The sequence below is a fragment of the Lepidochelys olivacea genome (genome assembly GCF_965140295.1).
Source record: "Lepidochelys olivacea isolate rLepOli2 genome assembly, chromosome: 27".
Lineage (NCBI taxonomy): Eukaryota > Metazoa > Chordata > Testudines > Cheloniidae > Lepidochelys > Lepidochelys olivacea.
Genome location: NC_140437.1, coordinates 1900667 through 1972037, shown reverse-complemented (window position 1 = coordinate 1972037; position 71371 = coordinate 1900667).

The window sequence follows — 71371 nt, the reverse complement described above, 5'->3', positions numbered from 1 at the left end:
TTAGTATCTGTATGTGTAGGGGCTTTGTGCTGGGAGAGAAGCTGAGCCGTGATTAGGGGGCGGGGCTTCACTGACTAGGGGTTCTATAAAGGTAGCAGCCAGTCAGGCAGCGGCACAGGAGCTAGCAAACAGAGCTGTAAACAGGGGAGTTTGAGTGGGAGTTCTGTTGGAGGAGAAGGTATTTGTGTGTGTTTGGTTTTGTATTGTTAGTATCTGTATGTGTAGGGGCTTTGTGCTGGGAGAGAAGCTGAGCCGTGATTAGGGGTCGGGGCTTCACTGACTAGGGGTCCAAAAAAGGTATCAGCCAGTCAGGCAGTGGCACAGACAGCTGCAGCGGCACAGGAGCTAGCAAACAGAGCTGTAAACAGGGGAGTTTGAGTGGGAGTTCTGTTGGAGGAAAAGGTATTTGTTTGTGTGTTTGGTTTTGTATTGGTGGTATCTGTATGTGTGGAGGCTTGGAGGGGTTTTGTGCTGGGAGAGAAGCTGAGCCCTGATTAGTGGGCGGGGCTTCCCTGACTAGGGGTCCTATAAAGCTTGCAGCCAGTCAGGCAGCGGCACAGGAGCTATCAAACAGAGCTGTAAACAGGGGAGTTTAAGTGGGAGTTCTGTTGGAGGAGAAGGTATTTGTGTGTGTGTTTTGTTTTGTATTGGTAGTATCTGTATGTGTATGGGCTTTGTGCTGGGAGAGAAGCTGAGCCCTGATTAGGGGGCGGGGCTTCCCTGACTAGGGGTCCTATAAAGGTATCAGCCAGTCAGGCAGCGGCACAGACAGCTGCAGCGGCACAGGAGCTAGCAAACAGAGATGTAAACAGGGGAGTTTGAGTGGGAGTTCTGTTGGAGGAGAAGGTATTTGTGTGTGTTTGGTTTTGTATTGGTGGTATCTGTATGTGTAGGGGCTTTGTCCTGGGAGAGAAGCTGAGCCCTGATTAGGGGGCGGGGCTTCCCTGGCTAGGGGTCCTATAAAGGTTGCAGCCAGTCAGGCAGCGGCACAGGAGCTATCATACAGAGCTGTAAACAGGGGATTTTGAGTGGGAGTTCTGTTGGAGTAGAAGGTATTTGTGTGTGTTTGGTTTTGTATTGGTAGTATCTGTGTGTGTAGGGGCTTTGTGCTGGGACAGAAGCTGAGCCCTGATTAGGGGGCGGCCTTCACTGACTAGGGGTCCTATAAAGGTAGCAGCCAGTCAGGCAGCGGCACAGACAGCTGCAGCGGCACAGGAGCTAACAAACAGAGCTGTAAACAGGTGAGTTTGAGCGGGAGTTCTGTTGGAGAAGAAGGTATTTGTGTGTGTTTGGTTTTTTATTGGTAGTATCTGTATGTGTAGGGGCTTTGTGCTGGGAGAGAAGCTGAGGCCTGATTAGGGGGCGGGGCTTGACTGACTAGGGGTCCTATAAAGGTAGCAGCCAGTCAGGCAGCGGCACAGGAGCTAGCACACAGAGATGTAAACAGGGGAGTTTGAGTGGGAGTTCTGTTGGAGGAGAAGGTATTTGTGTGTGTTTGGATTTGTATTGGTAGTATTTGTATGTGTAGAGTCTTTGTGCTGGGAGAGAAGCTGAGCCCTGATTAGTGGGCGGGGCTTCCCTGACTAGGGGTCCTATAAAGGTAGCAGCCAGTCAGGCAGCGGCACAGGAGCTAGCAAACAGAGCTGTAAACAGGGGAGTTTGAGAGGGAGTTCCGTTGGAGGAGAAGGTATTTGTGTGTGTGTTTGGTTTTGTATAGGTGGTATCTGTATGTGTAGGGGCTTTGTGTTGGGAGAGAAGCTGAGCCCTGATTAGGGGGCGGGGCTTCCCTGACTAGAGGTCCTATAAAGGTTGCAGCCAGTCAGGCAGCGGCACAGGAGCTATCCAACAGAGCTGTAAACAGGGGAGTTTGAGTGGGAGTTCTGTTGGAGTAGAAGGTATTTGTGTGTGTTTGGTTTTGTATTGGTAGTATCTGTGTGTGTAGGGGCTTTGCGCTGAGACAGAAGCTGAGCCCTGATTAGGAGGCGGGGCTTCACTGACTAGGGGTCCTATAAAGGTAGCAGCCAGTCAGGTAGTGGCACAGACAGCTGCAGCAGCACAGGAGCTAGCAAACAGAGCTGTAAACAGGGGAGTTTGAGTGGGAGTTCTGTTGGAGGAAAAGGTATTTGTGTGTGTGTTTGGTTTTGTATTGGTGGTATCTGTATGTGTAGAGGCTTGGAGGGGCTTTGTGCTGGGAAAGAAGCTGAGCCCTGATTAGTGGGCGGGGCTTCCCTGACTAGGGGTCCTATAAGGTTGCAGCCAGTCAGGCAGCGGCACAGGAGCTATCAAACAGAGCTGTAAACAGGGGAGTTTGAGTGGGAGTTCTGTTGCAGTAGAAGGTATTTGTGTGTGTTTGGTTTTGTATTGGTAGTATCTGTGTGTGTAGGGGCTTTGTGCTAGGACAGAAGCTGAACCCTGATTAGGGGGCGGGGCTTCACTGACTAGGGGTCCTATAAAGGTAGCAGCCAGTCAGGTAGTGGCACAGACAGCTGCAGCGGCACAGGAGCTAGCAAACAGAGCTGTAAACAGGGGAGTTTGAGTGGGAGTTCTGTTGGAGGAGAAGGTATTTGTGTGTGTTTGGATTTGTATTGGTAGTATCTGTATGTGTTGGGGCTTTGTGCTGGGAGAGAAGCTGAGCCGTGATTACGGGTCGGGGCTTCACTGACTAGGGGTCCAAAAAAGGTATCAGCCAGTCAGGCAGCGGCACAGACAGCTGCAGCGGCACAGGAGCTAGCAAACAGAGCTGTAAACAGGGGAGTTTGAGTGGGAGTTCTGTTGGAGGAGAAGGTATTTGTGTGTTTGGTTTTGTATTGGTGGTATCTGTATGTGTAGGGGCTTTGTCCTGGGAGAGAAGCTGAGCCCTGATTAGGGGGTGGGGCTTCCCTGACTAGGTGTCCTATAAAGGTTGCAGCCAGTCAGGCAGCAGCACAGGAGCTATCAAACAGAGCTGTAAACAGGGGAGTTTGAGTGGGAGTTCTGTTGGAGTAGAAGGTATTTGTGTGTGTTTGGTTTTGTATTGGTAGTATCTGTGTGTGTAGGGGCTTTGTGCTGGGAGAGAAGCTGAGCCCTGATTAGGGGGCGGGGCTTCCCTGACTAGGGGCCCTATAAAGGTAGCAGCCAGTCAGGCAGCGGCACAGGAGCTAGCAAACAGAGCTGTAAACAGGGGAGTTTGAGTGGGAGTTCTGTTGGAGGAGAAGGTATTTGTGTGTGCTTGGTTTTGTATTGGTAGTATCTGTATGTGTCGGGGCTTTGTGCTGGGACAGAAGATGAGCCCTGATTAGGGGCGGGGCCTCACTGACTAGGGGTCCTATAAAGGTAGCAGCCAGTCAAGTAGCGGCACAGACAGCTGCAGCGGCACAGGAGTTAGCAAACAGAGCTGTAAACAGGGGAGTTTGAGTGGGAGTTCTGTTGGAGGAAAAGGTATTTGTTTGTGTGTTTGGTTTTGTATTGGTGGTATCTGTATGTGTGGAGGCTTGGAGGGGTTTTGTGCTGGGAGAGAAGCTGAGCCCTGATTAGTGGGCGGGGCTTCCCTGACTAGGGGTCCTATAAAGCTTGCAGCCAGTCAGGCAGCGGCACAGGAGCTATCAAACAGAGCTGTAAACAGGGGAGTTTGAGTGGGAGTTCTGTTGGAGGAGAAGGTATTTGTGTGTGTTTGGTTTTGTATTGTTAGTATCTGTATGTGTAGGGGCTTTGTGCTGGGAGAGAAGCTGAGCCCTGATTAGGGGGCGGGGCTTCCCTGACTAGGGGTTCTATAAAGGTAGCAGCCAGTCAGGCAGCGGCACAGGATCTAGCAAACAGAGCTGTAAACAGGGGAGTTTGAGTGGGAGTTCTGTTGGAGGAGAAGGTATTTGTGTGTGTGTTTTGTTTTGTATTGGTAGTATCTGTATGTGTACGGGCTTTGTGCTGGGAGAGAAGCTGAGCACTGATTAGGGGGCGGGGCTTCCCTGACTAGGGGTCCTATAAAGGTATCAGCCAGTCAGGCAGCGGCACAGACAGCTGCAGCGGCACAGGAGCTAGCAAACAGAGCTGTAAACAGGGGATTTTGAGTGGGAGTTCTGTTGGAGAAGAAGGTATTTGTGTGTGTTTGGTTTTGTATTGGTAGTATCTGTATGTGTAGGGGCTTTGTGCTGGGAGAGAAGCTGAGGCCTGATTTGGGGGCGGGGCTTGACTGACTAGGGGTCCTATAAAGGTAGCAGCCAGTCAGGCAGCGGCACAGACAGCTGCAGCAGCACAGGAGCTAGCAAACAGAGCTGTAAACAGGGCAGTTGGAGTGAGAGTTCTGTTGGAGGAGAAGGTATTTGTGTGTGTTTGGATTTGTACTGGTAGTATTTGTATGTGTAGAGGCTTTGTGCTGGGAGAGAAGCTGAGCCCTGATTAGGGGGCGGGGCTCCCCTGACTAGGGGTCCTATAAAGGTAGCAGCCAGTCAGGCAGCGACACAGGAGCTAGCACACAGAGATGTAAACAGGGGAGTTTGAGTGGGAGTTCTGTTGGAGGAGAAGGTATTTGTGTGTGTTTGGATTTGTATTGGTAGTATTTGTCTGTGTAGAGTCTTTGTGCTGGGAGAGAAGCTGAGCCCTGATTAGTGGGCGGGGCTTCCCTGACTAGGGGTCCTATAAAGGTAGCAGCCAGTCAGGCAGCGGCACAGGAGCTAGCAAACAGAGCTGTAAACAGGGGAGTTTGAGAGGGAGTTCTGTTGGAGGAGAAGGTATTTGTGTGTGTGTTTGGTTTTGTATAGGTGGTATCTGTATGTGTAGGGGCTTTGTCCTGGGAGAGAAGCTGAGCCCTGATTAGGGGGCGGGGTTTCCCTGGCTAGGGGTCCTATAAAGGTTGCAGCCAGTCAGGCAGCGGCACAGGAGCTATCAAACAGAGCTGTAAACAGGGGATTTTGAGTGGGAGTTCTGTTGGAGTAGAAGGTATTTGTGTGTGTTTGGTTTTGTATTGGTAGTATCTGTGTGTGTAGGGACTTTGTGCTGGGACAGAAGCTGAGCCCTGATTAGGGGGCGGCCTTCACTGACTAGGGGTCCTATAAAGGTAGCAGCCAGTCAGGCAGCGGCACAGACAGCTGCAGCGGCACAGGAGCTAACAAACAGAGCTGTAAACAGGGGAGTTTGAGTGGGAGTTCTGTTGGAGAAGAAGGTATTTATGTGTGTTTGGTTTTGTATTGGTAGTATTTGTATGTGTAGAGGCTTTGTGCTGGGAGAGAAGCTGAGCCCTGATTAGGGGGCGGGGCTTCCCTGACTAGGGGTCCTATAAAGGTAGCAGCCAGTCAGGCAGCGGCACAGGAGCTAGCACACAGAGATGTAAACAGGGGAGTTTGAGTGGGAGTTCTGTTGGAGGAGAAGGTATTTGTGTGTGTTTGGTTTTGTATTGGTAGAATGTGTATGTGTAGGGGCTTTGTGCTGGGAGAGAAACTGAGCCCTGATTAGGGGGCGGGGCTTGACTGACTAGGGGTCCTATAAAGGTAGCAGCCAGTCAGGCAGCGGCACAGACAGCTGCAGCGGCACAGGAGCTAGCAAACAGAGCTGTAAAGAGGAAAGTTGGAGTGGGAGTTCTGTTGGAGGAGAAGGTATTTGTGTGTGTTTGGATTTGTATTGGTAGTATCTGTATGTGTAGAGGCTTTGTGCTGGGAGAGAAGCTGAGCCCTGATTAGGGGGCGGGGCTTGACTGACTAGGGGTCCTATAAAGGTAGCAGCCAGTCAGGCAGCGGCACAGACAGCTGCAGCGGCACAGGAGCTAGCAAACAGAGCTGTAAAGAGGAAAGTTGGAGTGGGAGTTCTGTTGGAGGAGAAGGTATTTGTGTGTGTTTGGATTTGTATTGGTAGTATCTGTATGTGTAGAGGCTTTGTGCTGGGAGAGAAGCTGAGCCCTGATTAGGGGGCGGGTCTTCCCTGACTTGGGGTCCTATAAAGGTAGCAGCCAGTCAGGCAGCGGCACAGGAGCTAGCAAACAGAGCTGTAAACAGGGGAGTTTGAGTGGGAGTTCTGTTGGAGGAGAAGGTATTTGTGTGTGTTTGGTTTTGTATTGGTGGTATCTGTATGTGTAGGGGCTTTGTGCTGGGAGAGAAGCTGAGCCCTGATTAGAGGGCGGGGCTTCCCTGACTAGGGGTCCTATGAAGGTAGCAGCCAGTCAGGTAGCGGCACAGACAGCTGCAGCAGCACAGGAGCTAGCAAACAGAGCTGTAAACAGGGGAGTTTGAGTGGGAGTTCTGTTGGAGGAGAAGGTATTTGTGTGTTTGGTTTTGTATTGGTAGTATCTGTATGTGTAGGGGCTTTGTGCTGGGAGAGAAGCTGAGCCCTGATTAGGGGGCGGGGCTTGACTGACTAGGGGTCCTATAAAGGTCGCAGCCAGTCAGGCAGCGGCACAGACAGCTGCAGCGGCACAGGAGCTAGCAAACAGAGCTGTAAACAGGGGAGTTTGAGTGGGAGTTCTGTTGGAGGAGAAGGTATTTGTGTGTGTTTGGTTTTGCATTGGTAGTATCTGTATGTGTAGAGGCTTGGAGGGTCTTTGTGCTGGGAGAGAAGCTGAGCCCTGATTAGTGGGCGGGGTTTCCCTGACTAGGGGTCCTATAAGGTTGCAGCCAGTCAGGCAGCGGCACAGACAGCTGCAGCGGCACAGGAGCTAGCAAACAGAGCTGTAAACAGGGGAGTTTGAGTGGGAGTTCTGTTGGAGGAGAAGGTATTTGTGTGTGTTTGGTTTTGTATTGTTAGTATCTGTATGTGTAGGGGTTTTGTGCTGGGAGAGAAGCTGAGCCCTGATTAGGGGGCGGGGCTTCCCTGACTAGGGGTCCTATAAGGTTGCAGCCAGTCAGGTAGTGGCACAGACAGCTGCAGCAGCACAGGAGCTAGCAAACAGAGCTGTAAACAGGGGAGTTTGAGTGGGAGTTCTGTTGGAGGAAAAGGTATTTGTGTGTGTGTTTGGTTTTGTATTGGTGGTATATGTATGTGTAGAGGCTTGGAGGGGCTTTGTGCTGGGAAAGAAGCTGAGCCCTGATTAGTGGGCGGGGCTTCCCTGACTAGGGGTCCTATAAGGTTGCAGCCAGTCAGGCAGCGGCACAGGAGCTATCAAACAGAGCTGTAAACAGGGGAGTTTGAGTGGGAGTTCTTTTGGAGTAGAAGGTATTTGTGTGTGTTTGGTTTTGTATTGGTAGTATCTGTGTGTGTAGGGGCTTTGTGCTAGGACAGAAGCTGAACCCTGATTAGGGGGCGGGGCTTCACTGACTAGGGGTCCTATAAAGGTAGCAGCCAGTCAGGCAGCGGCACAGGAGCTAGCAAACAGAGCTGTAAACAGGGGAGTTTGAGTGGGAGGAGAAGGTATTTGTGTGTGTTTGATTTTGTATTGTTAGTATCTGTATGTGTAGGGGCTTTGTGCTGGGAGAGAAGCTGAGCCCTGATTAGTGGGCGGGGCTTCCCTGACTAGGGGTCCTATAAAGCTTGCAGCCAGTCAGACAGCGGCACAGGAGCTATCAAACAGAGCTGTAAACAGGGGAGTTTGAGTGGGAGTTCTGTTGGAGGAGAAGATATTTGTGTGTGTTTGGTTTTGTATTGTTAGTATCTGTATGTGTAGGGGCTTTGTGCTGGGAGAGAAGCTGAGCCGTGATTAGGGGGCGGGGCTTCACTGACTAGGGGTTCTATAAAGGTAGCAGCCAGTCAGGCAGCGGCACAGGAGCTAGCAAACAGAGCTGTAAACAGGGGAGTTTGAGTGGGAGTTCTGTTGGAGGAGAAGGTATTTGTGTGTGTTTGGTTTTGTATTGTTAGTATCTGTATGTGTAGGGGCTTTGTGCTGGGAGAGAAGCTGAGCCGTGATTAGGGGTCGGGGCTTCACTGACTAGGGGTTCTATAAAGGTAGCAGCCAGTCAGGCAGCGGCACAGGAGCTAGCAAACAGAGCTGTAAACAGGGGAGTTTGAGTGGGAGTTCTGTTGGAGGAGAAGGTATTTGTGTGTGTTTGGTTTTGTATTGTTAGTATCTGTATGTGTAGGGGCTTTGTGCTGGGAGAGAAGCTGAGCCGTGATTAGGGGTCGGGGCTTCACTGACTAGGGGTCCAAAAAAGGTATCAGCCAGTCAGGCAGTGGCACAGACAGCTGCAGCGGCACAGGAGCTAGCAAACAGAGCTGTAAACAGGGGAGTTTGAGTGGGAGTTCTGTTGGAGGAAAAGGTATTTGTTTGTGTGTTTGGTTTTGTATTGGTGGTATCTGTATGTGTGGAGGCTTGGAGGGGTTTTGTGCTGGGAGAGAAGCTGAGCCCTGATTAGTGGGCGGGGCTTCCCTGACTAGGGGTCCTATAAAGCTTGCAGCCAGTCAGGCAGCGGCACAGGAGCTATCAAACAGAGCTGTAAACAGGGGAGTTTAAGTGGGAGTTCTGTTGGAGGAGAAGGTATTTGTGTGTGTTTGGTTTTGTATTGTTAGTATCTGTATGTGTAGGGGCTTTGTGCTGGGAGAGAAGCTGAGCCCTGATTAGGGGGCGGGGCTTCCCTGACTAGGGGTTCTATAAAGGTAGCAGCCAGTTAGGCAGCGGAACAGGATCTAGCAAACAGAGCTGTAAACAGGGGAGTTTGAGTGGGAGTTCTGTTGGAGGAGAAGGTATTTGTGTGTGTGTTTTGTTTTGTATTGGTAGTATCTGTATGTGTATGGGCTTTGTGCTGGGAGAGAAGCTGAGCCCTGATTAGGGGGCGGGGCTTCCCTGACTAGGGGTCCTATAAAGGTATCAGCCAGTCAGGCAGCGGCACAGACAGCTGCAGCGGCACAGGAGCTAGCAAACAGAGATGTAAACAGGGGAGTTTGAGTGGGAGTTCTGTTGGAGGAGAAGGTATTTGTGTGTGTTTGGTTTTGTATTGGTGGTATCTGTATGTGTAGGGGCTTTGTCCTGGGAGAGAAGCTGAGCCCTGATTAGGGGGCGGGGCTTCCCTGGCTAGGGGTCCTATAAAGGTTGCAGCCAGTCAGGCAGCGGCACAGGAGCTATCAAACAGAGCTGTAAACAGGGGATTTTGAGTGGGAGTTCTGTTGGAGTAGAAGGTATTTGTGTGTGTTTGGTTTTGTATTGGTAGTATCTGTGTGTGTAGGGGCTTTGTGCTGGGACAGAAGCTGAGCCCTGATTAGGGGGCGGCCTTCACTGACTAGGGGTACTATAAAGGTAGCAGCCAGTCAGGCAGCGGCACAGACAGCTGCAGCGGCACAGGAGCTAACAAACAGAGCTGTAAACAGGTGAGTTTGAGCGGGAGTTCTGTTGGAGAAGAAGGTATTTGTGTGTGTTTGGTTTTTTATTGGTAGTATCTGTATGTGTAGGGGCTTTGTGCTGGGAGAGAAGCTGAGGCCTGATTAGGGGGCGGGGCTTGACTGACTAGGGGTCCTATAAAGGTAGCAGCCAGTCAGGCAGCGGCACAGGAGCTAGCACACAGAGATGTAAACAGGGGAGTTTGAGTGGGAGTTCTGTTGGAGGAGAAGGTATTTGTGTGTGTTTGGATTTGTATTGGTAGTATTTGTATGTGTAGAGTCTTTGTGCTGGGAGAGAAGCTGAGCCCTGATTAGTGGGCGGGGCTTCCCTGACTAGGGGTCCTATAAAGGTAGCAGCCAGTCAGGCAGCGGCACAGGAGCTAGCAAACAGAGCTGTAAACAGGGGAGTTTGAGAGGGAGTTCCGTTGGAGGAGAAGGTATTTGTGTGTGTGTTTGGTTTTGTATAGGTGGTATCTGTATGTGTAGGGGCTTTGTGTTGGGAGAGAAGCTGAGCCCTGATTAGGGGGCGGGGCTTCCCTGACTAGAGGTCCTATAAAGGTTGCAGCCAGTCAGGCAGCGGCACAGGAGCTATCCAACAGAGCTGTAAACAGGGGAGTTTGAGTGGGAGTTCTGTTGGAGTAGAAGGTATTTGTGTGTGTTTGGTTTTGTATTGGTAGTATCTGTGTGTGTAGGGGCTTTGTGCTGAGACAGAAGCTGAGCCCTGATTAGGAGGCGGGGCTTCACTGACTAGGGGTCCTATAAAGGTAGCAGCCAGTCAGGTAGTGGCACAGACAGCTGCAGCAGCACAGGAGCTAGCAAACAGAGCTGTAAACAGGGGAGTTTGAGTGGGAGTTCTGTTGGAGGAAAAGGTATTTGTGTGTGTGTTTGGTTTTGTATTGGTGGTATCTGTATGTGTAGAGGCTTGGAGGGGCTTTGTGCTGGGAAAGAAGCTGAGCCCTGATTAGTGGGCGGGGCTTCCCTGACTAGGGGTCCTATAAGGTTGCAGCCAGTCAGGCAGCGGCACAGGAGCTATCAAACAGAGCTGTAAACAGGGGAGTTTGAGTGGGAGTTCTGTTGCAGTAGAAGGTATTTGTGTGTGTTTGGTTTTGTATTGGTAGTATCTGTGTGTGTAGGGGCTTTGTGCTAGGACAGAAGCTGAACCCTGATTAGGGGGCGGGGCTTCACTGACTAGGGGTCCTATAAAGGTAGCAGCCAGTCAGGTAGTGGCACAGACAGCTGCAGCGGCACAGGAGCTAGCAAACAGAGCTGTAAACAGGGGAGTTTGAGTGGGAGTTCTGTTGGAGGAGAAGGTATTTGTGTGTGTTTGGATTTGTATTGTTAGTATCTGTATGTGTTGGGGCTTTGTGCTGGGAGAGAAGCTGAGCCGTGATTAGGGGTCGGGGCTTCACTGACTAGGGGTCCAAAAAAGGTATCAGCCAGTCAGGCAGCGGCACAGACAGCTGCAGCGGCACAGGAGCTAGCAAACAGAGCTGTAAACAGGGGAGTTTGAGTGGGAGTTCTGTTGGAGGAGAAGGTATTTGTGTGTTTGGTTTTGTATTGGTGGTATCTGTATGTGTAGGGGCTTTGTCCTGGGAGAGAAGCTGAGCCCTGATTAGGGGGCGGGGCTTCCCTAACTAGGTGTCCTATAAAGGTTGCAGCCAGTCAGGCAGCAGCACAGGAGCTATCAAACAGAGCTGTAAACAGGGGAGTTTGAGTGGGAGTTCTGTTGGAGTAGAAGGTATTTGTGTGTGTTTGGTTTTGTATTGGTAGTATCTGTGTGTGTAGGGGCTTTGTGCTGGGAGAGAAGCTGAGCCCTGATTAGGGGGCGGGGCTTCCCTGACTAGGGGCCCTATAAAGGTAGCAGCCAGTCAGGCAGCGGCACAGGAGCTAGCAAACAGAGCTGTAAACAGGGGAGTTTGAGTGGGAGTTCTGTTGGAGGAGAAGGTATTTGTGTGTGCTTGGTTTTGTATTGGTAGTATCTGTATGTGTCGGGGCTTTGTGCTGGGATAGAAGATGAGCCCTGATTAGGGGCGGGGCCTCACTGACTAGGGGTCCTATAAAGGTAGCAGCCAGTCAAGTAGCGGCACAGACAGCTGCAGCGGCACAGGAGTTAGCAAACAGAGCTGTAAACAGGGGAGTTTGAGTGGGAGTTCGGTTGGAGGAAAAGGTATTTGTTAGTGTGTTTGGTTTTGTATTGGTGGTATCTGTATGTGTGGAGGCTTGGAGGGGTTTTGTGCTGGGAGAGAAGCTGAGCCCTGATTAGTGGGCGGGGCTTCCCTGACTAGGGGTCCTATAAAGCTTGCAGCCAGTCAGGCAGCGGCACAGGAGCTATCAAACAGAGCTGTAAACAGGGGAGTTTGAGTGGGAGTTCTGTTGGAGGAGAAGGTATTTGTGTGTGTTTGGTTTTGTATTGTTAGTATCTGTATGTGTAGGGGCTTTGTGCTGGGAGAGAAGCTGAGCCCTGATTAGGGGGCGGGGCTTCCCTGACTAGGGGTTCTATAAAGGTAGCAGCCAGTCAGGCAGCGGCACAGGATCTAGCAAACAGAGCTGTAAACAGGGGAGTTTGAGTGGGAGTTCTGTTGGAGGAGAAGGTATTTGTGTGTGTGTTTTGTTTTGTATTGGTAGTATCTGTATGTGTATGGGCTTTGTGCTGGGAGAGAAGCTGAGCACGGATTAGGGGGCGGGGCTTCCCTGACTAGGGGTCCTATAAAGGTATCAGCCAGTCAGGCAGCGGCACAGACAGCTGCAGCGGCACAGGAGCTAGCAAACAGAGCTGTAAACAGGGGATTTTGAGTGGGAGTTCTGTTGGAGTAGAAGGTATTTGTGTGTGTTTGGTTTTGTATTGGTAGTATCTGTGTATGTAGGGGCTTTGTGCTGGGACAGAAGCTGAGCCCTGATTAGGGGGCGGCCTTCACTGACTAGGGGTCCTATAAAGGTAGCAGCCAGTCAGGCAGCGGCACAGACAGCTGCAGCGGCACAGGAGCTAACAAACAGAGCTGTAAACAGGTGAGTTTGAGTGGGAGTTCTGTTGGAGAAGAAGGTATTTGTGTGTGTTTGGTTTTGTATTGGTAGTATCTGTATGTGTAGGGGCTTTGTGCTGGGAGAGAAGCTGAGGCCTGATTAGGGGGCGGGGCTTGACTGACTAGGGGTCCTATAAAGGTAGCAGCCAGTCAGGCAGCGGCACAGACAGCTGCAGCGGCACAGGAGCTAGCAAACAGAGCTGTAAACAGGGCAGTTGGAGTGAGAGTTCTGTTGGAGGAGAAGGTATTTGTGTGTGTTTGGATTTGTACTGGTAGTATTTGTATGTGTAGAGGCTTTGTGCTGGGAGAGAAGCTGAGCCCTGATTAGGGGGCGGGGCTTCCCTGACTAGGGGTCCTATAAAGGTAGCAGCCAGTCAGGCAGCGACACAGGAGCTAGCACACAGAGATGTAAACAGGGGAGTTTGAGTGGGAGTTCTGTTGGAGGAGAAGGTATTTGTGTGTGTTTGGTTTTGTATTGGTAGTATCTGTGTGGGTAGGGGCTTTGTGCTGAGACAGAAGCTGAGCCCTGATTAGGAGGCGGGGCTTCACTGACTAGGGGTCCTATAAAGGTAGCAGCCAGTCAGGTAGTGGCACAGACAGCTGCAGCAGCACAGGAGCTAGCAAACAGAGCTGTAAACAGGGGAGTTTGAGTGGGAGTTCTGTTGGAGGAAAAGGTATTTGTGTGTGTGTTTGGTTTTGTATTGGTGGTATCTGTATGTGTAGAGGCTTGGAGGGGCTTTGTGCTGGGAAAGAAGCTGAGCCCTGATTAGTGGGCGGGGCTTCCCTGACTAGGGGTCCTATAAGGTTGCAGCCAGTCAGGCAGCGGCACAGGAGCTATCAAACAGAGCTGTAAACAGGGGAGTTTGAGTGGGAGTTCTGTTGGAGTAGAAGGTATTTGTGTGTGTTTGGTTTTGTATTGGTAGTATCTGTGTGTGTAGGGGCTTTGTGCTAGGACAGAAGCTGAACCCTGATTAGCGGCGGGGCTTCACTGACTAGGGGTCCTATAAAGGTAGCAGCCAGTCAGGCAGCGGCACAGACAGCTGCAGCGGCACAGGAGCTAGCAAACAGAGCTGTAAACAGGGGAGTTTGAGTGGGAGTTCTGTTGGAGGAGAAGGTATTTGTGTGTTTGGTTTTGTATTGGTGGTATCTGTATGTGTAGGGGCTTTGTCCTGGGAGAGAAGCTGAGCCCTGATTAGGGGGCGGGGCTTCCCTGACTAGGTGTCCTATAAAGGTTGCAGCCAGTCAGGCAGCGGCACAGGAGCTATCAAACAGAGCTGTAAACAGGGGAGTTTGAGTGGGAGTTCTGTTGGAGTAGAAGGTATTTGTGTGTGTTTCGTTTTGTATTGGTAGTATCTGTGTGTGTAGGGGCTTTGTGCTGGGAGAGAAGCTGAGCCCTGATTAGGGGGCGGGGCTTCCCTGACTAGGGGCCCTATAAAGGTAGCAGCCAGTCAGGCAGCGGCACAGGAGCTAGCAAACAGAGCTGTAAACAGGGGAGTTTGAGTGGGAGTTCTGTTGGAGGAGAAGGTATTTGTGTGTGTTTGGTTTTGTATTGGTAGTATCTGTATGTGTCGGGGCTTTGTGCTGGGACAGAAGATGAGCCCTGATTAGGGGCGGGGCCTCACTGACTAGGGGTCCTATAAAGGTAGCAGTCAGTCAGGCAGCGGCACAGAGAGCTGCAGCGGCACAGGAGCTAGCAAACAGAGCTGTAAACGGGGAGTTTGAGTGGGAGGAGAAGGTATTTGTGTGTGTTTGGTTTTGTATTGTTAGTATCTGTATGTGTAGGGGCTTTGTGCTGGGAGAGAAGCTGAGCCCTGATTAGGGGGCGGAGCTTCCCTGACTAGGGGTCCTATAAAGGTTGCAGCCAGTCAGGCAGCGGCACAGGAGCTATCAAACAGAGCTGTAAACAGGGGAGTTTGAGTGGGAGTACTGTCGGAGTAGAAGGTATTTGTGTGTGTTTGGTTTTGTATTGGTAGTATCTGTGTGTGTAGGGGCTTTGTGCTGGGACAGAAGCTGAGCCCTGATTAGGGGGCGGGGCTTGACTGACTAGGAGTCCTATAAAGGTAGCAGCCAGTCAGGCAGCGGCACAGACAGCTGCAGCGGCACAGGAGGTAGCAAACAGAGCTGTAAACAGGCGGGTTTGAGTGGGAGTTCTGTTGGAGGAGAAGGTATTTGTGTGTGTGCTTGGTTTTGTATTGGTAGTATCTGTATGTGTAGAGGCTTGGAGGGGCTTTGTGCTGGGAAAGAAGCTGAGCCCTGATTAGGGGGCGGGGCTTCCCTGACGAGGGGTCCTATAAAGGTAGCAGCCAGTCAGGCAGCGGCACAGGAGCTACAAACAGAGCTGTAAACAGGGGAGTTTGAGTGAGAGTTCTGTTGGAGGAGAAGGTATTTGTGTGTGTGTTTGGTTTTGTATTGGTAGTATCTGTGTGTGTAGGGGCTTGGAGGGGCTTTGTGCTGGGAGAGAAGCTGAGCCCTGATTAGTGGGCGGCGCTTCCCTGACTAGGGATCCTATAAAGGTAGCAGCCAGTCAGGCAGCCGCACAGACAGCTGCAGCGGCACAGGAGCTAGCAAACAGAGCTGTAAACAGGGGAGTTTGAGTGGGAGTTCTGTTGGAGTAGAAGGTATTTGTGTGTGTTTGGTTTTGTATTGGTAGTATCTGTGTGTGTAGGGGCTTTGTGCTAGGACAGAAGCTGAACCGTGATTAGGGGGCGGGGCTTGACTGACGAGGGGTCCTATAAAGGTAGCAGCCAGTCAAGCAGCGGCACAGGAGCTAGCAAACAGAGCTGTAAACAGGGGAGTTTGAGTGGGAGTTCTGTTGCAGGAAAAGGTATTTGTGTGTGTGTTTGGCTTTGTATTGGTGGTATCTGTATGTGTAGAGGCTTGGAGGGGCTTTGTGCTGGGAAAGAAGCTGAGCCCTGATTAGTGGGCGGGGCTTCCCTGACTAGGGGTCCTATAAAGGTAGCAGCCAGTCAGGCAGCGGCACAGACAGCTGCAGCGGCACAGGAGCTAGCAAACAGAGCTGTAAACAGGGGAGTTTGAGTGGGAGTACTGTTGGAGTAGAAGGTATTTCTGTGTCTTTGGTTTTGTATTGGTAGTATCTGTGTGTGTAGGGGCTTTGTGCTGGGACAGAAGCTGAGCCCTGATTAGGGGGCGGGGCTTGACTGACTAGGGGTCCTATAAAGGTCGCAGCCAGTCAGGCAGCGGCACAGACTGCTGCAGCGGCACAGGAGCTAGCAAACAGAGCTGTAAACAGGCGGGTTTGAGTGGGAGTTCTGTTGGAGGAGAAGGTATTTGTGTGTGTGTTTTGTTTTGTATTGGTAGTATCTGTATGTGTAGAGGCTTGGAGGGGCTTTGTGCTGGGAAAGAAGCTGAGCCGTGATTAGGGGGCGGGGCTTCACTTACTAGGGGTCCTAGAAAGGTATCAGCCAGTCAGGCAGCGGCACAGACAGCTGCAGCGGCACAGGAGCTAGCAAACAGAGCTGTAAACAGGGGAGTTTGAGTGGGAGTTCTGTTGGAGGAGAAGGTATTTGTGTGTGTTTGGTTTTGTATTGGTGGTATCTGTATGGTAGAGGCTTGGAGGGTCTTTGTGCTGGGAGAGAAGGTGAGCCCTGATTAGGGGGCGGGGCTTCACTGACTAGGGGTCCTATAAAGGTAGCAGCCAGTCAGGCAGCGGCACAGACAGCTGCAGCGGCACAGGAGCTCGCAAACAGAGCTGGAAACAGGGGAGTTTGAGTGGGAGTTCTGTTGGAGGAGAAGGTATTTGTGTGTGTTTGGTTTTGTATTGGTGGTATCTGTATGTGTAGGGGCTTTGTCCTGGGAGAGAAGCTGAGCCCTGATTAGGGGGCGGGGCTTCCCTGGCTAGGGGTCCTATAAAGGTAGCAGCCAGTCAGGCAGCGGCACAGGAGCTAGCAAACAGAGCTGTAAACAGGGGAGTTTGAGTGGGAGTTCTGTTGGAGGAGAAGGTATTTGTGTGTGTTTGGTTTTGTATTGGTAGTACCTGTATGTGTAGAGGCTTGGAGGGGCTTTGTGCTGGGAGAGAAGCTGAGCCCTGATTAGTGGGCGGGGCTTCCCTGACTAGGGGTCCTATAAAGGTAGCAGCCAGTCAGGCAGCCGCACAGACAGCTGCAGCGGCACAGGAGCTACCAAACAGAGCTGTAAACAGGGGAGTTTGAGTGGGAGTTCTTTTGGAGGAGAAGGTATTTGTGTGTGTTTGGTTTTGTATTGTTAGTATCTGTATGTGTAGGGGGTTTGTGCTGGGAGAGAAGCTGAGCCCTGATTTGGGGGCGGGGCTTCCCTGACTAGGGGTCCTATAAAGGTAGCAGCCAGTCAGGCAGCGGCACAGGAGCTAGCAAACAGAGCTGTAAACAGGGGAGTTTGAGTGGGAGTTCTTTTGGAGGAGAAGGTATTTGTGTGTGTTTTTGTATTGGTAGTATCTGTATGTGTAGGGGCTTTGTGCTGGGAGAGAAGCTGAGCCGTGATTAGGGGCGGGGCTTCACTGACTAGGGGTCCTATAAAGGTATCAGCCAGTCAGGCAGCGGCAAAGACAGCTGCAGCGGCACAGGAGCTATCAAACAGAGCTGTAAACAGGGGAGTTTGAGTGGGAGTACTGTTGGAGTAGAAGGTATTTCTGTGTCTTTGGTTTTGTATTGGTAGTATCTGTGTGTGTAGGGGCTTTGTGCTGGGACAGAAGCTGAGCCCTGATTAGGGGGCGGGGCTTGACTGACTAGGGGTCCTATAAAGGTCGCAGCCAGTCAGGCAGCGGCACAGACTGCTGCAGCGGCACAGGAGCTAGCAAACAGAGCTGTAAACAGGCGGGTTTGAGTGGGAGTTCTGTTGGAGGAGAAGGTATTTGTGTGTGTGTTTTGTTTTGTATTGGTAGTATCTGTATGTGTAGAGGCTTGGAGGGGCTTTGTGCTGGGAAAGAAGCTGAGCCCTGATTAGGGGGCGGGGCTTCCCTGACTAGGGGTCCTATAAAGGTAGCAGCCAGTCAGGCCGCGGCACAGGAGCTACAAACAGAGCTGTAAACAGGGGAGTTCGAGTGGGAGTTCTGTTGGAGGAGAAGGTATTCGTGTGTGTTTGGTTTTGTATTGGTAGTATCTGTATGTGAAGGGGCTTTGTGCTGGGAGAGAAGCTGAGCCGTGATTGGGGGGCGGGGCTTCACTTACTAGGGGTCCTAGAAAGGTATCAGCCAGTCAGGCAGCGGCACAGACAGCTGCAGCGGCACAGGAGCTCGCAAACAGAGCTGTAAACAGGGGAGTTTGAGTGGGAGTTCTGTTGGAGGAGAAGGTATTTGTGTGTGTTTGGTTTTGTATTGGTGGTATCTGTATGGTAGAGGCTTGGAGGGTCTTTGTGCTGGGAGAGAAGGTGAGCCCTGATTAGGGGGCGGGGCTTCACTGACTAGGGGTCCTATAAAGGTAGCAGCCAGTCAGGCAGCGGCACAGACAGCTGCAGCGGCACAGGAGCTAGCAAACAGATCTGTAAACAGGGGAGTTGGAGTGGGAGTTCTGTTGGAGGAGAAGGTATTTGTGTGTGTTTGGTTTTGTATTGTTAGTATCTGTCTGTGTATGGGCTTTGTGCTGGGAGAGAAGCTGAGCCCTGATTAGGAGGCGGGGCTTCCCTGACTAGGGTTCCTATAAAGGTATCAGCCAGTCAGGCAGCGGCACAGACAGCTGCAGCGGCACAGGAGCTCGCAAACAGAGCTGGAAACAGGGGAGTTTGAGTGGGAGTTCTGTTGGAGGAGAAGGTATTTGTGTGTGTTTGGTTTTGTATTGGTGGTATCTGTATGTGTAGGGGCTTTGTCCTGGGAGAGAAGCTGAGCCCTGATTAGGGGGCGGGGCTTCCCTGGCTAGGGGTCCTATAAAGGTAGCAGCCAGTCAGGCAGCGGCACAAGAGCTAGCAAACAGAGCTGTAAACAGGGGAGTTTGAGTGGGAGTTCTGTTGGAGGAGAAGGTATTTGTGTGTGTTTGGTTTTGTATTGGTAGTACCTGTATGTGTAGAGGCTTGGAGGGGCTTTGTGCTGGGAGAGAAGCTGAGCCCTGATTAGTGGGCGGGGCTTCCCTGACTAGGGGTCCTATAAAGGTAGCAGCCAGTCAGGCAGCCGCACAGACAGCTGCAGCGGCACAGGAGCTACCAAACAGAGCTGTAAACAGGGGAGTTTGAGTGGGAGTTCTGTTGGAGGAGAAGGTATTTGTGTGTGTTTGGTTTTGTATTGGTGGTATCTGTATGTGTAGGGGCTTTGTCCTGGGAGAGAAGCTGAGCCCTGATTAGGGGGCGGGGCTTCCCTGACTAGGGGTCCTATAAAGGTAGCAGCCAGTCAGGCAGCGGCACAGGAGCTAGCAAACAGAGCTGTAAACAGGGGAGTTTGAGTGGGAGTTCTGTTGGAGGAGAAGGTATTTGTGTGTGTTTGGTTTTGTATTGGTAGTATCTGTATGTGTAGGGGCTTTGTGCTGGGAGAGAAGCTGAGCCCTGATTAGGGGGCGGGGCTTCCCTGACTAGGGGTCCTATAAAGGTTGCAGCCAGTCAGGCAGCGGCACAGGAGCTATCAAACAGAGCTGTAAACAGGGGAGTTTGAGTGGGAGTACTGTCGGAGTAGAAGGTATTTGTGTGTGTTTGGTTTTGTATTGGTAGTATCTGTGTGTGTAGGGGCTTTGTGCTGAGACAGAAGCTGAGCCCTGATTGGGGGGCGGGGTTCACTTACTAGGGGTCCTAGAAAGGTATCAGCCAGTCAGGCAGCGGCACAGACAGCTGCAGCGGCACAGGAGCTAGCAAACAGAGCTCTAAACAGGGGAGTTGGAGTGAGAGTTCTGTTGGAGGAGAAGGTATTTGTGTGTGTTTGGTTTTGTATTGTTAGTATCTGTATGTGTAGGGGCTTTGTGCTGGGACAGAAGCTGAGCCCTGATTAGGGGGCGGGGCTTCCCTGACTAGGGGTCCTATAAAGGTAGCAGCCAGTCAGGCAGCGGCACAGGAGCTAGCACACAGAGATGTAAACAGGGGAGTTTGAGTGGCAGTTCTGTTGGAGGAGAAGGTATTTGTGTGTGTTTGGTTTTGTATTGTTAGTATCTGTATGTGTAGGGGCTTTGTGCTGGGAGAGAAGCTGAGGCCTGATTAGGGGGCGGGGCTTGACTGACTAGGGGTCCTATAAAGGTAGCAGCCAGTCAGGCAGCGGCACAGCCAGCTGCAGCGGCACAGGAACTAGCAAACCGAGCTGTAAACAGGGGAGTTGGAGTGAGAGTTCTGTTGGAGGAGAAGGTATTTGTGTGTGTTTGGATTTGTATTGGTAGTATTTGTATGTGTAGAGGCTTTGTGCTGGGAGAGAAGCTGAGCCCTGATTAGGGGGCGGGGCTTCCCTGACTAGGGGTCCTATAAAGGTAGCAGCCAGTCAGGCAGCGGCACAGGAGCTAGCACACAGAGATGTAAACAGGAGAGTTTGAGTGGGTGTTCTGTTGGAGGAGAAGGTATTTGTGTGTGTTTGGTTTTGTATTGGTAGTACCTGTATGTGTAGAGGCTTGGAGGGGCTTTGTGCTGGGAGAGAAGCTGAGCCCTGATTAGTGGGCGGGGCTTCCCTGACTAGGGGTCCTATAAAGGTAGCAGCCAGTCAGGCAGCCGCACAGACAGCTGCAGCGGCACAGGAGCTACCAAACAGAGCTGTAAACAGGGGAGTTTGAGTGGGAGTTCTTTTGGAGGAGAAGGTATTTGTGTGTGTTTGGTTTTGTATTGTTAGTATCTGTATGTGTAGGGGGTTTGTGCTGGGAGAGAAGCTGAGCCCTGATTTGGGGGCGGGGCTTCCCTGACTAGGGGTCCTATAAAGGTAGCAGCCAGTCAGGCAGCGGCACAGGAGCTAGCAAACAGAGCTGTAAACAGGGGAGTTTGAGTGGGAGTTCTTTTGGAGGAGAAGGTATTTGTGTGTGTTTTTGTATTGCTAGTATCTGTATGTGTAGGGGCTTTGTGCTGGGAGAGAAGCTGAGCCGTGATTAGGGGCGGGGCTTCACTGACTAGGGGTCCTATAAAGGTATCAGCCAGTCAGGCAGCGGCAAAGACAGCTGCAGCGGCACAGGAGCTATCAAACAGAGCTGTAAACAGGGGAGTTTGAGTGGGAGTACTGTTGGAGTAGAAGGTATTTCTGTGTCTTTGGTTTTGTATTGGTAGTATCTGTATGTGTAGAGGCTTGGAGGGGCTTTGTGCTGGGAAAGAAGCTGAGCCCTGATTAGGGGGCGGGGCTTCCCTGACTAGGGGTCCTATAAAGGTAGCAGCCAGTCAGGCCGCGGCACAGGAGCTACAAACAGAGCTGTAAACAGGGGAGTTCGAGTGGGAGTTCTGTTGGAGGAGAAGGTATTCGTGTGTGTTTGGTTTTGTATTGGTAGTATCTGTATGTGAAGGGGCTTTGTGCTGGGAGAGAAGCTGAGCCGTGATTGGGGGGCGGGGCTTCACTTACTAGGGGTCCTAGAAAGGTATCAGCCAGTCAGGCAGCGGCACAGACAGCTGCAGCGGCACAGGAGCTCGCAAACAGAGCTGTAAACAGGGGAGTTTGAGTGGGAGTTCTGTTGGAGGAGAAGGTATTTGTGTGTGTTTGGTTTTGTATTGGTGGTATCTGTATGGTAGAGGCTTGGAGGGTCTTTGTGCTGGGAGAGAAGGTGAGCCCTGATTAGGGGGCGGGGCTTCACTGACTAGGGGTCCTATAAAGGTAGCAGCCAGTCAGGCAGCGGCACAGACAGCTGCAGCGGCACAGGAGCTAGCAAACAGATCTGTAAACAGGGGAGTTGGAGTGGGAGTTCTGTTGGAGGAGAAGGTATTTGTGTGTGTTTGGTTTTGTATTGTTAGTATCTGTCTGTGTATGGGCTTTGTGCTGGGAGAGAAGCTGAGCCCTGATTAGGAGGCGGGGCTTCCCTGACTAGGGTTCCTATAAAGGTATCAGCCAGTCAGGCAGCGGCACAGACAGCTGCAGCGGCACAGGAGCTCGCAAACAGAGCTGGAAACAGGGGAGTTTGAGTGGGAGTTCTGTTGGAGGAGAAGGTATTTGTGTGTGTTTGGTTTTGTATTGGTGGTATCTGTATGTGTAGGGGCTTTGTCCTGGGAGAGAAGCTGAGCCCTGATTAGGGGGCGGGGCTTCCCTGGCTAGGGGTCCTATAAAGGTAGCAGCCAGTCAGGCAGCGGCACAGGAGCTAGCAAACAGAGCTGTAAACAGGGGAGTTTGAGTGGGAGTTCTGTTGGAGGAGAAGGTATTTGTGTGTGTTTGGTTTTGTATTGGTAGTACCTGTATGTGTAGAGGCTTGGAGGGGCTTTGTGCTGGGAGAGAAGCTGAGCCCTGATTAGTGGGCGGGGCTTCCCTGACTAGGGGTCCTATAAAGGTAGCAGCCAGTCAGGCAGCCGCACAGACAGCTGCAGCGGCACAGGAGCTACCAAACAGAGCTGTAAACAGGGGAGTTTGAGTGGGAGTTCTGTTGGAGGAGAAGGTATTTGTGTGTGTTTGGTTTTGTATTGTTAGTATCTGTATGTGTAGGGGCTTTGTGCTGGGAGAGAAGCTGAGCCCTGATTAGGGGGCGGGGCTTCCCTGACTAGGGGTCCTATAAAGGTAGCAGCCAGTCAGGCAGCGGCACAGGAGCTAGCAAACAGAGCTGTAAACAGGGGAGTTTGAGTGGGAGTTCTGTTGGAGGAGAAGGTATTTGTGTGTGTTTGGTTTTGTATTGGTAGTATCTGTATGTGTAGGGGCTTTGTGCTGGGAGAGAAGCTGAGCCCTGATTAGGGGGCGGGGCTTCCCTGACTAGGGGTCCTATAAAGGTTGCAGCCAGTCAGGCAGCGGCACAGGAGCTATCAAACAGAGCTGTAAACAGGGGAGTTTGAGTGGGAGTACTGTCGGAGTAGAAGGTATTTGTGTGTGTTTGGTTTTGTATTGGTAGTATCTGTGTGTGTAGGGGCTTTGTGCTGAGACAGAAGCTGAGCCCTGATTGGGGGGCGGGGTTCACTTACTAGGGGTCCTAGAAAGGTATCAGCCAGTCAGGCAGCGGCACAGACAGCTGCAGCGGCACAGGAGCTAGCAAACAGAGCTCTAAACAGGGGAGTTGGAGTGAGAGTTCTGTTGGAGGAGAAGGTATTTGTGTGTGTTTGGTTTTGTATTGTTAGTATCTGTATGTGTAGGGGCTTTGTGCTGGGACAGAAGCTGAGCCCTGATTAGGGGGCGGGGCTTCCCTGACTAGGGGTCCTATAAAGGTAGCAGCCAGTCAGGCAGCGGCACAGGAGCTAGCACACAGAGATGTAAACAGGGGAGTTTGAGTGGCAGTTCTGTTGGAGGAGAAGGTATTTGTGTGTGTTTGGTTTTGTATTGTTAGTATCTGTATGTGTAGGGGCTTTGTGCTGGGAGAGAAGCTGAGGCCTGATTAGGGGGCGGGGCTTGACTGACTAGGGGTCCTATAAAGGTAGCAGCCAGTCAGGCAGCGGCACAGCCAGCTGCAGCGGCACAGGAACTAGCAAACAGAGCTGTAAACAGGGGAGTTGGAGTGAGAGTTCTGTTGGAGGAGAAGGTATTTGTGTGTGTTTGGATTTGTATTGGTAGTATTTGTATGTGTAGAGGCTTTGTGCTGGGAGAGAAGCTGAGCCCTGATTAGGGGGCGGGGCTTCCCTGACTAGGGGTCCTATAAAGGTAGCAGCCAGTCAGGCAGCGGCACAGGAGCTAGCACACAGAGATGTAAACAGGAGAGTTTGAGTGGGTGTTCTGTTGGAGGAGAAGGTATTTGTGTGTGTGTTTGGTTTTGTATTGGTAGTATCTGTATGTGTCGGGGCTTTGTGCTGGGAGAGAAGCTGAGCCGTGATTAGGGGGCGGGGCTTCCCTGACTAGGGGTCCTATAAAGGTAGCAGCCAATCAGGCAGCGGCGCAGACAACTGCAGCGGCACAGGAGCTAGCAAACAGAGCTGTAAACAGGGGGGTTTGAGTGGGAGTTCTGTTGGAGGAGAAGGTATTCGTGTGTGTTTGGTTTTGTATTGGTATTATTTGTATGTGTAGGGGCTTTGTGCTGGGAGAGAAGCTGAGCCCTGATTAGGGGGCGGGGCTTGACTGACTAGGGGTCCTATAAAGGTCGCAGGCAGTCAGGCAGCGGCACAGACAGCTGCAGCGGCACAGGAGCTAGCAAACTGAGCTGTAAACAGGCGGGTTTGAGTGGGAGTTCTGTTGGAGGAGAAGGTATTTGTGTGTGTGTTTGGTTTTGTATTGGTATTATTTGTATGTGTAGGGGCTTTGTGCTGGGAGAGAAGCTGAGCCCTGATTAGGGGGCGGGGCTTCCCTGACTAGGGGTCCTATAAAGGTAGCAGCCAGTCAGGCAGCGGCACAGGAGCTACAAACAGAGCTGTAAACAGGGGAGTTCGAGTGGGAGTTCTGTTGGAGGAGAAGGTATTCGTGTGTGTTTGGTTTTGTATTGGTAGTATCTGTATGTGAAGGGGCTTTGTGCTGGGAGAGAAGCTGAGCCGTGATTAGGGGGCGGGCTTCACTTACTAGGGGTCCTAGAAAGGTATCAGCCAGTCAGGCAGCGGCACAGACAGCTGCAGCGGCACAGGAGCTAGCAAACAGAGCTGTAAACAGGCGGGTTTGAGTGGGAGTTCTGTTGGAGGAGAAGGTATTTGTGTGTGTGTTTGGTTTTGTATTGTTAGTATCTGTATGTGTAGGGGATTTGTGCTGGGAGAGAAGCTGAGCCCTGATTAGGGGCGGGGCTTCCCTGACTAGGGGTCCTATAAAGGTAGCAGCCAGTCAGGCAGCGGCACAGGAGCTACAAACAGAGCTGTAAACAGGGGAGTTCGAGTGGGAGTTCTGTTGGAGGAGAAGGTATTCGTGTGTGTTTGGTTTTGTATTGGTAGTATCTGTATGTGAAGGGGCTTTGTGCTGGGAGAGAAGCTGAGCCCTGATTAGGGGGCGGAGCTTCCCTGACTAGGGGTCCTATAAAGGTTGCAGCCAGTCAGGCAGCGGCACAGGAGCTATCAAACAGAGCTGTAAACAGGGGAGTTCGAGTGGGAGTACTGTCGGAGTAGAAGGTATTTGTGTGTGTTTGGTTTTGTATTGGTAGTATCTGTGTGTGTAGGGGCTTTGTGCTGGGACAGAAGCTGAGCCCTGATTAGGGGGCGGGGCTTGACTGACTAGGAATCCTATAAAGGTAGCAGCCAGTCAGGCAGCGGCACAGACAGCTGCAGCGGCACAGGAGGTAGCAAACAGAGCTGTAAACAGGCGGGTTTGAGTGGGAGTTCTGTTGGAGGAGAAGGTATTTGTGTGTGTGCTTGGTTTTGTATTGGTAGTATCTGTATGTGTAGAGGCTTGGAGGGGCTTTGTGCTGGGAAAGAAGCTGAGCCCTGATTAGGGGGCGGGGCTTCCCTGACGAGGGGTCCTATAAAGGTAGCAGCCAGTCAGGCAGCGGCACAGGAGCTACAAACAGAGCTGTAAACAGGGGAGTTTGAGTGAGAGTTCTGTTCGAGGAGAAGGTATTTGTGTGTGTGTTTGGTTTTGTATTGGTAGTATCTGTGTGTGTAGGGGCTTGGAGGGGCTTTGTGCTGGGAGAGAAGCTGAGCCCTGATTAGTGGGCGGCGCTTCCCTGACTAGGGATCCTATAAAGGTAGCAGCCAGTCAGGCAGCCGCACAGACAGCTGCAGCGGCACAGGAGCTAGCAAACAGAGCTGTAAACAGGGGAGTTTGAGTGGGAGTTCTGTTGGAGTAGAAGGTATTTGTGTGTGTTTGGTTTTGTATTGGTAGTATCTGTGTGTGTAGGGGCTTTGTGCTAGGACAGAAGCTGAACCGTGATTAGGGGGCGGGGCTTGACTGACGAGGGGTCCTATAAAGGTAGCAGCCAGTCAAGCAGCGGCACAGGAGCTAGCAAACAGAGCTGTAAACAGGGGAGTTTGAGTGGGAGTTCTGTTGCAGGAAAAGGTATTTGTGTGTGTGTTTGGCTTTGTATTGGTGGTATCTGTATGTGTAGAGGCTTGGAGGGGCTTTGTGCTGGGAAAGAAGCTGAGCCCTGATTAGTGGGCGGGGCTTCCCTGACTAGGGGTCCTATAAAGGTAGCAGCCAGTCAGGCAGCGGCACAGACAGCTGCAGCGGCACAGGAGCTAGCAAACAGAGCTGTAAACAGGGGAGTTTGAGTGGGAGGAGAAGGTATTTGTGTATGTTTGGTTTTGTATTGTTAGTATCTGTATGTGTAGGGGCTTTGTGCTGGGAGAGAAGCTGAGCCCTGATTAGGGGGCGGGACTTCCCTGACTAGGGGTCCTATAAAGGTAGCAGCCAGTCAGGCAGCGGCACAGGAGCTAGCACACAGAGATGTAAACAGGGGAGTTTGAGTGGGAGTTCTGTTGGTGGAGAAGGTATTTGTGTGTGTGTTTGGTTTTGTATTGGTAGTATCTGTATGTTTTGGGGCTTTGTGCTGGGAGAGAAGATGAGCCCTGATTAGTGGGCGGGGCTTCCCTGACTAGGGATCCTATAAAGGTAGCAGCCAGTCAGGCAGCCGCACAGACAGCTGCAGCGGCACAGGAGCTAGCAAACAGAGCTGTAAACAGGGGAGTTTGAGTGGGAGTTCTGTTGGAGTAGAAGGTATTTGTGTGTGTTTGGTTTTGTATTGGTAGTATCTGTGTGTGTAGGGGCTTTGTGCTAGGACAGAAGCTGAACCGTGATTAGGGGGCGGGGCTTCACTGACTAGGGGTCCTATAAAGGTATCAGCCAGTCAGGCAGCGGCACAGACAGCTGCAGAGGCACAGGAGCTAGCAAACAGAGCTGTAAACAGTGGAGTTTGAGTGGGAGTTCTGTTGGAGGAGAAGGTATTTGTGTGTTTTTGGTTTTGTATTGGTAGTATCTGTATGTGTAGGGGCTTTGTGCTGGGAGAGAAACTGAGCCCTGATTAGGGGGCGGGGCTTGACTGACTAGGGGTCCTATAAAGGTAGCAGCCAGTCAGGCAGCGGCACAGGAGCTAGCAAACAGAGCTGTAAACAGGGGAGTTTGAGTGGGAGTTCTGTTGGAGGAAAAGGTATTTGTGTGTGTGTTTGGTTTTGTATTGGTGGTATCTGTATGTGTAGAGGCTTGGAGGGGCTTTGTGCTGGGAAAGAAGCTGAGCCGTGATTAGGGGCGGGGCTTCCCTGACTAGGGGTCCTATAAGATTGCAGCCAGTCAGGCAGCGGCACAGGAGCTATCAAACAGAGCTTTAAACAGGGGAGTTTGAGTGGGAGTTCTGTTGGAGTAGAAGGTATTTGTGTGTGTTTGGTTTTGTATTGGTAGTATCTGTGTGTGTAGGGGCTTTGTGCTAGGACAGAAGTTGAGCCCTGATTAGGGGGCGGGGCTTCACTGACTAGGGGTCCTATAAAGGTAGCAGCCAGTCAGGCAGCGGCACAGACAGCTGCAGCGGCACAGGAGCTAGCAAACAGAGCTGTAAACAGGGGGATTTGAGTGGGAGTTCTGTTGGAGGAGAAGGTATTTGTGTGTGTTTGGTTTTGTATTGTTAGTATCTGTATGTGTAGGGGCTTCGTGCTGGGAGAGAAGCTGAGCCCTGATTAGGGGGCGGGGCTTCCCTGACTAGGGGTCCTATAAAGGTTGCAGCCAGTCAGGCAGCGGCACAGGAGCTATCAAACAGAGCTGTAAACAGGGGAGTTTGAGTGGGAGTTCTGTTGGAGGAGAAGGTATTTGTGTGTGTTTGGTTTTGTATTGGTAGTATCTGTGTGTGTAGGGGCTTTGTGCTGGGACAGAAGCTGAGCCCTGATTAGGGGGCGGGGCTTCCCTGACTAGGGGTCCTACAAAGGTCGCAGCCAGTCAGGCAGCGGCACAGACAGCTGCAGCGGCACAGGAGCTAGCAAACAGAGCTGTAAACAGGGGAGTTTGAGTGGGAGTTCTGTTGGAGGAGAAGGTATTTGTGTGTGTTTGGTTTTGTATTGGTAGTATCTGTATGTGTAGAGGCTTGGAGGGGCTTTGTGCTGGGAGAGAAGCTGAGCCCTGATTAGTGGGCGGGGCTTCCCTGACTAGGGGTCCTATAAAGGTAGCAGCCAGTCAGGCAGCCGCACAGACAGCTGCAGCGGCACAGGAGCTAGCAAACAGAGCTGTAAACAGGGGAGTTTGAGTGGGAGCTCTGTTGGAGGAGAAGGTATTTGTGTGTGTTTGGTTTTGTATTGTTAGGATCTGTATGTGTAGGGGCTTTGTGCTGGGAGAGAAGCTGAGCCCTGATTAGGGGGCGGGGCTTCCCTGACTAGGGGTCCTATAAAGGTAGCAGCCAGTCAGGCAGCGGCACAGGAGCTAGCAAACAGAGCTGTAAACAGGGGAGTTTGAGTGGGAGTACTGTTGGAGTAGAAGGTTTTTGTGTGTGTTTGGTTTTGTATTGGTAGTATGTGTGTGTGTAGGGGCTTTGTGCTGAGACAGAAGCTGAGCCCTGATTAGGGGGCGGGGCTTCACAGACTAGGGGTCCTATAAAGGTAGCAGCCAGTCAGGTAGTGGCACAGACAGCTGCAGCAGCACAGGAGCTAGCAAACAGAGCTGTAAACAGGGGAGTTTGAGTGGGAGTTCTGTTGGAGGAAAAGGTATTTGTGTGTGTGTTTGGTTTTGTATTGGTGGTATCTGTATGTGTAGAGGCTTGGAGGGGCTTTGTGCTGGGAAAGAAGCTGAGCCCTGATTAGTGGGCGGGGCTTCCCTGACTAGGGGTCTTATAAGGTTGCAGCCAGTCAGGCAGCAGCACAGGAGCTATCAAACAGAGCTGTAAACAGGGGAGTTTGAGTGGGAGTACTGTCGGAGTAGAAGGTATTTGTGTGTGTTTGGTTTTGTATTGTTAGTATCTGTATGTGTAGGGGCTTTGTGCTGGGAGAGAAGCTGAGCCGTGATTAGGGGACGGGGCTTCACTTACTAGGGGTCCTAGAAAGGTATCAGCCAGTCAGGCAGCGGCACAGACAGCTGCAGCGGCACAGGAGCTAGCAAACAGAGCTCTAAACAGGGGAGTTGGAGTGAGAGTTCTGTTGGAGGAGAAGGTATTTGTGTGTGTTTGGTTTTGTATTGTTAGTATCTGTATGTGTAGGGGCTTTGTGCTGGGACAGAAGCTGAGCCCTGATTAGGGGGCGGGGCTTCCCTGACTAGGGGTCCTATAAAGGTAGCAGCCAGTCAGGCAGCGGCACAGGAGCTAGCACACAGAGATGTAAACAGGGGAGTTTGAGTGGGAGATCTGTTGGAGGAGAAGGTATTTGTGTGTGTTTGGTTTTGTATTGTTAGTATCTGTATGTGTAGGGGCTTTGTGCTGGGAGAGAAGCTGAGCCCTGATTAGGGGGCGGGGCTTCCCTGACTAGGGGTCCTATAAAGGTAGCAGCCAGTCAGGCAGCGGCACAGGAGCTAGCAAACAGAGCTGTAAACAGGGGAGTTTGAGTGGGAGTTCTGTTGGAGAAGAAGGTATTTGTGTGTGTTTGGTTTTGTATTGATAGTATCTGTATGTGTAGGGGCTTTGTGCTGGGAGAGAAGCTGAGGCCTGATTAGGGGGCGGGGCTTGACTGACTAGGGGTCCTATAAAGGTAGCAGCCACTCAGGCAGCGGCACAGACAGCTGCAGAGGCACAGGAGCTAGCAAACAGAGCTGTAAACAGGGGAGTTGGAGTGAGAGTTCTGTTGGAGGAGAAGGTATTTGTGTGTGTTTGGATTTGTATTGGTAGTATTTGTATGTGTAGAGGCTTTGTGCTGGGAGAGAAGGTGAGCCCTGATTAGGGGGCGGGGCTTCCCTGACTAGGGGTCCTATAAAGGTAGCAGCCAGTCAGGCAGCGGCACAGGAGCTAGCACACAGAGATGTAAACAGGGGAGTTTGAGTGGGAGTTCTGTTGGAGGAGAAGGTATTTGTGTGTTTGGATTTGTATTGGTAGTATTTGTATGTGTAGAGGCTTTGTGCTGGGAGAGAAGCTGAGCCCTGATTAGGGGGCGGGGCTTCCCTGACTAGGGGTCCTATAAAGGTAGCAGCCAGTCAGGCAGCGGCACAGGAGCTAGCAAACAGAGCTGTAAACAGGGGAGTTTGAGTGGGAGTTCTGTTGAAGGAGAAGGTATTTGTGTGTGTTTGGTTTTGTATTGGTGGTATCTGTATGTGTAGGGGCTTTGTGCTGGGAAAGAAGCTGAGCCCTGATTAGTGGGCGGGGCTTCCCTGACTAGGGGTCCTATAAGGTTGCAGCCAGTCAGGCAGCGGCACAGGAGCTATCAAACAGAGCTGTAAACAGGGGAGTTTGAGTGGGAGTTCTGTTGGAGTAGAGGGTATTCGTGTGTGTTTGGTTTTGTATTGGTGGTATCTGTATGTGTAGGGGCTTTGTGCTGGGAGAGAAGCTGAGCCCTGATTAGGGGGCGGGGCTTCACTGACTAGGGGTCCTATAAAGGTATCAGCCAGTCAGGCAGCGGCACAGACAGCTGCAGCGGCACAGGAGCTAGCAAACAGAGCTGTAAACAGGGGGGTTTGAGTGGGAGTTCTGTTGGAGGAGAAGGTATTTGTGTGTGTTTCGTTTTGTATTGGTATTATTTGTATGTGTCGGGGCTTTGTGCTGGGTGAGAAGCTGAGCCCTGATTAGGGGGCGGGGCTTCCCTGACTAGGGGTCCTATAAACGTAGCAGGCAATCAGGCAGCGACACAGACAGCTGCAGCGGCACAGGAGCTAGCAAACAGAGCTGTAAACAGGGGAGTTTGAGTGGGAGTTCTTTTGGAGGAGAAGGTATTTGTGTGTGTTTGGTTTTGTATTGTTAGTATCTGTATGTGTAGGGGCTTTGTGCTGGGAGAGAAGCTGAGCCCTGATTTGGGGGCGGGGCTTCCCTGACTAGGGGTCCTATAAAGGTAGCAGCCAGTCAGGCAGCGGCACAGGAGCTAGGAAACAGAGCTGTAAACAGGGGAGTTTGAGTGGGAGTTCTTTTGGAGGAGAAGGTATTTGTGTGTGTTTTTGTATTGGTAGTATCTGTATGTGTAGGGGCTTTGTGCTGGGAGAGAAGCTGAGCCGTGATTAGGGGCGGGGCTTCACTGACTAGGGGTCCTATAAAGGTATCAGCCAGTCAGGCAGCGGCACAGGAGCTAGCAAACAGAGCTGTAAACAGGGGAGTTTGAGTGGGAGTTCTGTTGGAGGAAAAGGTATTTGTGTGTGTGTTTGGTTTTGTATTGGTGGTATCTGTATGTGTCGAGGCTTGGAGGGGCTTTGTGCTGGGAAAGAAGCTGAGCCCTGATTAGTGGGCGGGGCTTCCCTGACAAGAGGTCCAATAAGGTTGCAGCCAGTCAGGCAGCGGCACAGGAGCTATCAAACGGAGCTGTAAACAGGGCAGTTTGAGTGGGAGTTCTGTTGGAGTAGAAGGTATTTGTGTGTGTTTGGTTTTGTATTGGTAGTATCTGTGTGTGTAGGGGCTTTGTGCTGGGAGAGAAGCTGAGCCCTGATTAGGGGGCGGGGCTTCACTGACTAGGGGTCCTAAAAAGGTATCAGCCAGTCAGACAGCGGCACAGACAGCTGCATCGGCACAGGAGCTATCAAACAGAGCTGTAAACAGGGGAGTTTGAGTGGGAGTTCTGTTGGAGGAGAAGGTATTTGTGTGTGTTTGGTTTTGTATTGGTGGTATCTGTATGTGTAGGGGCTTTGTGCTGGGAGAGAAGCTGAGCCCTGATTAGGGGGCGGGGCTTCCCTGACTAGGGGTCCTATAAAGGTAGCAGCCAGTCAGGCAGCGGCACAGGAGCTAGCAAACAGAGCTGTAAACAGGGGAGTTTGCGTGGGAGTTCTGTTGGAGTAGAAGGTATTTGTGTGTGTTTGGTTTTGTATTGGTAGTATCTGCATGTGTAGAGGCTTGGAAGGGCTTTGTGCTGGGAGAGAAGCTGAGCCCTGATTAGTGGGCGGGGCTTCCCTGACTAGGGATCCTATAAAGGTAGCAGCCAGTCAGGCAGCCGCACAGACAGCTGCAGCGGCACAGGAGCTAGCAAACAGAGCTGTAAACAGGGGAGTTTGAGTGGGAGTTCTGTTGGAGGAGAAGGTATTTGTGTGTGTTTGGTTTTGTATTGTTAGTATCTGTATGTGTAGGGGCTTTGTGCTGGGAGAGAAGCTGAGCCCTGATTAGGGGGCGGGGCTTGACTGACTAGGGGTCCTATAAAGGTCGCAGCCAGTCAGGCAGCGGCACAGACAGCTGCAGCGGCACAGGAGCTAGCAAACAGAGCTGTAAACAGGCGGGTTTGAGTGGGAGTTCTGTTGGAGGAGAAGGTATTTGTGTGTGTTTGGTTTTGTATTGTTAGTATCTGTATGTGTAGGGGCTTTGTGCTGGGAGAGAAGCTGAGCCCTGATTAGGGGGTGGGGCTTCCCTGACTAGGGGTCCTATAAAGGTAGCAGCCAGTCAGGCAGCGGCACAGGAGCTAGCACACAGAGATGTAAACAGGGGATTTTGAGTGGGAGTTCTGTTGGAGGAGAAGGTATTTGTGTGTGTTTGGTTTTGTATTGGTGGTATCTGTATGTGTAGGGGCTTTGTGCTGGGAGAGAAGCTGAGCCCTGATTAGGGGGCGGGGCTTCCCTGACTAGGGGTCCTATAAAGGTTGCAGCCAGTCAGGCAGCGGCACAGGAGCTATCAAACAGAGCTGTAAACAGGGGAGTTTGAGTGGGAGTACTGTTGGAGTAGAAGGTATTTGTGTGTGTTTGGTTTTGTATTGGTAGTATCTGTGTGTGTAGGGGCTTTGTGCTGGGACATAAGCTGAGCCCTGATTAGGGGGCGGGGCTTCACTGACTAGGAGTCCTATAAAGGTAGCAGCCAGTCAGGCAGCGGCACAGACAGCTGCAGCGGCACAGGAGCTAGCAGACAGAGCTGTAAACAGGGGAGTTTGAGTGGGAGTTCTGTTGGAGGAGAAGGTATTTGTGTGTGTTTGGTTTTGTATTGGTAGTATCTGTATGTGTAGGGGCTTTTTGCTGGGAGAGAAGCTGAGCCCTGATTAGGGGGCGGGGCTTGACTGACTAGGGGTCCTATAAAGGTCGCAGCCAGTCAGGCAGCGGCACAGACAGCTGCAGCGGCACAGGAGCTAGCAAACAGAGCTGTAAACAGGCGGGTTTGAGTGGGAGTTCTGTTGGAGGAGAAGGTATTTGTGTGTGTGTTTGGTTTTGTATTTGTAGTATCTGTATGTGTAGAGGCTTGGAGGGGCTTTGTGCTGGGAAAGAAGCTGAGCCCTGATTAGGGGGCGGGGCTTCCCTGACGAGGGGTCCTATAAAGGTAGCAGCCAGTCAGGCAGCGGCACAGGAGCTACAAACAGAGCTGTAAATAGGGGAGTTCGAGTGGGAGTTCTGTTGGAGGAGAAGGTATTTGTGTGTGTTTGGTTTTGTATTGGTAGTATCTGTATGTGTAGGGGCTTTGTGCTGGGAGAGAAACTGAGCCTTGATTAGGGGGCGGGGCTTGACTGACTAGGGGTCCTATAAAGGTAGCAGCCAGTCAGGCAGCGGCACAGACAGCTGCAGCGGCACAGGAGCTAGCAAACAGAGCTGTAAAGAGGAAAGTTGGAGTGGGAGTTCTGTTGGAGGAGAAGGTATTTGTGTGTGTGTTTGGTTTTGTATTGGTGGTATCTGTATGTGTAGAGTCTTGGAGGGGCTTTGTGCTGGGAAAGAAGCTGAACCCTGATTAGGGGGCGGGGCTTCACTGACTAGGGGTCCAAAAAGGTATCAGCCAGTCACGCAGCGGCACAGACAGCTGCATCGGCACAGGAGCTAGCAAACAGAGCTGTAAACAGGGGATTTTGAGTGGGAGTTCTGTTGGAGGAGAAGGTATTTGTGTGTGTTTGGTTTTGTATTGGTGGTATCTGTATGTGTAGGGGCTTTGTGCTGGGAGAGAAGCTGAGCCCTGATTAGGGGGCGGGGCTTCCCTGACTAGGGGTCCTATAAAGGTTGCAGCCAGTCAGGCAGCGGCACAGGAGCTATCAAACAGAGCTGTAAACAGGGGAGTTTGAGTGGGAGTACTCTCGGAGTAGAAGGTGTTTGTGTGTGTTTGGTTTTGTATTGGTAGTATCTGTGTGTGTAGGGGCTTTGTGCTGAGACAGAAGCTGAGCCCTGATTGGGGGGCGGGGCTTCACTGACTAGGGGTCCTATGAAGGTAGCAGCCAGTCAGGTAGCGGCACAGACAGCTGCAGCAGCACAGGAGCTAGCAAACAGAGCTGTAAACAGGGGAGTTTGAGTGGGAGTTCTTTTGGAGGAGAAGGTATTTGTGTGTGTTTGGTTTTGTATTGTTAGTATCTGTATGTGTAGGGGCTTTGTGCTGGGAGAGAAGCTGAGCCCTGATTAGGGGGCGGGGCTTCCCTGACTAGGGGTCCTATAAAGGTAGCAGCCAGTCAGGCAGCGGCACAGGAGCTAGCAAACAGAGCTGTAAACAGGGGAGTTTGAGTGGGAGTTCTGTTGGAGGAGAAGGTATTTGTGTGTTTGGTTTTGTATTGGTAGTATCTGTATGTGTAGGGGCTTTGTGCTGGGAGAGAAGCTGAGCCCTGATTAGGGGGCGGGGCTTGACTGACTAGGGGTCCTATAAAGGTCGCAGCCAGTCAGGCAGCGGCACAGACAGCTGCAGCGGCACAGGAGCTAGCACACAGATATGTAAACAGGGGAGTTTGAGTGGGAGTTCTGTTGGAGTAGAAGGTATTTGTGTGTGTTTGGTTTTGTATTGGCAGTATCTGTATGCCTATGGGCTTTGTGCTGGGAGAGAAGCTGAGCCCTGATTAGGGGGCGGGGCTTCACTGACTAGGGGTCCTATAAAGGGAGCAGCCAGTCAGGCAGCTGCAGCGGCACAGGAGCTAGCAAACAGAGCTGTAAACAGGGGAGTTTGAGTGGGAGTTCTGTTGGAGGAGAGGGTATTTGTGTGTGTTTGGTTTTGTATTGGTAGATACTACCAATACAAAACCAAACACACACAAATACCTTCTCGTCCAACAGAACTCCCACTCAAACTCCCCTGTTTACAGATCTGTTTGCTAGCTCCTGTGCCGCTACCTTTATAGGACCCCTAGTCAGTGAAGGCCCGCCCCCTAATCAGGGCTCAGCTTCTCTCCCAGCACAAAGCCCTCCAAGCCTCTACACATACAGATACTACCAATACAAAACCGAACACACACAAACACCTTCTCCTCCAACAAAACTCCCACTCTAACTCCCCTGTTTACAGCTCTGTTTGCTAGCTCCTGTGCCGCTGCAGCTGTATGTCCCGCTGCCTGACTGGCTGCTACCTTTATAGGACCCCTAGTCAGTGAAGCCCCGCCCCCTAATCAGGGCTCAGCTTCTCTCCCAGCACAAAGCCCCTCCAAGCCTCTACACATACAGATACTACCAATGCAAAATCAAACACACACAAATACCTTCTCCTCCAACAGAACTCCCACACAAACTCCCCTGTTTACAGCTCTGTTTGCTAGCTCCTGTGCCACTGCAGCTGTCTGTTCCGCTGCCTGACTGGCTGCTACCTTTATAGGACCCCTAGTCAGTGAAGCCCCGCCCCCTAATCAGGGCTCAGCTTCTCTCGCAGCACCTAGCCCCTCCACGCCTCTACACATACAGATACTACCAATACAAAATCACAGACAAATACCTTCTCCTCCAACAGAACTCCCACTCAAACTCTCCTGTTCACACGTCTGTTTGCTAGCTCCTGTGCCGCTGCCTGACCGGCTGCTACCTTTATAGGACCCCTAGTCAGTGAAGCCCCCCCCCAATCAGGGCTCAGCTTCTCTCCCAGCACAAAGCCCCTCCAAGCCTCTACACATACAGATACTACCAATACAAAACGAAACACACACAAATACCTTCTCCTCCAACAGAACTCCCACTCAAACTCCCCTGCTTACAGCTCTGTTTGCTAGCTCCTGTGCCGCTGCAGCCTTCTGCCGCTGCCTGACTGTCTGCTACCTTTATAGGACCCCTAGTGAGGGAAGCCCCACCCCCTAATCAGGGCTCAGCCTCTCTCCCAGCACAAAGCCCCTGCACATACAGATACTGACAATACAAAACCAAACACACACAAATACCTTCTCCTCCAACAGAACTCCCACTCAAACTCCCCTGTTTACAGCTCTGTTTGCTAGCTCCTGTGCCACTGCAGCTGTCTGTTCCGCTGCCTGACTGGCTTCTACGTTTATAGGACCCCTAGTCAGTGAAGCCCCGCCCCCTAACCAGGGCTCAGCTTCTCTCCAAGCACAAAGCCCCGCCAAACCCCTACACATACAGATACTACCAATACAAAACGAAACACACACAAATACCTTCTCCTCCAACAGAACTCCCACTCAAATTCCCCTGTTTACAGCTCTGTTTGCTAGCTCCTGTGCCGCTGCCTGACTGGCTGCTACCTTTATCGGACCCCTACCCAGGGAAGCCCCGCCCCCTAATCAGGGCTCAGCTTCTCTCCCAGCACAAAGCCCCTCCAAGCCTCTACACATACAGATACCACCAATACAAAACCAAACACACACACAAATACCTTTTCCTCCAACAGAACTCCCACTCAAACTCCCCTGTTTACAGCTCTGTTTGCTAGCTCCTGTGCCGCTGCATCTGTCTGTGCCGCTACCTGACTGGCTGCTACCTTTATAGGACCCCTAGTCAGTGAGGCTCCGCCCCCTAATCAGGGCTCATCTTCTGTCCCAGCACAAAGCCCCTACACATACAGATACTACCAATACAAAACCAAACACACACAAATACCTTCTACTCCAACAGAACTCCCACTCAAACTCCCCTGTTTACAGCTCTGTTTGATAGCTCCTGTGCCGCTGCCTGACTGGCTGCTACCTTTATAGGACCCCTAGTCAGGGAAGCCCCGCCCCCTAATCAGGGCTCAGCTTCTCTCCCAGCACAAAGCCCCTACACACACAGATACTACCAATACAAAACCAAACACACACAAATACCTTCTACTCCAACAGAACTCCCACTCAAACTCCCCTGTTTACAGCTCTGTTTGATAGCTCCTGTGCCGCTGCCTGACTGGCTGCAACCTTTATAGGACACCTAGTCAGGGAAGCCCCGCCCCCTAATCAGGGCTCAGCTTCTCTCCCAGGACAAAGCCCCTACACATACAGATACCACCAATACAAAACCAAACACACAAATACCTTCTCCTCCAACAGAACTCCCACTCAAACTCCCCTGTTTACAGCTCTGTTTGCTAGCTCCTGTGCCGCTGCAGCTGTCTGTGCCGCTGCCTGACTGGCTGCAAGCTTTATAGGACCCCTAGTCAGGGAAGCCCCGCCCACTAATCAGGGCTCAGCTTCTTTCCCAGCACAAAGCCCCTCCAAGCCTCTACACATACAGATACCACCAATACAAAACCAAACACACACACAAATACCATTTCCTCCAACAGAACTCCCACTCAAACTCCCCTGTTTACAGCTCTGTTCGATAGCTCCTGTGCCGCTGCCTGACTGGCTGCAACCTTATAGGACCCCTAGTCAGGGAAGCCCCGCCCACTAATCAGGGCTCAGCTTCTTTCCCAGCACAAAGCCCCTCCAAGCCTCTACACATACAGATACCACCAATACAAAACCAAACACACACACAAATACCTTTTCGTCCAACAGAACTCCCACTCAAACTCCCCTCTTTACAGCTCTGTTTGCTAGCTCCTGTGCCGCTGCCTGACTGGCTGCTACCTTTATAGGACCCCTAGTCAGGGAAGCCCCGCCCCCTAATCAGGGCTCAGCTTCTCTCCCAGCACAAAGCCCCTACACATACAGATACTAACAATACAAAACCAAACACACACAAATACCTTCTCCTCCAACAGAACTCCCACTCAAACTCCCCTGTTTACAGCTCTGTTTGCTAGCTCCTGTGCCGCTGCAGCTCTCTGTGCGGCTGCCTGACTGGCTGATACCTTTATAGGACCCCTAGTCAGTGAAGCCCCGCCCCCTAATCAGGGCTCAGCTTCTCTCCCAGCACAAAGCCCCAACACATACAGATACTACCAATACAAAAACACACACAAATACCTTCTCCTCCAACAGAACTCCCACTCAAACTCCCCTGTTTACAGCTCTGTTTGCTAGCTCCTGTGCCGCTGCCTGACTGGCTGCAACCTTTATAGGACCCCTAGTCAGGGAAGCCCCGCCCCCTAATCAGGGCTCAGCTTCTCTCCCAGCACAAAGCCCCTACACATACAGATACCACCAATACAGAACCAAACACACACAAATACCTTCTCCTCCAACAGAACTCCCACTCAAACTCCCCTGTTTACAGCTCTGTTTGCTAGCTCCTGTGCCGCTGCCTGACTGGCTGCTACCTTTATAGGACCACTAGTCAGGGAAGCCCCGCCCCCTAATCAGGGCTCAGCTTCTCTCCCAGCACAAAGCCCCTACACACACAGATACTACCAATACAAAACCAAGCACACACAAATACCTTCTACTCCAACGGAACTCCCACTCAAACTCCCCTGTTTACAGCTCTGTTTGATAGCGCCTGTGCCGCTGCCTGATTGGCTGCTACCTTTATATGACCCCTAGTCAGGGAAGCCCCGCCCCCTAATCACGGCTCAGCTTCTCTCCCAGCACAAAGCCCCTGCACATACAGATACTACCAATACAAAACCAAACACCCACAAATACCTTCTACTCCAACGGAACTCCCACTCAAACTCCCCTGTTTACAGCTCTGTTTGATAGCTCCTGTGCCGCTGCCTGACTGGCTGCAAGCTTTATAGGACCCCTAGTCAGGGAAGCCCCGCCCACTAATCAGGGCTCAGCTTCTCTCCCAGCACAAAACCCCTCCAAGCCTCCACACATACAGATACCACCAATACAAAACCAAACACACAAACAAATACCTTTTCCTCCAACACAACTCCCACTAAAACTCCCCTGTTTACAGCTCTGTTTGCTAACTCCTGTGCCGCTGCAGCTGTCTGTGCCGCTGCCTGATTGGCTGCTACCTTTATAGGACCCCTAGTCAGGGAAGTCCCGCCCCCTAATCAGGGCTCAGCTTCTCTCCCAGCACAAAGCCTCTACACATACAAATACTACCAATACAAATCCAAACACACACAAATACCTTCTCCTCCAACAGAACTCCCACTCCAACTCCCCTGTTTACATCTCTGTTTGCTAGCTCCTGTGCCGCTGCCTGACTGGCTGCTACCTTTATAGGACCCCTAGTCAGGGAAGCCCCGCCCCCTAATAAGGGCTCAGCTTCTCTCCCAGCACAAAGCCCCTACACACACAGATACCACCAATACAAAACCAAACACACAAACAAATACCTTTTCCTCCAACACAACTCCCACTCAAACTCCCCTGTTTACAGCTCTGTTTGCTAACTCCTGTGCCGCTGCCTGACTGGCTGCAACCTTTATAGGACACCTAGTCAGGGAGGCGCCGCCCCCTAATCAGGGCTCAGCTTCTCTCCCAGGACAAAGCCCCTACACATACAGATACCACCAATACAAAACCAAACACACAAATACCTTCTCCTCCAACAGAACTCCCACTCAAACTCCCCTGTTTACAGCTCTGTTTGCTAGCTCCTGTGCCGCTGCAGCTGTCTGTGCCGCTCCTTGACTGGCTGCTACCTTTATAGGACCCCTAGTCAGTGAGGCCCCGCCCCCTAATCAGGGCTCATCTTCTGTCCCAGCACAAAGCCCCTACACATACAGATACTACCAATACAAAACCAAACACACACAAATACCTTCTCCTCCAACAGAACTCCCACTCAAACTCCCCTGTTTACAGCTCTGTTTGCTAGCTCCTGTGCCGCTGCCTGACTGGCTGCTACCTTTATAGGACCCCTAGTCAGGGAAGCCCCGCCCCTAATCAGGGCTCAGGTTCTGTCCCAGCACAAAGCCCCTACACATACAGATACTAACAATACAAAACCAAACACACACAAATACCTTCTCCTCCCACTCAAACTCCCCTGTTTACAGCTCTGTTTGCTAGCTCCTGTGCCGCTGCAGCTGTCTGTGCCGCTGCCTGACTGGCTGCTACCTTTATAGGTCCCCTAGTCAGGGAAGCCCCGCCCCCTAATCAGGGCTCATCTTCTCTCCCAGCACAAAGCCCCAAAACATACAGATACTACCAATACAAAACCAAACACACACACAAATACCTTCTCCACCAACAGAACTCCCACTCAAACTCCCCTTTTTACATATCTGTGTGCTAGCTCCTGTGCCGCTGCAGCTGTCTGTGCCGCTGCCTGACTGGCTGCGACCTTTATAGGACCCCTAGTCAGTCAAGCCCCGCCCCCTAATCAGGGCTCAGCTTCTCTCCCAGCACAAAGCCCCTACACATACAGATACTAACAATACAAAACCAAACACACACAAATACCTTCTCCTCCCACTCAAACTCCCCTGTTTACAGCTCTGTTTGCTAGCTCCTGTGCCGCTGCAGCTGTCTGTGCCGCTGTCTGACTGGCTGCTACCTTTATAGGACCCCTCGTCAGTGAAGCCCCGCCCCCTAATCAGGGTTCAGCTTCTTTCCCAGCACAAAGCCCCTCCAAGCCTCTACACATACAGATACCACCAATACAAAACCAAACACACACACAAATACCTTTTCCTCCAACAGAACTCCCACTCAAACTCCCCTGTTTACAGTTCTGTTTGCTAGCTCCTGTGCCGCTGCCTGACTGGCTGCTACCTTTATAGGACCCCAAGTCAGGGAAGCCCCGCCCCCTAATCAGGGCTCAGCTTCTCTCCCAGCACAAAGCCTCTACACATACAGATACTACCAATACAAATCCAAACACACACAAATACCTTCTCCTCCAAAAGAACTCCCACTCCAACTTTCCTCTTTACAGCTCTGTTTGCTAGCTCCTGTGCCGCTGCAGCTGTCTGTGCCGCTGCCTGACTGGCTGCTACCTTTATAGGACCCCTACCCAGGGAAGCCCCGCCCCTAATCAGGGCTCAGCTTCTCTCCCAGCACAAAGCCCCTACACATACAGATACTACCAATACAAAACCAAACACACACAAATACCTTCTCCTCCAACAGAACTCCCACTCAAACTCCCCTGTTTACAGCTCTTTTTGCTAGCTCCTGTGCCGCTGCCTGACTGGCTGCTACCTTTATAGGACCCCTAGTCAGGGAAACCCCGCCCCCTAATCAGGGCTCAGCTTCTTTCCCAGCACAAAGCCTCTACACATACAGATACTACCAATACAAAACCAAACACACACAAATACCTTCTCCTCCAACAGAACTCCCACTCAAACTCCCCTGTTTACAGATCTGTTTGCTAGCTCCTGTGCCGCTGCAGCTGTCTGTGCCGCTGCCTGATTGGCTGCTACCTTTATAGGACCCCTAGTCAGGGAAGTCCCGCCCCCTAATCAGGGCTCAGCTTCTCTCCCAGCACAAAGCCTCTACACATACAAATACTACCAATACAAATCCAAACACACACAAATACCTTCTCCTCCAACAGAACTCCCACTCAAACTCCCCTGTTTACATCTCTGTTTGCTAGCTCCTGTGCCGCTGCCTGACTGGCTGCTACCTTTATAGGACCCCTAGTCAGGGAAGCCCCGCCCCCTAATCAGGGCTCAGCTTCTCTCCCAGGACAAAGCCCCTACACATACAGATACCACCAATACAAAACCAAACACACAAATACCTTCTCCTCCAACAGAACTCCCACTCAAACTCCCCTGTTTACAGCTCTGTTTGATAGCTCCTGTGCCGCTGTCTGACTGGCTGCAAGCTTTATAGGACCCCTAGTCAGGGAAGCCCCGCCCACTAATCAGGGTTCAGCTTCTCTCCCAGCACAAAGCCCCTCCAAGCCTCCACACATACAGATACCACCAATACAAAACCAAACACACACAAATACCTTCTCCTCCAAAAGAACAACCACTCAAACTCCCCTGTTTACAGCTCTCTTTGCTAGCTCCTGTGCTGCTGCAGCTGTCTGTGCCACTACCTGACTGGCTGCTACCTTTATAGGACCCCTAGTCAGTGAAGCCCCGCCCCCTAATCAGGGCTCAGCTTCTGTCTAAGCACAAAGCCCCTACACACACAGATACTACCAATACAAAACCAAACACACACAAATACCTTCTACTCCAACAGTACTCCCACTCAAACTCCCCTGTTTACAGCTCTGTTTGATAGCTCCTGTGCCGCTGCCTGACTGGCTGCAACCTTTATAGGACCCCTAGTCAGTGAAGCCCCGCCCCCTAATCAGGACTCAGCTTCTCTCCCAGCACAAAGCCCCTACACATACAGATACTAACAATACAAAATCAAACACACACAAATACCTTCTCCTCCCACTCAAACTCCCCTGTTTACAGCTCTGTTTGCTAGCTCCTGTGCCGCTGCAGCTGTCTGTGCGGCTGCCTGACTGGCTGCTACCTTTATAGGATCCCTAGTCAGGGAAGCCCCGCCCACTAATCAGGGCTCAGCTTCTCTCCCAGCACAAAGCCCCTCCAAGCCTCTACACATACAGATACTACCAATACAAAACCAAACACACACAAATACCTTCTCCTCCAACAGAACTCCCACTGAAACTCCCCTGTTTACAGCTCTGTTTGCTAGCTCCTGTGCCGCTGCCTGACTGGCTGCTACCTTTATAGGACGCCTAGTCAGGGAAGCCCCGCCCCCTAATCAGGGCTCATCTTCTCTCCCAGCACAAAGCCCCAAAACATACAGATACTACCAATACAAAACCAAACACACACACAAATACCTTCTCCACCAACAGAACTCCCACTCAAACTCCCCTGTTTACATATCTGTGTGCTAGCTCCTGTGCCGCTGCAGCTGTCTGTGCCGCTGCCTGACTGGCTGCGACCTTTATAGGACTCCTAGTCAGTCAAACCCCGCCACCTAATCAGGGCTCAGCTTCTCTCCCAGCACAAAGCCCCTACACATACAGATACTACCAATACAAAACCAAACACACAAATACCTTCTCCTCCAACAGAACTCCCACTCAAACTCCCCTGTTTACAGCTCTGTTTGCTAGCTCCTGTGCCGCTGCAGCTGTCTGTGCCGCTGCCTGACTGGCTGCTACCTTTATAGGACTCCTAGTCAGTGAAGCTCCGCCCCCTAATCAGGGCTCAGCTTCTGTCCCAGCACAAAGCCCCTACACACACAGATACTACCAATACAAAACCAAACACACACATACCTTCTACACCAACAGTACTCCCACTCAAACTCCCCTGTTTACAGCTCTGTTTGATAGCTCCTGTGCCGCTGCAGCTGTCTGTGCCGCTGCCTGACTGGCTATACCTTTATAGGACACCTAGTCAGTGAAGCCCCGCCCCCTAATCTCGGCTCAGCTTCTCTCCCAGCACAAAGCCCCTACACATACAGATACTACCAATACAAAACCAAACACACACAAATACCTTCTCCTCCAACAGAACTCCCACTCAAACTCCCCTGTTTACAGCTCTGTTTGCTAGCTCCTGTGCCGCTGCTGCTGTCTGTGCCGCTGCCTGATTGGCTGCTACCTTTATAGGACCCCTAGTCAGGGAAGTCCCGCCCCCTAATCAGGGTTCAGCTTCTCTCCCAGCACAAAGCCTCTACACATACAAATACTACCAATACAAATCCAAACACACACAAATACCTTCTCCTCCAACAGAACTCCCACTCAAACTCCCCTGTTTAAATCTCTGTTTGCTAGCTCCTGTGCCGCTGCCTGATTGGCTGCTACCTTTATAGGACCCCTAGTCAGGGAAGCCCCGCCCCCTAATCAGGGCTCAGCTTCTCTCCCAGGACAAAGCCCCTACACATACAGATACCACCAATACAAAACCAAACACACAAATACCTTCTCCTCCAACAGAACTCCCACTCAAACTCCCCTGTTTACAGCTCTGTTTGATAGCTCCTGTGCCGCTGCCTGACTGGCTGCAACCTTTATAGGACCCCTAGTCAGTGAAGCCCCGCCCCCTAATCAGGACTCAGCTTCTCTCCCAGCACAAAGCCCCTACACATACAGATACTAACAATACAAAATCAAACACACACAAATACCTTCTCCTCCCACTCAAACTCCCCTGTTTACAGCTCTGTTTGCTAGCTCCTGTGCCGCTGCAGCTGTCTGTGCGGCTGCCTGACTGGCTGCTACCTTTATAGGATCCCTAGTCAGGGAAGCCCCGCCCACTAATCAGGGCTCAGCTTCTCTCCCAGCACAAAGCCCCTCCAAGCCTCTACACATACAGATACTACCAATACAAAACCAAACACACACAAATACCTTCTCCTCCAACAGAACTCCCACTGAAACTCCCCTGTTTACAGCTCTGTTTGCTAGCTCCTGTGCCGCTGCCTGACTGGCTGCTACCTTTATAGGACCCCTAGTCAGGGAAGCCCCGCCCCCTAATCAGGGCTCATCTTCTCTCCCAGCACAAAGCCCCAAAACATACAGATACTACCAATACAAAACCAAACACACACACAAATACCTTCTCCACCAACAGAACTCCCACTCAAACTCCCCTGTTTACATATCTGTGTGCTAGCTCCTGTGCCGCTGCAGCTGTCTGTGCCGCTGCCTGACTGGCTGCGACCTTTATAGGACTCCTAGTCAGTCAAGCCCCGCCACCTAATCAGGGCTCAGCTTCTCTCCGAGCACAAAGCCCCTACACATACAGATACTACCAATACAAAACCAAACACACACAAATACCTTCTCCTCCAACAGAACTCCCACTGAAACTCCCCTGTTTACAGCTCTGTTTGCTAGCTCCTGTGCCGCTGCCTGACTGGCTGCTACCTTTATAGGACGCCTAGTCAGGGAAGCCCCGCCCCCTAATCAGGGCTCATCTTCTCTCCCAGCACAAAGCCCCAAAACATACAGATACTACCAATACAAAACCAAACACACACACAAATACCTTCTCCACCAACAGAACTCCCACTCAAACTCCCCTGTTTACATATCTGTGTGCTAGCTCCTGTGCCGCTGCAGCTGTCTGTGCCGCTGCCTGACTGGCTGCGACCTTTATAGGACTCCTAGTCAGTCAAGCCCCGCCACCTAATCAGGGCTCAGCTTCTCTCCCAGCACAAAGCCCCTACACATACAGATACTACCAATACAAAACCAAACACACAAATACCTTCTCCTCCAACAGAACTCCCACTCAAACTCCCCTGTTTACAGCTCTGTTTGCTAGCTCCTGTGCCGCTGCAGCTCTCTGTGCCGCTGCCTGACTGGCTGCTACCTTTATAGGACTCCTAGTCAGTGAAGCCCCGCCCCCTAATCAGGGCTCAGCTTCTGTCCCAGCACAAAGCCCCTACACACACAGATACTACCAATACAAAACCAAACACACACATACCTTCTACACCAACAGTACTCCCACTCAAACTCCCCTGTTTACAGCTCTGTTTGATAGCTCCTGTGCCGCTGCAGCTGTCTGTGCCGCTGCCTGACTGGCTGATACCTTTATAGGACACCTAGTCAGTGAAGCCCCGCCCCCTAATCTCGGCTCAGCTTCTCTCCCAGCACAAAGTCCCTACACATACAGATACTACCAATACAAAACCAAACACACACAAATACCTTCTCCTCCAACAGAACTCCCACTCAAACTCCCCTGTTTAAATCTCTGTTTGCTAGCTCCTGTGCCGCTGCCTGATTGGCTGCTACCTTTATAGGACCCCTAGTCAGGGAAGCCCCGCCCCCTAATCAGGGCTCAGCTTCTCTCCCAGGACAAAGCCCCTACACATACAGATACCACCAATACAAAACCAAACACACAAATACCTTCTCCTCCAACAGAACTCCCACTCAAACTCCCCTGTTTACAGCTCTGTTTGATAGCTCCTGTGCCGCTGTCTGACTGGCTGCAAGCTTTATAGGACCCCTAGTCAGGGAAGCCCCGCCCACTAATCAGGGCTCAGCTTCTCTCCCAGCACAAAGCCCCTCCAAGCCTCCACACATACAGATACCACCAATACAAAACCAAACACACACAAATACCTTCTCCTCCAAAAGAACAACCACTCAAACTCCCCTGTTTACAGCTCTGTTTGCTAGCTCCTGTGCTGCTGCAGCTGTCTGTGCCACTACCTGACTGGCTGCTACCTTTATAGGACCCCTAGTCAGTGAAGCCCCGCCCCCTAATCAGGGCTCAGCTTCTGTCTCAGCACAAAGCCCCTACACACACAGATACTACCAATACAAAACCAAACACACACAAATACCTTCTACTCCAACAGTACTCCCACTCAAACTCCCCTGTTTACAGCTCTGTTTGATAGCTCCTGTGCCGCTGCCTGACTGGCTGCAACCTTTATAGGACCCCTAGTCAGTGAAGTCCCGCCCCCTAATGAGGACTCAGCTTCTCTCCCAGCACAAAGCCCCTACACATACAGATACTAACAATACAAAATCAAACACACACAAATACCTTCTCCTCCCACTCAAACTCCCCTGTTTACAGCTCTGTTTGCTAGCTCCTGTGCCGCTGCAGCTGTCTGTGCGGCTGCCTGACTGGCTGCTACCTTTATAGGATCCCTAGTCAGGGAAGCCCCGCCCACTAATCAGGGCTCAGCTTCTCTCCCAGCACAAAGCCCCTCCAAGCCTCTACACATACAGATACTACCAATACAAAACCAAACACACACAAATACCTTCTCCTCCAACAGAACTCCCACTGAAACTCCCCTGTTTACAGCTCTGTTTGCTAGCTCCTGTGCCGCTGCCTGACTGGCTGCTACCTTTATAGGACGCCTCGTCAGGGAAGCCCCGACCCCTAATCAGGGCTCATCTTCTCTCCCAGCACAAAGCCCCAAAACATACAGATACTACCAATACAAAACCAAACACACACACAAATACCTTCTCCACCAACAGAACTCCCACTCAAACTCCCCTGTTTACATATCTGTGTGCTAGCTCCTGTGCCGCTGCAGCTGTCTGTGCCGCTGCCTGACTGGCTGCGACCTTTATAGGACTCCTAGTCAGTCAAGCCCCGCCACCTAATCAGGGCTCAGCTTCTCTCCCAGCACAAAGCCCCTACACATACAGATACTACCAATACAAAACCAAACACACAAATACCTTCTCCTCCAACAGAACTCCCACTCAAACTCCCCTATTTACAGCTCTGTTTGATAGCTCCTGTGCCGCTGCAGCTGTCTGTGCCGCTGCCTGACTGGCTGCGACCTTTATAGGACTCCTAGTCAGTGAAGCCCCGCCCCCTAATCAGGGCTCAGCTTCTGTCCCAGCACAAAGCCCCTACACACACAGATACTACCAATACAAAACCAAACACACACATACCTTCTACACCAACAGTACTCCCACTCAAACTCCCCTGTTTACAGCTCTGTTTGATAGCTCCTGTGCCGCTGCAGCTGTCTGTGCCGCTGCCTGACTGGCTGATACCTTTATAGGACACCTAGTCAGTGAAGCCCCGCCCCCTAATCTCGGCTCAGCTTCTCTCCCAGCACAAAGCCCCTACACATACAGATACTACCAATACAAAACCAAACACACACAAATACCTTCTCCTCCAACAGAACTCCCACTCAAACTCCCCTGTTTACAGCTCTGTTTGCTTGCTCCTGTGCCGCTGCCTGACTGGCTGCTACCTTTATAGGACCCCTAGTCAGGGAAGCCCCGCCCCCTAATCAGGGCTCAGCTTCTCTCCCAGCACAAAGCCTCTACACATACAGATACTACCAATACAAAACCAAACACACACAAATACCTTCTCCTCCAACAGAACTCCCACTCAAACTCCCCTGTTTACAGCTCTGTTTGCTAGCTCCTGTGCCGCTGCAGCTGTCTGTGCCGCTGCCTGATTGGCTGCTACCTTTATAGGACCCCTAGTCAGGGAAGTCCCGCCCCCTAATCAGGGCTCAGCTTCTCTCCCAGCACAAAGCCTCTACACATACAAATACTACCAATACAAATCCAAACACACACAAATACCTTCTCCTCCAACAGAACTCCCACTCAAACTCCCCTGTTTACATATCTGTGTGCTAGCTCCTGTGCCGCTGCAGCTGTCTGTGCCGCTGCCTGACTGGCTGCGACCTTTATAGGACTCCTAGTCAGTCAAGCCCCGCCACCTAATAAGGGCTCAGCTTCTCTCCCAGCACAAAGCCCCTACACATACAGATACTACCAATACAAAACCAAACACACAAATACCTTCTCCTCCAACAGAACTCCCACTCAAACTCCCCTGTTTACAGCTCTGTTTGCTAGCTCCTGTGCCGCTGCAGCTGTCTGTGCCGCTGCCTGACTGGCTGCTACCTTTATAGGACTCCTAGTCAGTGAAGCCCCGCCCCCTAATCAGGGCTCAGCTTCTATCCCAGCACAAAGCCCCTACACACACAGATACTACCAATACAAAACCAAACACACACATACCTTCTACACCAGCAGTACTCCCACTCAAACTCCCCTGTTTACAGCTCTGTTTGATAGCTCCTGTGCCGCTGCAGCTGTCTGTGCCGCTGCCTGACTGGCTGATACCTTTATAGGACACCTAGTCAGTGGAGCCCCGCCCCCTAATCTCGGCTCAGCTTCTCTCCCAGCACAAAGCCCCTACACTTACAGATACTACCAATACAAAACCAAACACACACAAATACCTTCTCCTCCAACAGAACTCCCACTCAAACTCCCCTGTTTACAGCTCTGTTTGCTAGCTCCTGTGCTGCTGCAGCTGTCTGTGCCACTACCTGACTGGCTGCTACCTTTATAGGACCCCTAGTCAGTGAAGCCCCGCCCCCTAATCAGGGCTCAGCTTCTGTCTCAGCACAAAGCCCCTACACACACAGATACTACCAATACAAAACCAAACACACACAAATACCTTCTACTCCAACAGTACTCCCACTCAAACTCCCCTGTTTACAGCTCTGTTTGATAGCTCCTGTGCCGCTGCCTGACTGGCTGCAACCTTTATAGGACCCCTAGTCAGTGAAGCCCCGCCCCCTAATCAGGACTCAGCTTCTCTCCCAGCACAAAGCCCCTACACATACAGATACTAACAATACAAAATCAAACACACACAAATACCTTCTCCTCCCACTCAAACTCCCCTGTTTACAGCTCTGTTTGCTAGCTCCTGTGCCACTGCAGCTGTCTGTGCGGCTGCCTGACTGGCTGCTACCTTTATAGGATCCCTAGTCAGGGAAGCCCCGCCCACTAATCAGGGCTCAGCTTCTCTCCCAGCACAAAGCCCCTCCAAGCCTCTACACATACAGATACTACCAATACAAAACCAAACACACACAAATACCTTCTCCTCCAACAGAACTCCCACTGAAACTCCCCTGTTTACAGCTCTGTTTGCTAGCTCCTGTGCCGCTGCCTGACTGGCTGCTACCTTTATAGGACGCCTAGTCAGGGAAGCCCCGCCCCCTAATCAGGGCTCATCTTCTCTCCCAGCACAAAGCCCCAAAACATACAGATACTACCAATACAAAACCAAACACACACACAAATACCTTCTCCACCAACAGAACTCCCACTCAAACTACCCTGTTTACATATCTGTGTGCTAGCTCCTGTGCCGCTGCAGCTGTCTGTGCCGCTGCCTGACTGGCTGCGACCTTTATAGGACTCCTAGTCAGTCAAGCCCCGCCACCTAATCAGGGCTCAGCTTCTCTCCCAGCACAAAGCCCCTACACATACAGATACTACCAATACAAAACCAAACACACAAATACCTTCTCCTCCAACAGAACTCCCACTCAAACTCCCCTATTTACAGCTCTGTTTGATAGCTCCTGTGCCGCTGCAGCTGTCTGTGCCGCTGCCTGACTGGCTGATACCTTTATAGGACACCTAGTCAGTGAAGCCCCGCCCCCTAATCTCGGCTCAGCTTCTCTCCCAGCACAAAGCCCCTACACATACAGATACTACCAATACAAAACCAAACACACACAAATACCTTCTCCTCCAACAGAACTCCCACTCAAACTCCCCTGTTTACAGCTCTGTTTGCTAGCTCCTGTGCCGCTGCCTGACTGGCTGCTACCTTTATAGGACCCCTAGTCAGGGAAGCCCCGCCCCCTAATCAGGGCTCAGCTTCTCTCCCAGCACAAAGCCTCTACACATACAGATACTACCAATACAAAACCAAACACACACAAATACCTTCTCCTCCAACAGAACTCCCACTCAAACTCCCCTGTTTACAGCTCTGTTTGCTAGCTCCTGTGCCGCTGCAGCTGTCTGTGACGCTGCCTGATTGGCTGCTACCTTTATAGGACCCCTAGTCAGGGAAGTCCCGCCCCCTAATCAGGGCTCAGCTTCTCTCCTAGCACAAAGCCTCTACACATACAAATACTACCAATACAAATCCAAACACACACAAATACCTTCTCCTCCAACAGAACTCCCACTCAAACTCCCCTGTTTACAGCTCTGTTTGCTAGCTCCTGTGCCGCTGCCTGACTGGCTGCTACCTTTATAGGACCCCTAGTCAGGGAAGCCCCGCCCCCTAATCAGGGCTCAGCTTCTCTCCCAGCACAAAGCCCCTACACACACAGATACTACCAATACAAAACCAAACACACACAAATACCTTCTACTCCAACAGAACTCCAACTCAAACTCCCCTGTTTACAGCTCTGTTTGATAGCTCCTGTGCCGCTGCCTGACTGGCTGCAACCTTTATAGGACACCTAGTCAGGGAAGCCCCGCCCCCTAATCAGGGCTCAGCTTCTCTCCCAGGACAAAGCCCCTACACATACAGATACCACCAATACAAAACCAAACACACAAATACCTTCTCCTCCAACAGAACTCCCACTCAAACTCCCCTGTTTACAGCTCTGTTTGCTAGCTCCTGTGCCGCTGCAGCTGTCTGTGCCGCTGCCTGACTGGCTGATACCTTTTTTGGACACCTAGTCAGTGAAGCCCCGCCCCCAAATCACGGCTCAGCTTCTCTCCCAGCACAAAGCCCCTACACATACAGATACTAACAATACAAAACCAAACACACACAAATACCTTCTCCTCCAACAGAACTCCCACTCAAACTCCCCTGTTTACAGCTCTGTTTGCTAGCTCCTGTGCCGCTGCCTGACTGGCTGCAAGCTTTATAGGACCCCTAGTCAGGGAACCCCCGCCCACTAATCAGGGCTCAGCTTCTCTCCCAGCACAAAGCCCCTCCAAGCCTCCACACATACAGATACCACCAATACAAAACCAAACACACACAAATACCTTCTCCTCCAAAAGAACTCCCACTCAAACTCCCCTGTTTACAGCTCTGTTTGCTAGCTCCTGTGCTGCTGCAGCTGTCTGTGCCACTACCTGACTGGCTGCTACCTTTATAGGACCCCTAGTCAGTGAAGCCCCGCCCCCTAATCAGGGCTCAGCTTCTGTCTCAGCACAAAGCCCCTACACACACAGATACTACCAATACAAAACCAAACACACACAAATACCTTCTACTCCAACAGTACTCCCACTCAAACTCCCCTGTTTACAGCTCTGTTTGATAGCTCCTGTGCCGCTGCCTGACTGGCTGCAACCTTTATAGGACCCCTAGTCAGTGAAGCCCCGCCCACTAATCAGGACTCAGCTTCTCTCCCAGCACAAAGCCCCTACACATACAGATACTAACAATACAAAATCAAACACACACAAATACCTTCTACTCCGACAGTACTCCCACTCAAAATCCCCTGTTTACAGCTCTGTTTGCTAGCTCCTGTGCCGATGCAGCTGTCTGTGCCGCTGCGTGACTGGCTGATACCTTTTTAGGACCCCTAGTCAGTGAAGCCCCGCCCCCTAATCAGGGCTCAGATTCTCTCCCAGCACAAAGCCCCTACACATACAGATACTAACAATACAAAACCAAACACACACAAATATCTTCTCCTCCCACTCAAACTCCCCGTTTACAGCTCTGTTTGCTAGCTCCTGTGCCGCTGCAGCTGTCTGTGCCGCTGCCTGACTGGCTGCTACCTTTATAGGACCCCTAGTCAGTGAAGCCCCGCCCCCTAATCAGGCTTCAGCTTCTTTCCCAGCACAAAGCCCCTCCAAGCCTCCACACATACAGATACCACCAATACAAAACCAAACACACACACAAGTACCTTTTCCTCCAACAGAACTCCCACTCAAACTCCCCTGTTTACAGTTCTGTTTGCTAGCTCCTGTGCCGCTGCCTGACTGGCTGCTACCTTTACAGGACCCCAAGTCAGGGAAGCTCCGCCCCCTAATCCGAGCTCAGCTTCTCTCCCAGCACAAAGCCTCTACACATACAGATACTACCAATACAAAACCAAACACACACAAATACCTTCTCCTCCAACAGAACTCCCACTCAAACTCCACTGTTTACAGCTCTGTTTGCTAGCTCCTGTGCCACTGCAGCTGTCTGTGCCGCTGCCTGACTGGCTGCTACCTTTATAGGACCCCTAGTGAGGGAAGACCCGCCCCCTAATAAGGCTCAGCTTCTGTCCCAGCACAAAGCCCCTACACACACAGATACTACCAATAGAAAACCAAACACACACACAAATACCTTCTCCTCCAACAGTACTCGCACTCAAACTCCCCTGTTTACAGCTCTGTTTGCTAGCTCCTGTGCCGCTGCCTGACAGGCTGCTACCTTTATAGGACCCCTAGTCAGGGAAGCCCCGCCCCTAATCAGGACTCAGCTTCTCTCCCAGCACAAAGCCCCTACACATAGAGATACTAATACAAAAACAAACACACACAAATACCTTCTCCTCCGAAAGAACTCCCACTCAAACTCCCCTGTTTACAGCTCTGTTTGCTAGCTCCTGTGCTGCTGCAGCTGTCTGTGCCACTACCTGACTGGCTGCTACCTTTATAGGACCCCTAGTCAGTGAAGCCCCGCCCCCTAATCAGGGCTCAGCTTCTGTCTCAGCACAAAGCCCCTACACACACGGATACTACCAATACAAAACCAAACACACACAAATACCTTCTACTCCAACAGTACTCCCACTCAAACTCCCCTGTTTACAGCTCTGTTTGCAGGCTCCTGTGCCGCTGCCTGACTGGCTGCTACCTTTATAGGACCCCTAGTCAGGGAAGCCCCGCCCACTAATCAGGGCTCAGCTTCTCTCCCAGCACGAAGACTCTACACATACAAATACTACCAATACAAATCCAAACACACACAAATACCTTCTCCTCCAACAGAACTCCCACTCAAACTCCCCTGTTTACATCTCTGTGTGCTAGCTCCTGTGCCGCTGCCTGACTGGCTGCTACCTTTATAGGACCCCTAGTCAGTGAAGGCCGCCCCCTAATCAGGGCTCAGCTTCTGTCCCAGCACAAAGCCCCTACACACACAGATACTACCAATACAAAACCAAACACACACAAATACCTTCTACTCCAACAGAACTCCCACTCAAACTCCCCTGTTTACAGCTCTGTTTGATAGCTCCTGTGCCGCTGCCTGACTGGCTGCAACCTTTATAGGACACCTAGTCAGGGAAGCCCCGCCCCCTAATCAGGGCTCAGCTTCTCTCCCAGGACAAAGCCCCTACACATACAGATACCACCAATACAAAACCAAACACACAAATACCTTCTCCTCCAACAGAACTCCCACTCAAACTCCCCTGTTTACAGCTCTGTTTGCTAGCTCCTGTGCCGCTGCAGCTGTCTGTGCCGCTGCCTGACTGGCTGATACCTTTTTTGGACCCCTAGTCAGTGAAGCCCCGACCCCTAATCACGGCTCAGCTTCTCTCCCAGCACAAAGCCCCTACACATACAGATACTAACAATACAAAACCAAACACACACAAATACCTTCTCCTCCAACAGAACTCCCACTCAAACTCCCCTGTTTACAGCTCTGTTTGCTAGCTCCTGTGCCGCTGCCTGACTGGCTGCTACCTTTATAGAACCCCTAGTCAGGGAAGCCCCGCCCCCTAATCAGGGCTCAGCTTCTCTCCCAGCACAAAGCCCCTACACATACAGATACTAACAATACAAAACCAAACACACACAAATACCTTCTCCTCCAACAGAACTCCCACTCAAACTCCCCTGTTTACAGCTCTGTTTGATAGCTCCTGTGCCGCTGTCTGACTGGCTGCAAGCTTTATAGGACCCCTAGTCAGGGAAGCCCCGCCCACTAATCAGGGCTCAGCTTCTCTCCCAGCACAAAGCCCCTCCAAGCCTCCACACAAACAGATACCACCAATACAAAACCAAACACACACAAATACCTTCTCCTCCAAAAGAACTCCCACTCAAACTCCCCTGTTTACAGCTCTGTTTGCTAGCTCCTGTGCTGCTGCAGCTGTCTGTGCCACTACCTGACTGGCTGCTACCTTTATAAGACCCCTAGTCAGTGAAGCCCCGCCCCCTAATCAGGGCTCAGCTTCTGTCTCAGCACAAAGCCCCTACACACACAGATACTACCAATACAAAACCAAACACACACAAATACCTTCTACTCCAACAGTATTCCCATTCAAACTCCCCTGTTTACAGCTCTGTTTGATAGCTCCTGTGCCGCTGCCTGACTGGCTGCAACCTTTATAGGACCCCTAGTCAGTGAAGCCCCGCCCACTAATCAGGACTCAGCTTCTCTCCCAGCACAAAGCCCCTACACATACAGATACTAACAATACAAAATCAAACACACACAAATACCTTCTCCTCCAAAAGAACTCCCACTCAAACTCCCCTGTTTACAGCTCTGTTTGCTAGCTCCTGTGCTGCTGCAGCTGTCTGTGCCGCTACCTGACTGGCTGCTACCTTCATAGGACCCCTAGTCAGTGAAGCCCCGCCCCCCAATCAGGGCTCAGCTTCTGTCTCAGCACAAAGCCCCTACACACACAGATACTACCAATACAAAATCAAACACACACAAATACCTTCTACTCCGACAGTACTCCCACTCAAAATCCCCTGTTTACAGCTCTGTTTGCTAGCTCCTGTGCCGATGCAGCTGTCTGTGCCGCTGCGTGACTGGCTGATACCTTTTTAGGACCCCTAGTCAGTGAAGCCCCGCCCCCTAATCAGGGCTCAGATTCTCTCCCAGCACAAAGCCCCTACACATACAGATACTAACAATACAAAACCAAACACACACAAATACCTTCTCCTCCCACTCAAACTCCCCGTTTACAGCTCTGTTTGCTAGCTCCTGTGCCGCTGCAGCTGTCTGTGCCGCTGTCTGACTGGCTGCTACCTTTATAGGACCCCTAGTCAGTGAAGCCCCGCCCCCTAATCAGGCTTCAGCTTCTTTCCCAGCACAAAGCCCCTCCAAGCCTCCACACATTCAGATACCACCAATACAAAACCAAACACACACACAAGTACCTTTTCCTCCAACAGAACTCCCACTCAAACTCCCCTGTTTACAGTTCTGTTTGCTAGCTCCTGTGCCGCTGCCTGGCTGGCTGCTACCTTTACAGGACCCCAAGTCAGGGAAGCTCCGCCCCCTAATCCGGGCTCAGCTTCTCTCCCAGCACAAAGCCTCTACACATACAGATACTACCAATACAAAACCAAACACACACAAATACCTTCTCCTCCAACAGAACTCCCACTCAAACTCCACTGTTTACAGCTCTGTTTGCTAGCTCCTGTGCCACTGCAGCTGTCTGTGCCGCTGCCTGACTGGCTGCTACCTTTATAGGACCCCTAGTGAGGGAAGACCCGCCCCCTAATAAGGCTCAGCTTCTGTCCCAGCACAAAGCCCCTACACACACAGATACTACCAATAGAAAACCAAACACACACACAAATACCTTCTCCTCCAACAGTACTCGCACTCAAACTCCCCTGTTTACAGCTCTGTTTGCTAGCTCCTGTGCCGCTGCCTGACAGGCTGCTACCTTTATAGGACCCCTAGTCAGGGAAGCCCCGCCCCTAATCAGGGCTCAGCTTCTCTCCCAGCACAAAGCCCCTACACATAGAGATACTAATACAAAAACAAACACACACAAATACCTTCTCCTCCGAAAGAACTCCCACTCAAACTCCCCTGTTTACAGCTCTGTTTGCTAGCTCCTGTGCTGCTGCAGCTGTCTGTGCCACTACCTGACTGGCTGCTACCTTTATAGGACCCCTAGTCAGTGAAGCCCCGCCCCCTAATCAGGGCTCAGCTTCTGTCTCAGCACAAAGCCCCTACACACACAGATACTACCAATACAAAACCAAACACACACAAATACCTTCTACTCCAACAGTACTCCCACTCAAACTCCCCTGTTTACAGCTCTGTTTGCAGGCTCCTGTGCCGCTGCCTGACTGGCTGCTACCTTTATAGGACCCCTAGTCAGGGAAGCCCCGCCCACTAATCAGGGCTCAGCTTCTCTCCCAGCACGAAGACTCTACACATACAAATACTACCAATACAAATCCAAACACACACAAATACCTTCTCCTCCAACAGAACTCCCACTCAAACTCCCCTGTTTACATCTCTGTGTGCTAGCTCCTGTGCCGCTGCCTGACTGGCTGCTACCTTTATAGGACCCCTAGTCAGTGAAGGCCGCCCCCTAATCAGGGCTCAGCTTCTGTCCCAGCACAAAGCCCCTACACACACAGATACTACCAATACAAAACCAAACACACACAAATACCTTCTCCTCCAACAGAACTCCCACTCAAACTCCCCTGTTTACAGCTCTGTTTGATAGCTCCTGTGCCGCTGCCTGACTGGCTGCAAGCTTTATAGGACCCCTAGTCAGGGAAGCCCCGCCCACTAATCAGGGCTCAGCTTCTCTCCCAGCACAAAACCCCTCCAAGCCTCCACACATACAGATACCACCAATACAAAACCAAACACACAAACAAATACCTTTTCCTCCAACAGAACTCCCACTCAAACTCCCCTGTTTACAGCTCTGTTTGCTAACTCCTGTGCCGCTGCAGCTGTCTGTGCCGCTACTTGACTGGCTGCTACCTTTATAGGACCCCTAGTCAGTGAGGCCCCGCCCCTAATCAGGGCTCATCTTCTGTCCCAGCACAAAGCCCCGACACATACAGATACTACCAATACAAAACCAAACAAACACAAATACCTTCTCCTCCAACAGAACTCCCACTCAAACTCCCCTGTTTACAGCTCTGTTTGCTAGCTCCTGTGCTGCTGCCTGACTGGCTGCTACCTTTATAGGGCCCCTAGTCAGGGAAGCCCCGCCCCCTAATCAGGGCTCAGTTTCTCTCCCAGCACAAAGCCCCTACACACAAAGATACTACCAATACAAAACCAAACACACACAAATACCTTCTACTCCAACAGAACTCCCACTCAAACTCCCCTGTTTACAGCTCTGTTTGATAGCTCCTGTGCCGCTGCCTGACTGGCTGCAACCTTTATAGGACACCTAGTCAGGGAAGCCCCGCCCCCTAATCAGGGCTCAGCTTCTCTCCCAGGACAAAGCCCCTACACATACAGATACCACCAATACAAAACCAAACACACAAATAGCTTCTCCTCCAACAGAACTCCCACTCAAACTCCCCTGTTTACAGCTCTGTTTGCTAGCTCCTGTGCCGCTGCAGCTGTCTGTGCCGCTGCCTGACTGGCTGATACCTTTTTTGGACCCCTAGTCAGTGAAGCCCCGACCCCTAATCACGGCTCAGCTTCTCTCCCAGCACAAAGCCCCTACACATACAGATACTAACAATACAAAACCAAACACACACAAATACCTTCTCCTCCAACAGAACTCCCACTCAAACTCCCCTGTTTACAGCTCTGTTTGCTAGCTCCTGTGCCGCTGCCTGACTGGCTGCTACCTTTATAGAACCCCTAGTCAGTGAAGCCCCGCCCCCTAATCACGGCTCAGCTTCTCTCCCAGCACAAAGCCCCTACACATACAGATACTAACAATACAAAACCAAACACACACAAATATCTTCTCCTCCAACAGAACTCCCACTCAAACTCCCCTGTTTACAGCTCTGTTTGATAGCTCCTGTGCCGCTGTCTGACTGGCTGCAAGCTTTATAGGACCCCTAGTCAGGGAAGCCCCGCCCACTAATCAGGGCTCAGCTTCTCTCCCAGCACAAAGCCCCTACAAATACAGATACTAACAATACAAAATCAAACACACACAAATACCTTCTCCTCCCACTCAAACTCCCCTGTTTACAGCTCTGTTTGCTAGCTCCTGTGCCGCTGCAGCTTTCTGTGCCGCTGCCTGACTGGCTGCTACCTTTATAGGACCCCTAGTCAGTGAAGCCCCGCCCCCTAATCAGGGTTCATCTTCTGTCCTAGCACAAAGCCCCTACACACACAGATACTACCAATACAAAACCAAACACACACAAATACCTTCTACTCCAACAGAACTCCCACTCAAACTCCCCTGTTTACAGCTCTGTTTGATAGCTCCTGTGCCGCTGCCTGACTGGCTGCAACCTTATAGGACCCCTAGTCAGGGAAGCCCCACCCACTAATCAGGGCTCAGCTTCTTTCCCAGCACAAAGCCCCTCCAAGCCTCTACACATACAGATACCACCAATACAAAACCAAACACACACACAAATACCTTTTCCTCCAACAGAACTCCCGCTCAAACTCCCCTGTTCACAGCTCTGTTTGCTAGCTCCTGTGCTGCTGCAGCTGTCTGTGCCACTACCTGACTGGCTGCTACCTTTATAGGACCCCTAGTCAGTGAAGCCCCGCCTCCTAATCAGGGCTCAGCTTCTGTCTCAGCACAAAGCCCCTACCCACACAGATACTACCAATACAAAACCAAACACACACAAATACCTTCTACTCCAACAGTACTCCCACTCAAACTCCCCTGTTTACAGCTCTGTTTGATAGCTCCTGTGCCGCTGCCTGACTGGCTGCAACCTTTATAGGACCTCTAGTCAGGGAAGCCCCGCCCCCCAATCAGGGCTCAGCTTCTCTCCCAACACAAAGCCCCTACACATACAGATACCACCTATACAAAACCAAACACACACACAAATACCTTCTCCTCCAACAGAACTCCCTCTCAAACTCCCCTGTTTACAGCTCTGTTTGCTAGCTCCTGTGCCGCTGCCTGACTGGCTGCTACCTTTATAGGACCCCTAGTCAGGGAAGCCCCGCCCACTAATCACGGCTCAGCTTCTCTCCCAGCACAAAGACTCTACACATACAAATACTACCAATACAAAACCAAACACACACAAATACCTTCTCCTCCAACAGAACTCTCACTCCAACTGCCCTGTTTACAGCTCTGTTTGCTAGCTCCTGTGCCGCTGCAGCTGTCTGTGCCGCTGCCTGACTGGCTGCTACCTTTATAGGACCCCTAGTCAGTGAAGGCCGCCCCATAATCAGGGCTCAGCTTCTGTCCCAGCACAAAGCACCTACACACACAGATACTACCAATACAAAACCAAACACACACAAATACCTTCTACTCCAACAGAACTCCCACTCAAAATCCCCTGTTTACAGCTCTGTTTGATAGCTCCTGTGCCGCTGCCTGACTGGCTGCAACCTTTATAGGACCCCTAGCCAGGGAAGCCCCGCCCCCTAATCAGGGCTCAGCTTCTCTCCCAGGACAAAGCCCCTACACATACAGATACCACCAATACAAAACCAAACACACACAAATACCTTCTCCTCCAACAGAACTCCCACTCAAACTCCCCTGTTTACAGCTCTGTTTGCTAGCTCCTGTGCCGCTGCAGCTGTCTGTGCCGCTGCCTGACTGGCTGATACCTTTATAGGACCCCTAGTCAGGGAAGCCCCGCCCCCTAATCAGGGCTCAGCTTCTTTCCCAGCACAAAGCCCATACACATACAGATACTACCAATACAAAACAAAACACACACACAAATACCTTCTCCTCCAACAGAACTCCCACTCAAACTCCCCTGTTTACAGCTCTGTTTGCTGGATCCTGTGCCGCTGCCTGACTGGCTGCTACCTTTATAGGACCCCTAGTCAGTGAAGGCCGCCCCCTAATCAGGGCTCAGCTTCTGTCCCAGCACAAAGCCCCTACACACACAGATACTACCAATACAAAACCAAACACACACAAATACCTTCTACTCCAACAGAACTCCCACTCAAACTCCCCTGTTTACAGCTCTGTTTGATAGCTCCTGTGCCGCTGCCTGACTGGCTGCAAGCTTTATAGGACCCCTAGTCAGGGAAGCCCCGCCCACTAATCAGGGCTCAGCTTCTCTCCCAGGACAAAACCCCTCCAAGCCTCCACACATACAGATACCACCAATACAAAACCAAACACACAAACAAATACCTTTTCCTCCAACAGAACTCCCACTCAAACTCCCCTGTTTACAGCTCTGTTTGATAGCTCCTGTGCCGCTGCCTGACTGGCTGCAACCTTTATAGGACACCTAGTCAGGGAAGCCCCGCCCCCTAATCAGGGCTCAGCTTCTCTCCCAGGACAAAGCCCCTACACATACAGATACCACCAATACAAAACCAAACACACAAATACCTTCTCCTCCAACAGAACTCCCACTCAAACTCCCCTGTTTACAGCTCTGTTTGCTAGCTCCTGTGCCGCTGCAGCTGTCTGTGCCGCTGCCTGACTGGCTGATACCTTTTTTGGACCCCTAGTCAGTGAAGCCCCGACCCCTAATCACGGCTCAGCTTCTCTCCCAGCACAAAGCCCCTACACATACAGATACTAACAATACAAAACCAAACACACACAAATACCTTCTCCTCCAACAGAACTCCCACTCAAACTCCCCTGTTTACAGCTCTGTTTGCTAGCTCCTGTGCCGCTGCCTGACTGGCTGCTACCTTTATAGAACCCCTAGTCAGGGAAGCCCCGCCCCCTAATCAGGGCTCAGCTTCTCTCCCAGCACAAAGCCCCTACACATACAGATACTAACAATACAAAACCAAACACACACAAATACCTTCTCCTCCAACAGAACTCCCACTCAAACTCCCCTGTTTACAGCTCTGTTTGATAGCTCCTGTGCCGCTGTCTGACTGGCTGCAAGCTTTATAGGACCCCTAGTCAGGGAAGCCCCGCCCACTAATCAGGGCTCAGCTTCTCTCCCAGCACAAAGCCCCTCCAAGCCTCCACACAAACAGATACCACCAATACAAAACCAAACACACACAAATACCTTCTCCTCCAAAAGAACTCCCACTCAAACTCCCCTGTTTACAGCTCTGTTTGCTAGCTCCTGTGCTGCTGCAGCTGTCTGTGCCACTACCTGACTGGCTGCTACCTTTATAAGACCCCTAGTCAGTGAAGCCCCGCCCCCTAATCAGGGCTCAGCTTCTGTCTCAGCACAAAGCCCCTACACACACAGATACTACCAATACAAAACCAAACACACACAAATACCTTCTACTCCAACAGTATTCCCATTCAAACTCCCCTGTTTACAGCTCTGTTTGATAGCTCCTGTGCCGCTGCCTGACTGGCTGCAACCTTTATAGGACCCCTAGTCAGTGAAGCCCCGCCCACTAATCAGGACTCAGCTTCTCTCCCAGCACAAAGCCCCTACACATACAGATACTAACAATACAAAATCAAACACACACAAATACCTTCTCCTCCAAAAGAACTCCCACTCAAACTCCCCTGTTTACAGCTCTGTTTGCTAGCTCCTGTGCTGCTGCAGCTGTCTGTGCCGCTACCTGACTGGCTGCTACCTTCATAGGACCCCTAGTCAGTGAAGCCCCGCCCCCCAATCAGGGCTCAGCTTCTGTCTCAGCACAAAGCCCCTACACACACAGATACTACCAATACAAAATCAAACACACACAAATACCTTCTACTCCGACAGTACTCCCACTCAAAATCCCCTGTTTACAGCTCTGTTTGCTAGCTCCTGTGCCGATGCAGCTGTCTGTGCCGCTGCGTGACTGGCTGATACCTTTTTAGGACCCCTAGTCAGTGAAGCCCCGCCCCCTAATCAGGGCTCAGATTCTCTCCCAGCACAAAGCCCCTACACATACAGATACTAACAATACAAAACCAAACACACACAAATACCTTCTCCTCCCACTCAAACTCCCCGTTTACAGCTCTGTTTGCTAGCTCCTGTGCCGCTGCAGCTGTCTGTGCCGCTGTCTGACTGGCTGCTACCTTTATAGGACCCCTAGTCAGTGAAGCCCCGCCCCCTAATCAGGCTTCAGCTTCTTTCCCAGCACAAAGCCCCTCCAAGCCTCCACACATTCAGATACCACCAATACAAAACCAAACACACACACAAGTACCTTTTCCTCCAACAGAACTCCCACTCAAACTCCCCTGTTTACAGTTCTGTTTGCTAGCTCCTGTGCCGCTGCCTGGCTGGCTGCTACCTTTACAGGACCCCAAGTCAGGGAAGCTCCGCCCCCTAATCCGGGCTCAGCTTCTCTCCCAGCACAAAGCCCCTACACACACAGATACTACCAATAGAAAACCAAACACACACACAAATACCTTCTCCTCCAACAGTACTCGCACTCAAACTCCCCTGTTTACAGCTCTGTTTGCTAGCTCCTGTGCCGCTGCCTGACAGGCTGCTACCTTTATAGGACCCCTAGTCAGGGAAGCCCCGCCCCTAATCAGGGCTCAGCTTCTCTCCCAGCACAAAGCCCCTACACATAGAGATACTAATACAAAAACAAACACACAAATACCTTCTCCTCCGAAAGAACTCCCACTCAAACTCCCCTGTTTACAGCTCTGTTTGCTAGCTCCTGTGCTGCTGCAGCTGTCTGTGCCACTACCTGACTGGCTGCTACCTTTATAGGACCCCTAGTCAGTGAAGCCCCGCCCCCTAATCAGGGCTCAGCTTCTGTCTCAGCACAAAGCCCCTACACACACAGATACTACCAATACAAAACCAAACACACACAAATACCTTCTACTCCAACAGTACTCCCACTCAAACTCCCCTGTTTACAGCTCTGTTTGCAGGCTCCTGTGCCGCTGCCTGACTGGCTGCTACCTTTATAGGACCCCTAGTCAGGGAAGCCCCGCCCACTAATCAGGGCTCAGCTTCTCTCCCAGCACGAAGACTCTACACATACAAATACTACCAATACAAATCCAAACACACACAAATACCTTCTCCTCCAACAGAACTCCCACTCAAACTCCCCTGTTTACATCTCTGTGTGCTAGCTCCTGTGCCGCTGCCTGACTGGCTGCTACCTTTATAGGACCCCTCGTCAGTGAAGGCCGCCCCCTAATCAGGGCTCAGCTTCTGTCCCAGCACAAAGCCCCTACACACACAGATACTACCAATACAAAACCAAACACACACAAATACCTTCTCCTCCAACAGAACTCCCACTCAAACTCCCCTGTTTACAGCTCTGTTTGATAGCTCCTGTGCCGCTGCCTGACTGGCTGCAAGCTTTATAGGACCCCTAGTCAGGGAAGCCCCGCCCACTAATCAGGGCTCAGCTTCTCTCCCAGCACAAAACCCCTCCAAGCCTCCACACATACAGATACCACCAATACAAAACCAAACACACAAACAAATACCTTTTCCTCCAACAGAACTCCCACTCAAACTCCCCTGTTTACAGCTCTGTTTGCTAACTCCTGTGCCGCTGCAGCTGTCTGTGCCGCTACTTGACTGGCTGCTACCTTTATAGGACCCCTAGTCAGTGAGGCCCCGCCCCTAATCAGGGCTCATCTTCTGTCCCAGCACAAAGCCCCGACACATACAGATACTACCAATACAAAACCAAACAAACACAAATACCTTCTCCTCCAACAGAACTCCCACTCAAACTCCCCTGTTTACAGCTCTGTTTGCTAGCTCCTGTGCCGCTGCCTGACTGGCTGCTACCTTTATAGGGCCCCTAGTCAGGGAAGCCCCGCCCCCTAATCAGGGCTCAGTTTCTCTCCCAGCACAAAGCCCCTACACACAAAGATACTACCAATACAAAACCAAACACACACAAATACCTTCTACTCCAACAGAACTCCCACTCAAACTCCCCTGTTTACAGCTCTGTTTGATAGCTCCTGTGCCGCTGCCTGACTGGCTGCAACCTTTATAGGACACCTAGTCAGGGAAGCCCCGCCCCCTAATCAGGGCTCAGCTTCTCTCCCAGGACAAAGCCCCTACACATACAGATACCACCAATACAAAACCAAACACACAAATACCTTCTCCTCCAACAGAACTCCCACTCAAACTCCCCTGTTTACAGCTCTGTTTGCTAGCTCCTGTGCCGCTGCAGCTGTCTGTGCCGCTGCCTGACTGGCTGATACCTTTTTTGGACCCCTAGTCAGTGAAGCCCCGACCCCTAATCACGGCTCAGCTTCTCTCCCAGCACAAAGCCCCTACACATACAGATACTAACAATACAAAACCAAACACACACAAATACCTTCTCCTCCAACAGAACTCCCACTCAAACTCCCCTGTTTACAGCTCTGTTTGCTAGCTCCTGTGCCGCTGCCTGACTGGCTGCTACCTTTATAGAACCCCTAGTCAGTGAAGCCCCGCCCCCTAATCACGGCTCAGCTTCTCTCCCAGCACAAAGCCCCTACACATACAGATACTAACAATACAAAACCAAACACACACAAATATCTTCTCCTCCAACAGAACTCCCACTCAAACTCCCCTGTTTACAGCTCTGTTTGATAGCTCCTGTGCCGCTGTCTGACTGGCTGCAAGCTTTATAGGACCCCTAGTCAGGGAAGCCCCGCCCACTAATCAGGGCTCAGCTTCTCTCCCAGCACAAAGCCCCTACAAATACAGATACTAACAATACAAAATCAAACACACACAAATACCTTCTCCTCCCACTCAAACTCCCCTGTTTACAGCTCTGTTTGCTAGCTCCTGTGCCGCTGCAGCTTTCTGTGCCGCTGCCTGACTGGCTGCTACCTTTATAGGACCCCTAGTCAGTGAAGCCCCGCCCCCTAATCAGGGTTCATCTTCTGTCCTAGCACAAAGCCCCTACACACACAGATACTACCAATACAAAACCAAACACACACAAATACCTTCTACTCCAACAGAACTCCCACTCAAACTCCCCTGTTTACAGCTCTGTTTGATAGCTCCTGTGCCGCTGCCTGACTGGCTGCAACCTTATAGGACCCCTAGTCAGGGAAGCCCCACCCACTAATCAGGGCTCAGCTTCTTTCCCAGCACAAAGCCCCTCCAAGCCTCTACACATACAGATACCACCAATACAAAACCAAACACACACACAAATACCTTCTCCTCCAACAGAACTCCCACTCAAACTCCCCTGTTTACAGCTCTGTTTGATAGCTCCTGTGCCGCTGCCTGACTGGCTGCAACCTTTATAGGACCTCTAGTCAGGGAAGCCCCGCCCCCCAATCAGGGCTCAGCTTCTCTCCCAACACAAAGCCCCTACACATACAGATACCACCTATACAAAACCAAACACACACACAAATACCTTCTCCTCCAACAGAACTCCCTCTCAAACTCCCCTGTTTACAGCTCTGTTTGCTAGCTCCTGTGCCGCTGCCTGACTGGCTGCTACCTTTATAGGACCCCTAGTCAGGGAAGCCCCGCCCACTAATCACGGCTCAGCTTCTCTCCCAGCACAAAGACTCTACACATACAAATACTACCAATACAAAACCAAACACACACAAATACCTTCTCCTCCAACAGAACTCTCACTCCAACTGCCCTGTTTACAGCTCTGTTTGCTAGCTCCTGTGCCGCTGCAGCTGTCTGTGCCGCTGCCTGACTGGCTGCTACCTTTATAGGACCCCTAGTCAGTGAAGGCCGCCCCATAATCAGGGCTCAGCTTCTGTCCCAGCACAAAGCACCTACACACACAGATACTACCAATACAAAACCAAACACACACAAATACCTTCTACTCCAACAGAACTCCCACTCAAAATCCCCTGTTTACAGCTCTGTTTGATAGCTCCTGTGCCGCTGCCTGACTGGCTGCAACCTTTATAGGACCCCTAGCCAGGGAAGCCCCGCCCCCTAATCAGGGCTCAGCTTCTCTCCCAGGACAAAGCCCCTACACATACAGATACCACCAATACAAAACCAAACACACACAAATACCTTCTCCTCCAACAGAACTCCCACTCAAACTCCCCTGTTTACAGCTCTGTTTGCTAGCTCCTGTGCCGCTGCAGCTGTCTGTGCCGCTGCCTGACTGGCTGATACCTTTATAGGACCCCTAGTCAGGGAAGCCCCGCCCCCTAATCAGGGCTCAGCTTCTTTCCCAGCACAAAGCCCATACACATACAGATACTACCAATACAAAACAAAACACACACACAAATACCTTCTCCTCCAACAGAACTCCCACTCAAACTCCCCTGTTTACAGCTCTGTTTGCTGGATCCTGTGCCGCTGCCTGACTGGCTGCTACCTTTATAGAACCCCTAGTCAGGGAAGCCCCGCCCCCTAATCAGGGCTCAGCTTCTCTCCCAGCACAAAGCCCCTACACATACAGATACTAACAATACAAAACCAAACACACACAAATACCTTCTCCTCCAACAGAACTCCCACTCAAACTCCCCTGTTTACAGCTCTGTTTGATAGCTCCTGTGCCGCTGCCTGACTGGCTGCAAGCTTTATAGGACCCCTAGTCAGGGAAGCCCCGCCCACTAATCAGGGCTCAGCTTCTCTCCCAGCACAAAACCCCTCCAAGCCTCCACACATACAGATACCACCAATACAAAACCAAACACACAAACAAATACCTTTTCCTCCAACAGAACTCCCACTCAAACTCCCCTGTTTACAGCTCTGTTTGATAGCTCCTGTGCCGCTGCCTGACTGGCTGATACCTTTTTTGGACCCCTAGTCAGTGAAGCCCCGACCCCTAATCACGGCTCAGCTTCTCTCCCAGCACAAAGCCCCTACACATACAGATACTAACAATACAAAACCAAACACACACAAATACCTTCTCCTCCAACAGAACTCCCACTCAAACTCCCCTGTTTACAGCTCTGTTTGCTAGCTCCTGTGCCGCTGCCTGACTGGCTGCTACCTTTATAGAACCCCTAGTCAGTGAAGCCCCGCCCCCTAATCACGGCTCAGCTTCTCTCCCAGCACAAAGCCCCTACACATACAGATACTAACAATACAAAACCAAACACACACAAGTATCTTCTCCTCCAACAGAACTCCCACTCAAACTCCCCTGTTTACAGCTCTGTTTGATAGCTCCTGTGCCGCTGTCTGACTGGCTGCAAGCTTTATAGGACCCCTAGTCAGGGAAGCCCCGCCCACTAATCAGGGCTCAGCTTCTCTCCCAGCACAAAGCCCCTACACATACAGATACTAACAATACAAAATCAAACACACACAAATACCTTCTCCTATCACTCAAACTCCCCTGTTTACAGCTCTGTTTGCTAGCTCCTGTGCCGCTGCAGCTGTCTGTGCCGCTGCCTGACTGGCTGCTACCTTTATAGGACCCCTAGTCAGTGAAGCCCCGCCCCCTAATCAGGGTTCAGCTTCTGTCCTAGCACAAAGCCCCTACACACACAGATACTACCAATACAAAACCAAACACACACAAATACCTTCTACTCCAACAGAACTCCCACTCAAACTCCCCTGTTTACAGCTCTGTTTGATAGCTCCTGTGCCGCTGCCTGACTGGCTGCAAGCTTTATAGGACCCCTAGTCAGGGAAGCCCCGCCCACTAATCAGGGCTCAGCTTCTCTCCCAGCACAAAACCCCTCCAAGCCTCCACACATACAGATACCACCAATACAAAACCAAACACACAAACAAATACCTTTTCCTCCAACAGAACTCCCACTCAAACTCCCCTGTTTACAGCTCTGTTTGCTAACTCCTGTGCCCCTGCAGCTGTCTGTGCCGCTACTTGACTGGCTGCTACCTTTATAGGACCCCTAGTCAGTGAGGCCCCGCCCCTAATCAGGGCTCATCTTCTGTCCCAGCACAAAGCCCCGACACATACAGATACTACCAATACAAAACCAAACACACACAAATACCTTCTCCTCCAACAGAACTCCCACTCAAACTCCCCTGTTTACAGCTCTGTTTGCTAGCTCCTGTGCCGCTGCCTGACTGGCTGCTACCTTTATAGGGCCCCTAGTCAGGGAAGCCCCGCCCCCTAATCAGGGCTCAGCTTCTCTCCCAGCACAAAGCCCCTACACACACATATACTACCAATACAAAACCAATAACAAACAAATACCTTCTACTCCAACAGAACTCCCACTCAAACTCCCCTGTTTACAGCTCTGTTTGATAGCTCCTGTGCCGCTGCCTGACTGGCTGCAACCTTTATAGGACACCTAGTCAGGGAAGCCCCGCCCCCTAATCAGGGCTCAGCTTCTCTCCCAGGACAAAGCCCCTACACATACAGATACCACCAATACAAAACCAAACACACAAATACCTTCTCCTCCAACAGAACTCCCACTCAAACTCCCCTGTTTACAGCTCTGTTTGCTAGCTCCTGTGCCGCTGCAGCTGTCTGTGCCGCTGCCTGACTGGCTGATACCTTTTTTGGACCCCTAGTCAGTGAAGCCCCGACCCCTAATCACGGCTCAGCTTCTCTCCCAGCACAAACCCCTACACATACAGATACTAACAATACAAAACCAAACACACACAAATACCTTCTCCTCCAACAGAACTCCCACTCAAACTCCCCTGTTTACAGCTCTGTTTGCTAGCTCCTGTGCCGCTGCCTGACTGGCTGCTACCTTTATAGAACCCCTAGTCAGTGAAGCCCCGCCCCCTAATCACGGCTCAGCTTCTCTCCCAGCACAAAGCCCCTACACATACAGATACTAACAATACAAAACCAAACACACACAAATATCTTCTCCTCCAACAGAACTCCCACTCAAACTCCCCTGTTTACAGCTCTGTTTGATAGCTCCTGTGCCGCTGCCTGACTGGCTGCAACCTTATAGGACCCCTAGTCAGGGAAGCCCCGCCCACTAATCAGGGCTCAGCTTCTTTCCCAGCACAAAGCCCCTCCAAGCCTCTACACATACAGATACCACCAATACAAAACCAAACACACACACAAATACCTTTTCCTCCAACAGAACTCCCACTCAAACTCCCCTGTTTACAGCTCTGTTTGCTAGCTCCTGTGCTGCTGCAGCTGTCTGTGCCACTACCTGACTGGCTGCTACCTTTATAGGACCCCTAGTCAGTGAAGCCCCGCCTCCTAATCAGGGCTCAGCTTCTGTCTCAGCACAAAGCCCCTACCCACACAGATACTACCAATACAAAACCAAACACACACAAATACCTTCTACTCCAACAGTACTCCCACTCAAACTCCCCTGTTTACAGCTCTGTTTGATAGCTCCTTTGCCGCTGCCTGACTGGCTGCAACCTTTATAGGACCTCTAGTCAGGGAAGCCCCGCCCCCTAATCAGGGCTCAGCTTCTCTCCCAACACAAAGCCCCTACACATACAGATACCACCTATACAAATCCAAACACACACAAATACCTTCTCCTCCAACAGAACTCCCACTCAAACTCCCCTGTTTACATCTCTGTGTGCTAGCTCCTGTGTCGCTGCCTGACTGGCTGCTACCTTTATAGGACCCCTAGTCAGTCAAGCCCCGCCCCCTAATCAGGCCTCAGCTTCTCTCCCAGCACAAAGCCCCTACACATACAGATACTACCAATACAAAACCAAACACACACAAATACCTTCTTCTCCAACAGAACTCCCACTCAAACTCACCTGTTTACAGCTCTGTTTGTTAGCTCCTGTGCCGCTGCAGCTGTCTGTGCCGCTGCCTGACTGGCTGCTACCTTTATAGGACCCCTAGTCAGTGAAGGCCGCCCCCTAATCAGGGCTCAGCTTCTGTCCCAGCACCATGCCCCTACACACACAGATACTACCAATACAAAACCAAACACACACAAATACCTTCTACTCCAACAGAACTCCCACTCAAAATCCCCTGTTTACAGCTCTGTTTGCTAGCTCCTGTGCCGCTGCAGCTGTCTGTGCCGCTGCCTGACTGGCTGATACCTTTATAGGACCCCTAGTCAGGGAAACCCCGCCCCCTAATCAGGGCTCAGCTTCTCTCCCAGCACAAAGCCCATACACATACAGATACTACCAATACAAAACAAAACACACACACAAATACCTTCTCCTCCAACAGAACTCCCACTCAAACTCCCCTGTTTACAGCTCTGTTTGCTAGCTCCTGTGCCGCTGCCTGACTGGCTGCTACCTTTATAGGACCCCTAGTCAGTGAAGCCCCGCCCCCTAATCAGGGTTCAGCTTCTGTCCTAGCACAAAGCCCCTACACACACAGATACTACCAATACAAAACCAAACACACACAAATACCTTCTACTCCAACAGAACTCCCACTCAAACTCCCCTGTTTACAGCTCTGTTTGCTAGCTCCTGTGCCGCTGCCTGACTGGCTGCTACCTTTATAGGACCCCTAGTCAGGGAAGCCCCGCCCACTAATCAGGGCTCAGCTTCTCTCCCAGCACAAAGACTCTACACATACAAATACTACCAATACAAATCCAAACACACACAAATACCTTCTCCTCCAACAGAACTCCCACTCAAACTCCCCTGTTTACATCTCTGTGTGCTAGCTCCTGTGTCGCTGCCTGACTGGCTGCTACCTTTATAGGACCCCTAGTCAGGGAAGCCCCGCCCCCTAATCAGGGCTCAGCTTCTCTCCCAGCACAAAGCCTCTACACATACAAATACTACCAGTACAAATCCAAACACACACAAATACCTTCTCCTCCAACAGAACTCTCACTCCAACTGCCCTGTTTACAGCTCTGTTTGCTAGCTCCTGTGCCGCTGCAGCTGTCTGTCCCGCTGCCTGACTGGCTGCTACCTTTATAGGACCCCTAGTCAGTCAAGCCCTGCCCCCTAATCAGGCCTCAGCTTCTCTCCCAGCACAAAGCCCCTACACATACAGATACTACCAATACAAAACCAAACACACACAAATACCTTCTTCTCCAACAGAACTCCCACTCAAACTCACCTGTTTACAGCTCTGTTTGTTAGCTCCTGTGTCGCTGCAGCTGTCTGTGCCGCTGCCTGACTGGCTGCTACCTTTATAGGACCCCTAGTCAGTGAAGGCCGCCCCCTAATCAGGGCTCAGCTTCTGTCCCAGCACAAAGCCCCTACACACACAGATACTACCAATACAAAACCAAACACACACAAATACCTTCTACTCCAACAGAACTCCCACTCAAAATCCCCTGTTTACAGCTCTGTTTGCTAGCTCCTGTGCCGCTGCAGCTGTCTGTGCCGCTGCCTGACTGGCTGATACCTTTATAGGACCCCTAGTCAGGGAAGCCCCGCCCCCTAATCAGGGCTCAGCTTCTCTCCCAGCACAAAGCCCATACACATACAGATACTACCAATACAAAACAAAACACACACACAAATACCTTCTCCTCCAACAGAACTCCCACTCAAACTCCCCTGTTTACAGCTCTGTTTGCTAGATCCTGTGCCGCTGCCTGACTGGCTGCTACCTTTATAGAACCCCTAGTCAGGGAAGCCCCGCCCCCTAATCAGGGCTCAGCTTCTCTCCCAGCACAAAGCCCCTACACATACAGATACTAACAATACAAAACCAAACACACACAAATACCTTCTCCTCCAACAGAACTCCCACTCAAACTCCCCTGTTTACAGCTCTGTTTGATAGCTCCTGTGCCGCTGCCTGACTGGCTGCAAGCTTTATAGGACCCCTAGTCAGGGAAGCCCCGCCCACTAATCAGGGCTCAGCTTCTCTCCCAGCACAAAACCCCTCCAAGCCTCCACACATACAGATACCACCAATACAAAACCAAACACACAAACAAATACCTTTTCCTCCAACAGAACTCCCACTCAAACTCCCCTGTTTACAGCTCTGTTTGCTAACTCCTGTGCCGCTGCAGCTGTCTGTGCCGCTACTTGACTGGCTGCTACCTTTATAGGACCCCTAGTCAGTGAGGCCCCGCCCCTAATCAGGGCTCATCTTCTGTCCCAGCACAAAGCCCCGACACATACAGATACTACCAATACAAAACCAAACACACACAAATACCTTCTACTCCAACAGAACTCCCACTCAAACTCCCCTGTTTACAGCTCTGTTTGATAGCTCCTGTGCTGCTGCCTGACTGGCTGCAACCTTTATAGGACACCTAGTCAGGGAAGCCCCGCCCCCTAATCAGGGCTCAGCTTCTCTCCCAGGACAAAGCCCCTACACATACAGATACCACCAATACAAAACCAAACACACAAATACCTTCTCCTCCAACAGAACTCCCACTCAAACTCCCCTGTTTACAGCTCTGTTTGCTAGCTCCTGTGCCGCTGCAGCTGTCTGTGCCGCTGCCTGACTGGCTGATACCTTTTTTGG